General features: G+C 35.5%; 6 protein-coding genes across 7 annotated transcripts; 2 read left to right on the top strand and 4 right to left on the bottom strand.

Annotated features, from left to right (window-relative positions):
* Window positions 1-11,717: 11,717 nt before the first annotated feature.
* Window positions 11,718-12,218, bottom strand: LOC110729410. Its single transcript, XM_021909152.1, has one exon. The coding sequence runs from the start codon at window positions 12,216-12,218 to the stop codon at window positions 11,718-11,720; it is 501 nt and encodes a 166-aa protein (XP_021764844.1).
* Window positions 12,219-21,082: 8,864 nt separating this feature from the next.
* On the bottom strand, window positions 21,083-24,472 carry LOC110729336. Its single transcript, XM_021909069.1, has 5 exons — window positions 23,777-24,472; window positions 23,554-23,680; window positions 23,132-23,416; window positions 22,805-22,906; window positions 21,083-21,781 (listed from the first exon to the last, which is right to left on the bottom strand). The coding sequence occupies exons 1-5, from the start codon at window positions 24,268-24,270 to the stop codon at window positions 21,659-21,661; spliced, it is 1,131 nt and encodes a 376-aa protein (XP_021764761.1). The 5' UTR covers window positions 24,271-24,472; the 3' UTR covers window positions 21,083-21,658.
* A 1,118-nt stretch (window positions 24,473-25,590) lies between these two features.
* On the top strand, window positions 25,591-35,927 carry LOC110729335 (transcription initiation factor TFIID subunit 12-like). The gene is made up of 8 exons (XM_021909068.1): window positions 25,591-26,895; window positions 27,257-27,418; window positions 33,178-33,798; window positions 33,887-33,961; window positions 34,518-34,596; window positions 34,712-34,776; window positions 35,131-35,166; window positions 35,260-35,927. Exons 1-8 carry the CDS (start codon window positions 26,245-26,247, stop codon window positions 35,365-35,367), a joined length of 1,797 nt encoding a protein of 598 aa, XP_021764760.1. The 5' UTR covers window positions 25,591-26,244; the 3' UTR covers window positions 35,368-35,927.
* Window positions 35,928-42,416: 6,489 nt separating this feature from the next.
* LOC110729333 (uridine nucleosidase 1-like) lies at window positions 42,417-47,590 on the top strand. The gene is made up of 9 exons (XM_021909067.1): window positions 42,417-42,918; window positions 44,292-44,407; window positions 44,511-44,570; window positions 45,727-45,909; window positions 45,993-46,097; window positions 46,274-46,370; window positions 46,476-46,583; window positions 46,903-47,038; window positions 47,138-47,590. Exons 1-9 carry the CDS (start codon window positions 42,792-42,794, stop codon window positions 47,244-47,246), a joined length of 1,041 nt encoding a protein of 346 aa, XP_021764759.1. The 5' UTR covers window positions 42,417-42,791; the 3' UTR covers window positions 47,247-47,590.
* Window positions 47,591-48,665: 1,075 nt separating this feature from the next.
* On the bottom strand, window positions 48,666-53,337 carry LOC110729332. Its single transcript, XM_021909066.1, has 4 exons — window positions 53,094-53,337; window positions 51,846-51,957; window positions 49,390-49,461; window positions 48,666-49,244 (listed from the first exon to the last, which is right to left on the bottom strand). The coding sequence occupies exons 1-4, from the start codon at window positions 53,258-53,260 to the stop codon at window positions 49,164-49,166; spliced, it is 432 nt and encodes a 143-aa protein (XP_021764758.1). The 5' UTR covers window positions 53,261-53,337; the 3' UTR covers window positions 48,666-49,163.
* Window positions 53,338-56,783: 3,446 nt separating this feature from the next.
* On the bottom strand, window positions 56,784-61,609 carry LOC110729331 (solute carrier family 35 member F2-like). Of its 2 annotated transcripts, XM_021909064.1 has the most exons (11): window positions 60,980-61,608; window positions 60,683-60,777; window positions 60,455-60,512; window positions 59,523-59,714; window positions 58,789-58,865; window positions 58,453-58,535; window positions 58,291-58,342; window positions 57,855-57,923; window positions 57,621-57,707; window positions 57,405-57,469; window positions 56,786-57,253 (listed from the first exon to the last, which is right to left on the bottom strand). In XM_021909064.1, the coding sequence occupies exons 1-11, from the start codon at window positions 61,116-61,118 to the stop codon at window positions 57,142-57,144; spliced, it is 1,029 nt and encodes a 342-aa protein (XP_021764756.1). In that variant the 5' UTR covers window positions 61,119-61,608; the 3' UTR covers window positions 56,786-57,141. The 2 variants fall into 2 exon arrangements, with proteins under 2 accessions (XP_021764757.1, XP_021764756.1); XM_021909065.1 differs by lacking the exon at window positions 58,291-58,342 and having other exon boundaries at window positions 56,784-57,253; window positions 58,470-58,535; window positions 60,980-61,609.
* Window positions 61,610-71,835: the final 10,226 nt, after the last annotated feature.

Genomic DNA, 71,835 nt, shown 5'->3' with positions numbered 1-71,835 from the left:
ATTCATCTAACCGTTTGTGGTCTTATTTCAGGATGGGGTTATTCCCCGTTCCTTGCAAAAACAGATCCGACAAAGGCCGTCTGTTGAAGAACCGGCACTCAAGGTGCCAAGAACTGCTTCTACCGACCGGGATACTACCGGCGGTAAATCAATAAAGACCCCAGGCGGGTCTAACACTGAGAAGGCCTTAGAGGCCACTCCAATAAGGACCGCAACCGGTCCATCTGCTGCTGGAAGCCAAAAGGCTTCCCAAAAAGGTACAAACCCTTTCGATCTCACATTGCTCGACATACCCATGCGGGTAAAATCGTACTCCTCTTCGCAGCCGGGAGATTCTCCGATCAGCCGGCTGTCCGTTGGTGGGGCATACGCAGCATTCTCACCGTCTGTTTCTGGTGCAGATAACTCACCACGCTGGTCGGACGCTCCTCAATACGCCCGGGCCATGCTGAAAGCCGTCCCCCGGGACGAGAAGGAGGCGATTCCTGGAATCAATACCTTCAATGCCGATCGGGTTATGGTCCACCTGGCCGATGTAAGTAACTGAGTACCCACCCGGCATTTGATTTGTAATATACCCATCCGGTCTTTCAACTAATACCGGTTGTGTTGTTGTTGCAGGCACTGCTCCGCGTGGAGAGGCTTAAGAAGGCCTACATCCGCAAACAGAAAGAGGTAAGAAGAGCCAAACGTTATGCGGATGACGCACATAGCGTTGCTCACTATTCCATGATTGTGCATGACTTAAAAACTAAAGCTATAATCATGCAACAGGCGGATCAGATCAAGTCCCTCCAACGGGCCCTCTCGGAGCAAAAGCTCTAAATGGACAACCTCTAGGCGGCCCTGGATAACGCCGAAGATGAGCTGAAAAAGCATGAAGAGCCCCTCAAGCGGCTTGACCAGGCGAAGAAGAGCAGCAAACGGCTGCAATTAGAGAATGATCGCCTGGTCAAGGAGGCTGTCGATGCTCAACGCAATTTCCAGTCCACCCTAGAGGCTAATCAGAGCCGGCTCATTGAGGAGAATGAGCAGGACTGCCAAAACAGAATGAAGAGGGCGTTCTCCATCATCCACCCGGGTGCAGACTACAACGTTTGGGAGCTCGCCTACAAATACGCAGACCTGGCCATTCTGGCTGAAGAGGAGGGCCGGCCGGGGCCCGAACCGTATGAGCAATGGGTGGACGCCGAGTTCCAGCGAATGCAGGCGGAAGCGGCTGCTTTGGAGGCGACAGTCGAGGATGAGGTTGCTCCCGGCTCTGTCCCCAACACCGATCTAGCTCATCCGGAAGGGAGCCAGGCTCAGGGCGACCGGGTAACAGTGGAAGTAGAGTAGCAACGACCTCCCGGCCTGCGCGCCGTGCATTATCTTGTAATAGCGTCGGAAGGGTCGGATTACTCTGCTATTGTTTTTTATTTTGAGCACTGATATTTCACCGGTTGTGCCGGTTTATCTTGTAAACAATTTAACATTTTCACCGGCTATGCCGGTTATTTCTGCTATATTTCTACCGGTTGGTCCGGTTTTGAATGAATTTGCTTCTTTTCTTTTTTGTTGTTTTGAATGTCTTGAATGTCGCATCTTTCTTGCTTTGATAATTTTTGCGAGGATAGCCAAGAAAATCCAGCCGGCATCACCGCCATCTGTGTCTTCGCAAGCTAGGCAAAGAAATTTGCAAGGGTAGACAAGAGAACCCAGCCGGTATCACTGTCGTCTGGGTCTTCGCAAGCAATTCTATTTTTTGCCTTGTAAACTATGGTGGTAGCAACCATGAGTATTGGTCTTTTTCAAAAGTCAAACCATGAATGTTTTTCCGCATGCTTTTTGAATGAATGTGTTTCCGCATGACATGTTGGGATTAGGGTAGGTAATTGCCCCTGGATAGGAGGCTGGCATAGACGAAATTGTGCCAGGCGGCTATCCATATGCTATAGCGCAAATGCTAACAACTTTAGCTAAGTGCTAAGTGTCAACCGTTTTTACCGATTTGCCGGTTGGGTTTTTGGGAAAGACCCTTTCAAAGGATTTAGGGTGTCAATTTGCCGGTTGGGCTTTTGCAAGAACACCCTTCATAGATTTTTGGCCTAACCCAAATGTTTGCCCTGCCTTCTCTTAGTTGATTAGGCTGGACATTAGGTACCGGCTGTCTGTTTTAAGATCAGCCTTAAATGGTACTCGATCCAAAGAGGGGTCGGTTTCATGTTTGGGAATGCTAACCCACAATTCTTTGGTGCCATGGATCATTCAGGCGGGTAGGCCCGCCTGATTTTTTATCACTAGAACAATTTTCCACCCAAATGGGAGATGCTCTCTTCGATGAATTCACCCTAATGGGCGTCACCGGCTGGATCATTAAATTTCCAGGCCCGCTTGTGTTGGGCACAAGACAGGGCGCATAGGAAATAAGTAAAGGGGGCCGCTTGTGTTAGGCACAAGACATGGCGCATGTAGGCACTATATGTAGTAAATCTTTCTCATTAATTATACAGAAATATACAGAACTATACTATTTCTAGAAGTAGTACTTTTTGAGATTATCTACATTCCACGTTCTAGGCAGCTTTCTACTGTCTGGGGTTTCCAGGCGGTATGTGCCGTCTCGTACTTCTTCAAAGATCCGGTAGGGTCCCTCCCAATTTGGGGTTAATTTTCTTTGTTCATTGGCCCTACCGGTTGCTTCCATTTTACGAAGCACAAAATCTCCTACTTTCAGGGGTCGTTTGTGAACCCGCTTGTTGTAGGCTCTTGTCATTCTTAGGCGGTAAATCTCATGACGCAAGGCTGCGTTGCCCCTTCGCTCTGGGAGAGCATCCAATGCAAGCCGCATGGCTTCCCAGTTGGCCGCCTCATCATATAGCATGATGCGTAGCGTTGGCTCATAATGTTCAATGGGGAGCACCGCCTCAGTGTCGTATGTCATGAGAAATGATGTTTCACCGGTTGCCCCTTTTTCAGTGGTCCTGATGGCCCAAAGGACATGAGGTAGTTCCTCTGCCCATAGTCCACCGGCTCTTTCCACCTTCTTCTTTATACCGTCTGAGATCAGTTTATTGAAGGCCTCGACCTGTCCGTTTGCCTGAGGACGGCCAACGAGTGCAAACAATGGGAGATTCCTTGGTCTCCCAACCAGCTCTTGAGGACAGGCGTTTCGAATTGAGGTCCATTATCAAAGACCATAGACATTGGAACCCCAAACCGGGTGATGACATTTCTCAAAATGAAGGAGATCACGTCTTTTGTTTTTATGCCTTTGACCGCCTCTGCTTCAACCCATTTGGTGAAGTAATCTACTGCCACCAAAATATATCGGCGACCGCCTGTGGCAGGCGTATACGGACCCAAAATATCCATGCCCCATTTTGCGAACGGAACCGGACTATGGATGGCTGTCAAGTCAGTTGTCGGTCGATGTATCAGCCGGGCAAACTTTTGGCATTTGTCACACCGTTTCACCAAATCCATGGCATCTGCCTCAAGAGTGGGCCAAAAATAACCCTGTCGTCTGGTATTTCTTGCCAAGGACCTGCCGCCTATGTGTGAGGCACAAAAACCCGCGTGCAGATCCTCTAGAACCTCTCTTCCCCTTTCAGGGGTTACACACTTTAGAAACGGCTGTAGATAACCCTTCCGGAGAAGTTCTCCATGATGCATGACGAAACTCAGAGCACGCTTCTTGAGCGCCATTGCTTCAGAAGCGTCATCCGGTAAAGTACCGTCTGCCAAGTAATCCCGGATGGGGTCCATCCAGGTGGCACTTCGGTCCAGGATACCTATGGGGTCATGATCAATGCTTCTTTTCTCAATGACTTCCCAAAAAACCGTTCTAGGTGCATCACAGGAGGCGGATGATGCCAATTTGGAAAGGGCATCCGCCTGGTTATTCTCGGACCGGGGCACTTGACTTAGATGAAATTCGTCAAGTGACATGGCCTCTTCTCTTACCGCCTGCAGATATTTGATCATAGCCGGATGGGTGGCCTCGTAGTCACCATTGTACTGGCTAACAATCAATTGAGAGTCTGAGCAGGCGCTGATTTTTGCTGCCCCTGCTGCCTTACACATGCGTATACCGGCTAGCAGGGCTTCATACTCCGCCTCATTATTAGAGGCTTGGAACCGGAACCGTAGTGCATATTCAAACTTATCCCCTTCCGGGGAATGACATATGACGCCTGCACCACAGCCGTTCACCGTAGAGCTTCCGTCTACGAATAACTTCCAAACCTGATCAGGTTTTTCCGGTTGCACCGGCCTAGTCATCTCAACAATGAAGTCGGCAAACGCCTGACCTTTCACTGCCCGCCTGGGCTCAAAAGTTATCTCGAGGCTTTGTATTTCAACAGCCCACTTGATCATTCTACTGGATGACTCGATGGTGGTCATTGGACGCTTGAGCGGCTGGTCTGTATACACAATCACCGGGTGAGCCAAGAAATAGGGCTTCAACCGTTTGACTGCGACGAACAGGGCCAACCCAAATTTTTCGATCATGGGGTACCGGAGTTCAGCATTCTTAAGGACATGGTTGATGAAATACACCGGGAGCTGATTACCGTCTCTCTAAGCGAGGAGAACGGCACTAAGGGCATGATCAGAGACGGCTAGATACATATAGAGGACCTCCCGGGGCAGGGGGCTCACTAGCCTTGGCAACGAATGCAAATGCTGCTTTGGCTTTTGGAATGCCATTTCCGCCTCTTCACCCCACTCGAATCTGGACCTCTTCCGGATGGCCTGGAAGAAATAGAGGCACTTGTCACCTGACCGGCTGAGAAATCTTCCCAACGCCGCCAGGCAACCGGTCAATTTCTAGGCTTCTTTCACAGTGCGGGGAGACCGCATGTCAATGACCGCCTGCACTTTTTTCGGATTAGCCTCTATGCCCCTTTGATCGATCAAAAATTCGAGAAACTTCCCAGACTCAACACCAAATACACACTTCTTTGGGTTAAGCATGACCCGGTGCCGCCTGAGTATGGTGAATGTTTCTCGGAGGTCCAGTAGGTGATCCTTCTGTAGCTTGGATTTGACTATCATGTCATCAATGTACGCCTCTATATTCCTGCCAATCTGATTCATGAAGACGGTGTTTATCATGCGCTGGAATGTAGCCGGTGCATTCTTTAACCCAAACAGCATCACCTTGTAACAAAATAACCCCTAATCAGTGACGAAGGCCGTCTTCTCTTGATCTTTTTTCCATAGGGGTATTTGGTGGAAACCTGAGTAGGCATCCATGAAACTCATCAGAGCATGACCGGCTGTAGAGTCGACCGTATTATCGATCTTTGGAAGCGGGTAACTGTCCTTTGGGCATGCTCTGTTCAGATCTGTGTAGTCTACACACATCCGCCAGGTAACATTCAGCTTTTTCACGAGGACAACGTTTGCTACCCAATCCGGGTAGTAGCATTGTCGTATGAACCCAACATCTAACAATTTTTTGACCTCAGCCGCTGCCGCCTGAGATCTCTCTTCACCGTGATCCCTCTTTTTCTGCCTGACAGGCTTCTTTTTAGGATCCACGGAAAGCTTGTGGACAGCTAGATCCGGGCTGACGCCTGGCATCTCTTCCACTTCAAAGGCAAAGATGTCTTTGAATTCTCTTAGAAGTTGGAGCACGTCTGCTCCCAACCATTCATAAGCAACCGTCCCAACCTTGACAGTTCTGTCGGGACGGCTGTCGTCGAGGACGACATCAATGCAGTCACCAGCCGGCTGAGGTCGTTGATCATCTGACCTTTCCCCGGCTAGTGATTGCTATTTTTCTTGCTTAACGGGATCCGTCTGGCCCGCCTTTCTTTTCTTACCGGTTGCCCTTGGAGTCGGGACTGCTGTATCGCAGTTATCAAGGTCTATGGGGTTGCCGTCTCCGGCTGCCCCCATAGTAGGTCTGACGTCAGAGAGATAGCACTCCCTAGCCGTCCTCTGGTCCCCCTTAAGGGAACCGACTGTACCATCATCTTTTTCAAATTTGACAAGCATGAGGGAGGGCAATATGACAGCCTTGGATTCGTTGAGGGTCGGTCGGCCAAAAATCATGTTGTAGGCGGCAAGCTCTTCTACAACCAGGAATTTAATCACCATGTGTCGTCCTTCCCCCTTTTCACCCAGCCGGATGGGAAGATCTATGATCCCTACCGGATGCACTACACCTCCCCCAAAACCAACAAGCGGGTGGGGGGCCTGGTGCATGCTACTGGATTTGTACTTGAGCTTGGTCAAGCACTGATAGCTGATTAGGTCAGACGAGCTCCCAGTATCTATTAAGATTCGGCCAACTCTCTGATTGGCAACTTTGCATTCGATGACTATGGGATCATCGTGGGGCCGCCTAACCTTGCCTCGGTCCTTTTCAGAAATAAGGACCTCAGGAAAGATGTCTTTCGACGCCTGGGTCTCCTCAACCGAGTTAACCAGCTTCCTGATGTTATCTTTGGTGCCCCGGATAGTGGGACCCCCTCCGGCAAAGCCGCCTGCTATTGTGAAGATGGTCTCTTCATCCGTTTCTGAGCTTGTAAGAACAGCTTTTGCCGCCTGCCCTTTCTTGGCCTGGGTGTTACCCTTGGCTTTGGGCAAATAAGACTTCAGAGCCCCTTCATCAGCTAGACGGTCTTATAGCCGCCTGAGGCTATAGCAACCATTAGTGTCATGGCCAACATCCTCATGGTACTGGCAGTATTTGCTTTTGTCCCGGCTGCCTACGGGGCTTTTCATAACAGCCGGCTTGTCGAGAGACATCCGGTCCTTGATCTCCATGAGGATGGAGGAGTAGTCCTTTGTGAACTCGTACTTGGGAACGTACGGTTCAGATTTCCATCTGAGCTTCTGAGCCGGCTGACCAGACCGGTCAGCCGCCCAGACCTCCTTTCTCTTCTTTTCTTCCTTTTTAGCCGGCTGTTGTTGTTGTTGTCGGCTGTCTCTTCTGTCGGATTTTTTGAAATCCGACGGTTGCTTTACAGCACAAAGCTTCGTCGCCTGTATGTAGGCTTAAGCTTCCATTAACGCCTCTTGGAGGGTGGCTACCCTTTTCCGGACGAGGTCAAACTTGAAGGTTGACCCGTCCTTCAGACCCTTAAAAAAGTCTGTGTAAGCAACTTCATCAGACAGCCCTTGAATCTGAATTCTCATCAGATTGAACCGCCTGACATACGACCGGAGCCCTTCTCTGTCACCCTGCTGTATTTCCCCCAGATCGAGGCTTGTCTTTTTAGCCGGGATGTTCATTGAGAAGTTTGACGTAAACAAGTACGCCAAGGTCTTGAAGCTGTTGATGCATCCGGCTGGTAAGTTACCAAACCACCGTTGGGCAGTGCCCTTCAAGGTAGCCGGGAAACATCGGCACCAGACGGCATCATCCAACCCCTGTAGGTACATGAGGTTGGAATAAGCCATTAAATGATCTTCTAGGTTGGAGGTACCATCATAGGCCCCTACCAACACGTTTTTGATCTTGGCCGGCTGTGCCGCCTGGGTTATCTCAGGGGGGAACGCCGAGGGCTGTTCTCCCAAATTCAGCAGGCGCTGCTGCCAATCCATGAGTTGGAACGGCTGCTGCACATTTCTGCCAAACGGACCCGTTTGGGTAAAAGGGGATCCACCCAGCCCATTTGGCGAACCAAATAGACCAGGCTGGATCACTTGGGGTCCAGACCGGGCGGATGGTTCGCCCGTCTGACTCCCTAGACTCGTTCCCGTACGCCTGTTAGAGGTGTCAGGGAAACTGTCTGGAAAGGTCGACGTTGAAGCCGACGCAGACGCCAGACTTCTCTTTTCTTGGAGAAACGTCCGGGCGTCAGAGAATATCTTTTTTTAACCATCCGGCTGCAAGTGCCGGATGGGTTTTCTGGGTTCCGCTTGCAGGAAGCGGAGCCGGTTTTGATCGAACCGGAGGCCCCCCCCCCTCCTTTGGCTTTGGATGAGGGGTAGGGACCCGGTCCTTGATTGCCTTCTTGTTAGAAGGCTTCTTGGCCGGCTGACTCTTCTTGGGAGTAGCTGACCGAATAAGGTTCTGGATCTCGCCTTTGAAACTATTCATGAAGGTCATGAATTTGTTCCTTGTGACGAGAGCAGAGCCTTCTGCCTCCTGTGCAGCTCCAACCGGGTTGCTAGCTGGGTTGCTTGGAGCAGCTTGGATGTTTTCCCGTTCCTTCTTATCCCTGGAACGGGTGTGCTTGGTTCTGAAGGACCCGTTTGGGGCCACATAGGTGTCGAGTCCATACTCATCACCGCTTTCATGGTCCGTCTGGACCTCAGGCTCGGCCGATGGCCGCCTGTCCTGATCCGGTGGTACAGGGTTAGAAGCCATCTCAGAAGTACTCTCCCCACAGACGGCGCCAAATGTTTCGGGGTTTTCTGGAGTGTCCTGCGGAGAGTTACAATTCCGAGAATGCCCTTCAACCGCCTGTACCTGCAAAACCACGAAGACTCCGGTTGGGTGGAGCTCCGCCTCCGACGATCAAGTCAGTGATGTACGGGAGGAAGAAAGTGCGTAAAAGAGTGATTACTTCTCGCGTAATGGGAGAATTCCGCAATTAAGATTGCTCGGTTTTGGTGTAAATGTATTTATGCTTGTATTCAATGCCCCATTAATGAGGATTCTCCCACTATTTATAGTGGGGAGCATTGGTTCCCCATTTAGGGTTCCTAGGGCACGTGTCAGCAGGGGATTGGAGCCCTGCTGACTAATGCCAAGGTGCCACGTGTCGCTCAGCCATTGGGCCACGTGGCTGGGGTAATTTACCCCAAACAAGTGTCATCAATAATTTCATCATAATTGTAAGCCCATTGGAATATTTCTTTGTAAGTTCCCATCAATGTTGTAAACATGCCTTACTATACTTTGGACAAACATTTACACATATCACAATTATTATATAGAAACTAGTGCATGCAATATAAGATATAGAAATCATGATAAGATATTAAGCAAAATATACAATAAGTAATGCATCTAACAACTACTGACATATGCAATGAACAATTCGTTAACCTATGACTTATACATGCATATAAACATACATAGGACTCAAAATAATGCAAGACACTATACAGTGTGGACTTAAAAATCCATATTTCATTGGACTTCTGGTCCATGATAAACTTTTGATCATTATCATTATGTCGACATCAAAATGGACATATACATTTCAAATCCCTTATTCACTAGTCCATTCTATCATACATATGCATATTATTTATCTGTTCCATTGTGTACCGGTATCATAATATTCCTTTAACATACATTTCGCATATTATTTTACTATGATATCTGAATACATTTCTTATTGGTACCATCATAACTTTCTTACATCATAGGCCATCTATTATAATAATTCAGATATCTATACCACTTTTAGGGTATTTCATACACTATGGTATTTATATACTATTACACTGTTAGTTAACTGCACTATCTTGCCATATATCATATTTATTAGACATATCTTTATTTTGGAACCGATCATACAACCTACACTTCAGGTGTAGTGATTCAAGTATAATTGGCAAGATTTTATCTTAATGTATACACATAATTTAATATGACCAAAATGTATCTTTAACGCTATGCAACATAAGTCATAAATACAAATCAAATCATAAATGTGCAACATATCTTGATAATATATAGACAAAAGTTGGCATATAACTTTTCAAACTACCTTTATAGCGATCATCAATTATATTTTCCGATTTTTCCAACTTTTGCTAATTCTTCTCCCCCTAAGTTGGTAAAATATCTCATTTATAGGGGCATCTAATTCTATACCAACTTAGTATACAAATTAAAATTCTTTCCATCGGGAGGATCACAATCAAAATAATTATCTCGGAAGATTTGTATTAAACAAGTTTTATCTCTTCTAGAGAACAATTTCAATGAAGAATCATTTCTTCATTAACTTTACACTGCGTATGTATTTATTGTTACACTTTCCATAATATGTTCCCTTATGGAGATCAATGTCAATGGGGAGACATGTGTTGTGCAGTTGTACGTTTTTCTTTCTTTTCCAATTTCTTATGTGCTGACATATAATAGCCCCAATCAAAAGAATTATTATACAAGCATAAATCACTTGCTTGGAATTCTACTAGGTAGTGATCTTCGAGATCTTTAAAGATTTAAATAGAGTATTTGGTGAGATTCTGGTCACCTAATAGTTGACAATAACATATTTGTTATTCTGGTGAACTTCTGGTCACCCATTACTCTTGACATTTTCATCAATACAAATTATTATAAATCATTATTCAATAATAGCTCAATCTCAATGTTATGTCTTACCATTTAACTCATTTCATATATGCAACATTTTGAGAGCGTCAGCACATTATCAAATGAAACTTCAAGTTTCCGTAACGGGTAATTATTAAATCCGGATGGCCTAATTTAATTATCACATCCAGTCACTTCTCTAAATTTGAATTCTGGTCAGTATTCCAACACTAGTGATCACTTTGTTAAAATTATTTTATGCATGGCCATGAATATGATGTGATATTAGAACACCAAAATGTGTTTCTTTATATAATTAGCAAGACAATCAACTAATACTTGATCCAAAATTTTATACTCTGCTGGAGCTTTGACTATAATATTGATACATGCTAAGCTTGTTGGATAATTTTATTCATATCCATCTTCAGGATGGTATCATTTTAAAATATATTAATTAACACGTGGCCACTTTTATTAAATAAAACATTAATATTTAAGTTAATGTATGTACCAAACTGACCATCAATATATTTTATTATTTATGTGCAAGGATTACATAAAATAATATATATAAATACTATCTCCCCCTAATCCTTGCATGTGGGGGCATTAAATTAATCCAACTACCTTTAAATCTCTTGCACCTTTTAAGCCATAAATTCTTTTATCAATGCATGTATCAAGCAAAGTAAAATGATTCTTATAAGACTCATATTCGTTCCTCTTACTCAATTATATGAACCTTTATACTAAAAATTCTCAAATTAATATTGTAATAGAATTAAAGGAGCTAAAATAATATTCACTAAACCAAATAAATTAAATTAATAAATGATTAATAATAATGATAATGAAATATCCAAAAACATAAAAAATATCCAGAAACAAATGTCTCATAAAGCATAAAATCATAGCACTACGATAAAATTCTATAATAAATGCAAGCTAATTAATAGAGTTTATTCGCCAATGGATCATAATTTATTCAATTATTTTCTTCAGAATTAGGAAAGAAATCTGCTTCCAGGTGAGTTTTATCACCGTAATCAAAATCACCTTCGCCATCCTCGTACACCAAATTTGTTTCCACTTTCTTTCCTTTCTGTTTGATTGATTGTTGATAAAGGTCTACTAGATGTTTTGGTGTACGACACACACGATTCCAATGGCCTTTTCCTCCACAACGGTAGCATATATTTTCATATTTATCCTTCTCATTCTTATTTCCATCTTTATTGTCCCACTTCTGGTGAGAGTATGAGTTTCTAAAATGACCACCTCGACCACGATCATGTCCACGTCCGCGGCCGCGACCACGACCTCGACCACGGCCTCGACCACGACTGCTGGCGTGATCTCTAGCCCTTTGCTCTTTCCACTATGGGATGTCGTATTCGCTTCAGGGAATGGAGTAGAGCCAGTTGGGCGTGATTCATGATTTTTCATTAATATTTCATTATTTTGCTCAGCCACAAGGAGACAAGATATCAATTCAGAATATTTTTGTAAAACTCTTTTCACGGTATTGTGTCTGCAGGACAACATTGTTTGCATGAAAAGTAGAGTATGTTTTTTCTAACATTTCTGCATCCGTGATTTTCTCTCCACATAATTTCAATTGTGATGTAATTGTAAACATGGCTGAGTTGTATTCACTCACAGACTTAAAGTCTTGTAATCTTAAATGTAACCAGTCATAACGAGCCTTTGGTAATATCACAGTTTTCTGGTGGTCATACCTTTCCTTTAGATTACTCCAAAGGACTTGTGGGTCTTTAACAGTCAAGTACTCAGTCTTAAGGCCTTCATGAAGGTGATGGTGAAGGAATATCATAGCTTTAGCCTTATCTTGGCTTGTTGCAGTATTGTTTTCTTTAATAGTATCACCAAGTCCCTTTGCATCTAAGTGTATTTCAGCATCTAACACCCAAGACAGATAGTTGTTTCCAGTAATATCAAGAGCAACAAATTCGAGTTTTGCAAGGTTTGACATGATTCACTGATATATAAAACAATATTATAAATTAGGAACTAAGATGAAATAATAACATAAATATAAATATTGGCAATCCATATTATTAATAACAAAAGAGAAAGAATCAAGCAACACTAGTTGCTGCCTTGCTCGGTGCTGTTAGTCTATACACACTACTAAAGCACCTCTTCTATCTCTCTTCCCTTCTCACTTCTCTTTTCTCTCTCTTCCCCAAAAAAACAAACCCATTTCATAAAGATCAAACATTTCAAACTTAATTACTCCATTTTCCATTAAAATAAATTAGAGAGTTGACGATCATACATAGGGGTGGTTATTGGGCGGGTCATTGCGGGTCGTGATGAATATTTAGTGGGTCAGGGTCAATGCGGGTCAAGGTAAAAATGAAACAGACCATTAACTGGCCTTACCCAAATTTTATTTTATTTTATTTTTATTTTTTTTTAGAATATTTAAAATAGTAACATCAAAGTACTAGTATTGTGCAAGATCTTATAATAGACCTCATACATAGTATACATCTCCTATTGCAGGCAGCAGGATTTGAAGTATCAATGCAGCTAGAATAGCATTAAAAACAACGGTTAGATAGTTTATCACAGGAGCATTACATAAAATCAAGTGAGTAATATGTCACTAATTTGTATAGCCAGATCACTTTCACCTGCTTGGTTCTAGAGTACTTAGATTCATATGATTTACTGCATCAATGGAATAACAATATGCCTAAACTTACAAAATCATGTTTCAGTGGAACAAGAAGTCTTAGACTAAGAACTTGCTAGGCTTCAAAACTATAACCAAGTCCTAATCTCATTTATCGGAATAGGAAATCGATCTTTTGCACATGAATTAACCAACAAGCACAAAAAAATTTGAGTTTAAAGAAGCTTAGAAAACATAAGATCTAAATCAAAACAAGAATTTACTTGACAAAATCTAATATGTAAACTAATAATTATGCCAATCGAAATACCACAAAAGCCAATCGAAATCCGATAAAATCAATTAAAAAAAATTAATTCGATTGGAACTATATGCCGACAATAAATTAAATATCAAGGTATATACAAAAATCATATTGCAACAATAATCGCAGCAAACATAAAAATAATTACAAAAATTTCACCCAACTAACCCAGAAAATTCAATCAAAAATCCTTCTTGTTTTCCAGATCCGTTGAAAAATAAAACTAATAAATACCTTGAAAAATTTGAAGGTAGCGTGTGGCACCAGATTTGAGGCTATGATGAAGTGTCGATTAAACCGAAAAACAATTATGTATATGTATAGGAATCAAAAGATTTATTAATTATTTAGAGTTTGGTGCTGATAACGTGTTGTAAAATAAATAGAATGAGAGAGAATTTTAGGGAGAATCGATTGCTATATTATTCCATAGAGTGGGGATATATATACGTACAATATAACTAGGGTTTGCTTAGATAACAATAAACCCTATATCTAGAACATTCTAAAATGATAAAGGAGGATAATGGATATCCATACAATATAATATTTCATAACACTAAAAACGCTGACTTGTTTTTAGTGTAATTTTTTTTATTATAAAAAAATTACGAAATTTTAAAAAAAAAAAAAAAGTCAACATGTAGCGTTTTACACATTGAATTCTTTTTTTTAAAAAAAAAATCAGGGTATAAAACACTGTCAGAGGCAGCGTTTTACCCTAGAAATTTAGTTTGGTAAATAGTTTGGCCACGAGTCTACTTTACAAAATAGTTTTCTAATAAAGCTTACTTTGGTTAAAAATCCATTATTATATATATTTTATATGCTTATAACGCACTCCAAAATCTCGATGTTATTTTTCTGCTTTTCGATACTAATAATTTATAATCTCATGTTTAATTGGAAAAAGGACCATATATTCTCTGCACTCCAAAATCTCAATGTTATTTTTCTGCTTTTTCGATACTTATAATTTATAATCTAATGATCAATTGGAAAAGTCTGTAGTATATTTTAAAAGTTCTGAGCCCCCACTCCTCTAACTATACGAAGTCTATCTTAGTGAAAAAATGAGTAGTAGCACGTGCTCCAATATTTTGAGTCGTCGAGAACTTTTGAACCCGCTTCAGCAATGTAACAGTCTCCTTCTCTAATTCCCCAAGTGAAGAAAATGAGAAGGGAAGGAAACCACATTATTATTATTATAATATTAATAAATATTAATTGATACATATATTTATTATTAATAATATATTAATATAATTATTATAAAATTAGTTATGATAAAAAATAAATTATAAATTATTTTAATAATTATTATAATTTTTTTAATTATTGTCATTATTATATTTATAATATTATTCTTATTTTACTTATTATAGTATTATAATATAATAATTTAAATTATAAATATATTAATAAAAAATATTAATTAATAATAATAGTATGTTATTATTAATATTTACTATTAATAAATAATATTAAATATAATTGTTATTAATAATTATTAATAAATATTACTACTAATAATAATATTATTTTTATGTATTATAAAATTATATTTAATTATTGTTTTCACTTACTATTATTATATTGTTCAGGTCGTTTCAGTTTAGTTTAGTTCAGCAAATTCCAATCAATTCAGTTTAGAAGTTTAAGTTTAATTAGTTCATTTCAGTTTAGCAAATTTCAATTCAGTTCTTCATATTTCAGTTCAATTCAACGCAGCACAGTTCAATTAAGCAAATTTCAGTCCAAAAGAACAGGGTCTTAGTCAATTATTTTTGTCGTGAGATTTTTAGGTAATATGAGTAAAATTTTGAATTAGCTTAGTATATATGGTATATTTTTAAAGATGGGACCTTGTAGTGAGATCTAAGTCTTAGCACCAATATATATTAGAATTTTATCCACGTGATGCATGCTTGATTTTAGTAGCATGTAATCACCATTGAGAAATTCATATTTAATCTTATAGAACAAATACCGGAGCTAGTCGGATACGTAACTCTTATATTATAAGCTTTTATCACAAATTGTAGGGAATTTTTCAAACTCGTCTTTAAGCCCTACTGTGGTTGATGCTTATAGGCATGGCGGCGTTTCAAGGAAAAGAAGCTAGAGATAAAAGAGTCGGCAACAAGTTTTAGGAACTTGTAAACCGTTCACTGGTGTGAAGGTTACACCCCATTCACGATCGCGGAGATTGCTAACTCCATAGTGGTTCGGAACCATGACTTGATGTTCGGGGATGATGGTACGAGTCCAACCTAAAAGAGATTGAACCAGCGCTAAATAGGCCTCTACTTAATTCTTATGATATTTATGCGCGCTTTTCGATCAACATACATACATCAAATTAATCCTAAACCTGTTTAATCTACGTTGGTTAATTATTAATGCACAATCAAATCTATTATTGGTGAGCACTTGAATTAAAATCATATTAGCCTAAACCAAATTATTAATTATCTTATTAGGCGTGATTTCAAGTACAAATTCCCTTTAAACTTGCAAAAAGAAGCGTGATCAAGCAATAGAAATAAACCATGTATAATCAAGCAACATATGATTAGCACAACAATCGTCATCATAAAAACATCATCAAAATATCGTTAATAGTAAGATCCTAGGCATGATACTAAATAAATTAATAACAAATCCTAGCATGTCACTACTAACAAAATTAAAGCGTCATCCTAAACATGATACTAGAAATCATAATAAGCATCCTAAATATGATACTAGGAATTAAAATAACATCCTAACATGATACTAGGAATTAACATAATATTGTAAACATGATTTCAACTCCAAAATCAAAGAATAATAATAAGGATAATTGAATTACTCACTTTGATGCCTCAACCTTCTTGCTATTAAAACAATACGCGTGTTAGTAAACTTCAAGATAGTTAAGTCAATAATGTAAATAAATCAAATATGAATTGAAATATAGATTTGGGACCAAACCCTCAGAACTATCAACCTTTCACGTCGAGGTCAAAGGCAACGTCGAGGAAGTCTTAGAGTACTCGAATCTCGTGAATGAGGTATTGTGATTGATTTGGAAGAGTATCAAGGATGTGTTTAGGCTAAGGCTAAGAACATTGGAATTGAGAATTCCAGGTATTATGAACTCTGGGTTAAGATGAGAATTATGATGGTTGTTGACGGCTATTGTCCATGATCTGAAACGGGGAGAAACGACCTCTATTTATAAGGAAAAGAGAGAGTCGAAGCGATCAGAAAAGATCAGAATTTGAATCGGAACAAAATAGGTTTCATCGTGTGGCGATAGAAGTATCGCAGCGCGATGGTGCTGTCGCGGTGCTATAGTCCTGCAGTTTTGCGATTTTTGTTTTTATCATAACTTTTGATCCAAAAATCGGAATAAGATAAATAATATATCGTTGGAAAGCTCTGGAAGTCTACATTCCAACCCATTTGGAATAAAATTGATATATTTTGTAGAATTTGATATATTATCAAAATAGTGGAATTATGTCTGTTTAGGATTAATAAAAGAGAAGGTTTACTCAACCTCAAGCTCGTTGATCTTTATCTTTTCGAAAAGGATGGATTAGAACCTCTAACTCTTTTATCTTTATCTTTTCGAAAAGGATAGTTTAGAAACTTCTAAAAGAGTCCTAATTGATTTAGGATTAAGAGTAAGACATTTGGACCCTCATATAATCATTGGGTCATAGGTAAGGTGGACCTAGGCTCAGTTTGCATGGGCTCGGTTTAGTATTTTGGCCATAACTTGTTCGTTTTAAGTCGAATTTGGGCTTATAATATATCGTTGGAAAGCTCTTTTCAAACCCTATCCAACTAAACAATAATTGGACCAGTATTATGGACCAAAATAATCTGGTTAGGATGTTTTTATGATTTGGACATGAAATGAATGATTTTGAGGACACGAAATGAATAATTTTGAGTTTAAGGACACGAAATGAATGATTTTAAATTAAAATGACGGAAAGAACGCACACAAGACTCTAGACATGGTTGATATGTTCATTTTACATAGTGTTTTACCTCCGTCCCTTGGTCATATTTGGGAGTATTCTTGGCTCTTTAGAGCCACTTCTATTACTAATATGCGTTTTCTAGTGTTTTCGTAGTTTTGGTATTGTTTTATAGGAAATTGCGGATTTGGAGCATTTTCCCGGACTTATTTGAGTCACTACGAGCATTGGAGTAGGATCGTATTCATTTGACCACATTCCGAAAACAAGGCCGCGTTAGAGCAATCAAACCGGTGATTAAGGGCTCGGTGAAAAAAGAAGAGTTCGAATTCGACCGAGCTTCAAGGCCCCAAAGAGGAAATTCGAATTGGGCCAAGAGAGTGGCCCAATAGAAGAAACTCCCTTGCCCAAGAGCTCGCCCAACCAGGGAGTGCCCTCGCTCTGAGGCGCGCCCGGCCGAGCGAGGCAGAAGTAAGAGAAGTGTCCTCGCCCTGAGGTGCACCCGACCGGGCGCGAGTGAAGATCTTCTCACCAAAAAGGCGGGCACCCGGCGCGTGTTTTTTAGGGGTGTTTTGCGACTTTTAATTTTCGTTTAAGTTTAGGATTTCTAGCTTAAGTATAAATACGCTTTTCTAAGCGAGTGACGATTAACTCTCTTCTCATTAGTTAATTTCTCAGATTTTAGTTTTAAGCTTTTGGTTAATACTGTTGTTTTCTCTCTCTACACTTTTAGTTTATGCAATTCTTCATTTCCGTTTATTTTGGTAACGATTTCTTCCTCTTTTATTTTCAATAATTAATTGCTTGATTAATTATGTCTTGTTTATTTGTTTTGCTTAGTTTAGATTTAAATATGTGTGAGTAGTTTTATTTCTAGGGTTGCGCGGATCCATAAATAATATGAAGGGGTAATTTATTATTGTTGATTGTCAATGCTTGATTGATTTCCTATAGATTGATTTAATGTTATGCAAGTAGATTTGGCCAGGTTTAATTGTATGAGTTATACAATATTGATTCGAGACTCGAGAGATGAGAATTGATGTTTAGGCTTAGTTTCAATAGACAGGTTAATTTATAAATGGTTAAGTCAAGATTCGAGAGATGCGATTTAATACCGGTAGATTAATTTTGTGATTGTAATATGTAGCGAAAGCCCTTTATAATCTGATTAATTGATGTATTGATGATTAATTATCGTGTTTTACCCTGGAATTTTATTTATTGGTGAACCTATAACCTAGACTTTGATTTATTGATTTCTCCCTTATTTAATTTGCTTTACTTTAATTATTCTCCTTAGTTTGATTCCCATAAAAATAAATTGGTTACTTGCTAAACTAGATTATATTAATTATTTAGGAATAGAAAGACTTGTTTCCCTGTGGATTCGACCCAACTTCCCTATCTACTTTAGTTAGAGGAATTAGGTAATTCTTTTGATTATTAGGTGATACAACTTTAGCCTGTCAAAATTTGGCCCCGTTTCCGGGGTTTATTCCTGATTATTTATGCAGTCCAGATTATTTTCTTTCGTCTCAGAGAACGCAAGTTCTTTGGGATAGTTTCTCATATTCGTTTGTTTAATTCTGTGTTAATGCCTAGGAGTTCTAGATCAGGTTACATTCCATTCGATCCTGAAATTGAACGTTCTTTTCATAGATAGATGAATCTTTTCATACAAGTACGAGCTACTTCCAAGGGCAATACACCTTTGGAACCCCCGTCTGATTCTAGTGACACGGAAGTTTCTTCAGAACCAGGATCAGAGATGATGGCTCAACCACCTCGCAAGCTGAGCGATTATTCGCAGCTGTCCCTGATGGATTTTCCACATCTTGCTCCTACACCTTATCTCGAGGGAGTACAATTCGAGATTAAACCCCAGTTTATTACTATAATCGAAAGGAAGCAATTTAACGGAGCTAAGGGTGAAGATCCAAATCTTCATATTTTGGATTTTTGCCAATATTGCAACACTATTAGGCAAGCTAAGGTCACGTAGGACCAAATCAGGGAGATTCTTTTTCCCTTTTCTTTATGTGGTAAAGCTAAATTATTATACAATGGGTTGAATAGAACTGCACTTGGTATTACTGACTGGGATACTCTTGCTTTGAATTTCTATAATAAATATTACCCTGCAGAGAAGACAGCTTTATTAAGAAGTTCAATCCAAAATTTTGCCCAAGAATTTGATGAAAGTCTATATGATGCTTGGGAAAGATTTAAGGATTTGCAGAGAGAATGCCTCCATCATGGATTAACGTAGTGGCAGATAATCCAGCCTTCTACAACGGGCTTGGAACATCTAGATCAATTCTTGACTCAGCAGACAATGGAAGATTTATGAATCTTCAAGTAGATCTCGCAGGAACAGTTATTGAAGAGATGACAATTCATAATTCCCAATATGGGAATCCTAGAGATTTTGCAAACAAGGGGAAACATAATGTCGATTCCGTATCCTTTGTGCAAGCCCAATTAACCTCTATTTGTCATAAACTAAATAATATTAGTATTGCTATTCCTACTTCTGTAACTAATGTTTCTACTATCAATAATACTAACGATGCTTTTTGTGAAAATTGTGGAATTGTAGGTCATCAGGAACAAGATTGTAGGAGTTCCATGGAGCAAGTTAATGCCTTCCAAACCTATAGGCAAAATAACCCATACTCTAACACTTATAATCCTCGTCTACGAAACCATCCATATCTTTCTTACCGGAGTACCAATGTGCAAAACCCTCCACCTCCACAACAACCACAACAACAAGCTCCACAACAAACACAACAAAAATATTACCAACCTCCTAACCAAAGGGCCTAACCACAAAATCCATCTCCATCAACCGACCCTGCCTTGTCAGAAATTAGAACGATGTTAGCTAGTATGCAAAAGCACATGCAGAGTAGGGATGCACAAATTGATTCGATCTTAGCTCATAATAAAATCATGGATAATCAAAATTGCGCAACTTTCATCTACTCTACAAACTCGCAAGCAGGGAGCCCTACCATCGCAGCCAGTACAACCTACAAATCATGCAAATGCAATTACTCTGAGGAGTGGTTCACACTATGATGGACCTCCTATGCCTAAGGATGATGAACCTATTTTAATAAAAATTGCTAATCCTGATTCTGTTATACCAAATGATCTTGTTACTGGCCTTGCAGGGCTCCAGGGTAAAACTAACATATCTGATGATACATTGCAGGGTACAACTCCAAAGAAAGTTATAACTCAAGACAAGAGTGGAGATGTACAGAAACCAGTTATCAAACTACCATTCCACTACGAAAATCAAGTCATTTAGCTACAGGTCGAATCCGTTGCTAATTTCCACTTATCCGTCGCTAGATTAAGCTAGCAACAGATTTATCAACGATATCATTCTGTTGTTAAAAGCCTTGTTGCTAAATGAGCTTAGCAACAGAAAACATGTATAACCGTAGCTGATTTAGAGACAGAATATTTTTCGTTTCAAATTCTGTTGCAATGACTTAGAAACGGAAATTAAAATTCCGTCGCTAACTTTAGCCACGGAAATATATAATCCGTTTCTAAACTAGCAACGGAAATATATAATCCGTTTCTAAAATTAGCAACGGAAATATATAATCCATTTCTAAAATTAGCAACGGAAATATATATAATCCGTTTCTAAAATTAGCAACGAAAATATACAATCCGTTTCTAAAATTAGCAACGGAAATATATAATCCGTTTCTAAAATTAGCAACGGAGACATATAATCTGTCGCTTATAGTAGCGCTTTAAAATTTTATAATCAAGCTTCTGTTCTTATTTGGTTTTTTTTTTTTTAATTATAAATTTTCTATCATCACTTAGTTCAATGGTCACATGACATTTAAATGCACTGTAACTTTGAATGTTAAAACAAAAAAAAAAAAAAAAGAAATTTATACCAAAACAATGATCTGAACAAATATTTAAAGGCCAAGTTCATAATTACATATGTAGCTTCAAGGGAAGAGCTTGTGAGAATTGTAACTTAAATATAAAAGAAGCCCTCAAAATATGCTACCCAACTTGAACCTATTTAGTGCCATATGTAATTACAAAATATGCTACCTAGCTTGAACCTATTTTAGAAGCATGTCAAATTAATAACTTACTGACTTTACATGCATGTACAAAAAGTCATGTTAATCAACTATAGTGTTGATCATCCATCAGTCGGGGAAGATGTAGATGTAAGAGTGACTGAGATTTTGTTGGATTGTAGAAGCATTTGCACTTGTTGTTCAAGGGCCTTCAAAATGTTTTTGAGTATCCGCAAGTCTTTTTTGAGTTTCGACTAGGCTCTGTTTTGGTGCATCAAGCTCTTTCTTTTGTTCTTCATTCTCCGTAACGAGGTCGATAAACTTGTTCTCCAACTCCATTGCATGCTGCATTCTTGATTTCTTTACCCTCTTTACTTCAGTTCCTGGTCTTTCATAGTATGAGTTAGCAGCTGCTCCCTAACCAAATAATTTTCCCTTCTTATTCCACCCACATGCAGCCTCAAGGAACAACTCGTCTTCTGTTTTTTTATTCTCACTTTCATATTCAAGGTTGGCAGCTTTTTTACTTGAAAATTCATTCTGGAAAAATAAAGAAAAAAAATAATTTGGGCAGCACTTCCCCTAATAATGTTGAACTTCACATATACAACTGACATAGTGAATAAGAGGTTAAAGTAACCTCATTAAGTAATGACCAAAAATTTGGGCAGCACTTCCCCTAATAATGAAGCTAATTTTCTATTACCTGTCTCAATGTTAACCTGTTTTAAATCATTCCAAGCAAAAAAATATTCATTAAGCTAATTTTCCATAATATGTTATGTACATTACATACAAAGTAGTCAAGTGCAAGACCAAGATCAAGACCAAGACGGATAAGATGTGATGGAGGCAACTACAAAGACCGGCATTAGTCATAAGTTGGCTAACAACACATATCCACGATCCATGTCAATCAACAACCTAACTCTCATATAATGACCAAACAGATCATTCGAACAAACAATATCCATAGTATGTTCAAAATTTAAAAGACATCTTCAAAATAGAACCCACAACCAATAACACAAATACGTCGAACACATAACAAAGTAAAGCCATCACTGAGCCCGGGACAATGATCCTTTATTCCATCAGATTGACAATCCTTATTTCAGTATATTATTGCAACATTTAATGTTATATCACCAGCAGGAGAATACCAAAAGTATCATTAACAGAGTACAATAACGCAGTTTTATAATTTTTTTTTTGGACATAATTTATCCTAATAATTAACCAGAGGTTACTCATGCTGACCACTTAATAAGGTCAGACAAGAAATCAAGCTCATATTATGATCTTCATTGCTCGATTAGATCCTCAAAAAATCCAGTTTTCATAATCAACCCCAGTGCATTTAATACATCAGAATTTAACCCACAAAAACAAAATTTTAGTGTACCTTGACAAGAACAAATGACTATAAATTGATCAAATGAACGGTAAAAGATATCCAGGAATACCAAGAGAACTGAAGCTTGAAAGAACTTTTCGACATGATGATCAGATTTACAAACTCAAGCTAAAATTTATTAGTTAAGAGTAGAGAACAATACTCACCCACACCATTTCTGCCTTGGTATTAACAAATTGACCTTCGCTATCAGCATGACATTCGTAATAAAGCTCAGCAGCAGTTGGCTTACGTTTCAGTTTCTTTTCCTATTCATATATTAACACTAACATTAGCATTAGCATTGCATATATAACTAAGGAGATATAAAATCAGTTATATACACCAACAAATTACAAGGTATCATTTTAACTGACCACTATGCTCAAGTGAACGTATCAAGCACTATATACTAGTTTAGGATCTTATCACATCTTAACATAATGTTTTAACAATCCATATTATAATTTCAGGCATGGAAAAAAAATCATTACCAATTTCATCCTCACTTCTTCAGTAGATATAGATCCTTGTCGATGGTGTATTTTTGGGTTTTCGTTTCCCATTCGATTTTTTGAACATTGCTTTGAATTTTCTTGGAAATCTTCTTTTGACCTAATTTGAATCATTTGCTCCCTTATCGTAGGAGGGCACCATTCTGCAATATAGTCAGGTTTTGTGCAAATCTTTGACACCATATCAGTAATACGCCTACTGCATTTTGATTTCCAGCCCTTCTTAACTTGCATAGCTATTGATGGATCCCATGAGAACTCTTGCTATAGTTTAAAAAGCAAGGTCAACCAAAGGTAAATTGAATTAAAGTTATTAATTGGGATATAAAACAAATATTGCAGCTTCTAAATGACAAAGTAAGCAAATAGAAACCAGGACAAAAACCTTATAAAAGACAAACCTTGAAAGCATTCCACCATCTTCGTTTTACATCTAGTGGAGTCATACCCCAATTGCAATATGGTCCCTTAAAGTATGCCTTATATGATGTCCCAGATACTTTATCAACCACATCACGATGGGTAAACCTATTAAAGGCAGAATATTAAAATAATCTCATTGAAAAAAAATAAAAATAAAGTAAGTGTATAGAACTTTGTTCGTTATAAGTATATGCAACTGACCATAATCCATTAAGATGCAACACTGAATCAACCTTTTCCGGATTACCTGTCTCATCAGATACACTTATATTACAATTATTATGCATTGAATCAACTTGGTCTATCTGGGGCTCCTGGTGAGCTGTTGACTGAGTCATAGAATTAGGCACCTCAGCCTGGTTAAGTACGCCATTTGGTACATTGTTCACAGGTGCTTGTGTGGCAGCTCCAACTATAGGCATTTGATTTTGTGTGCTGGTAGTTGTGTGGAGCTGGGTATTTGGAATCAGAGTGGGTATACTATTACCGGGTATCTCATGACTCAAATCTTCAGCCATAGTGTGAGGATTTGCTACCCCTATATTACGATAGCCTGGAGGGCGAATGATTGCACCTCTTCCATTCAAGCCACCTCTACGTCTATAAGCCATCTGCACATTTAATAAATACAGAAACAAACATACATAATAACAACTCATTAAAATTATATGTAATATGCAAGAAAAAAAAAACATATATGATAATAAATCTAACTACATACCAATGGACTCAAGATTAAGTTTAAATTAATAAGCATATTAGGCAACAAACCAAATAAAATCAGAGAGTTTAAATTTCTAGATGATAATAAATCTAACTACGTGTCTTCTTCTTCTTCTTCTTCTTCTTCTTCTTTCTTCTTCTTCTTCTTCTTCTTCTTCTTCTTCTTCTTCTTCTTCTTCTTCTTCTTCTTCTTCTTCTTCTTCTTCTTCTTCTTCTTCTTCTTCTTCTTCTTCTTCTTCTTCTTCTTCTTCTTCTTCTTCTTCTTCTTCTTCTTCTTCTTCTTCTTCTTTCTTCTTCTTCTTCTTCTTCTTCTTCTTCTTCTTCTTCTTCTTTCTTCTTCTTCTTCTTCTTCTTCTTCTTCTTCTTCTTCTTCTTCTTCTTCTTCTTTCTTCTTCTTCTTCTTCTTCTTCTTCTTCTTCTTTCTTCTTCTTCTTCTTCTTCTTCTTCTTCTTCTTCTTCTTCTTCTTCTTCTTCTTCTTCTTCTTCTTCTTCTTCTTCTTCTTCTTCTTCTTCTTCTTCTACGCTTAGTGTGGAATAGATTAAAGCAAATAAGAAATTAATCGACCAGATATACAATTATTCCAATCGAATTCCTAGTTACTGAAATTGAATTCTATAATCTAGACAGTAAATCATGAAAAAAACACAACAAAAATTGCAATAAATCTTGACAAAAATAAAAACATAATCGTGAAGTATTAAAATCAAAAATAGCGAAAACCCTAATTTTAAACCCAAATTTTTAAGATCCGTCTTTTCTCAAGACTAAGGTCTAATCTATCAAAATTACGAATACATTTAAAAAAAAAAAAAAAAAAAAAAAAAAAATCTAAAAGGGGTTGATTTGCTGGTGGATATTTTGCCACAAAGAGGCTACATAATCTGCAACTCAATTAACTTTTCTACATATGTGTCTGTCTTTAGGTGTGGAAGGAGTGAAACAGTTGAAGATCTCGACTTCAACTATTAGTAGCTGAATTTCCCAAGGATGTGTTGTTTGACCCTTCTACCTAGAAGCATCTTCATTATCCAAAAATAGAGGTGTCAATTCGGGTGTCTCGTCAGGTTCGGTGAGGCCGGGTCGGTTCAATTTTCAAATTTGAGTTATGCTAAATTATTCTGTCCATACATCAAATTTGAATCTGACATTTTTCGGATTGGTTTCGGGTCAGGTCAGTTTTTGACACCTCTATCCATAATTCGTAAATTACATGTTTGGTTAACGAAACACATAAGATAAAGTTTGGTTAAAAAAACTACGAGTATATTGTTGTTTTTATTGGGGCTGCCCCAGTTTTTCTTATTGATTAACAAAATTGTTTCTCAAAATGGCATAATGGTAAATAAAACCAATTGTTTTAGCATTTTAATATTTTTTTGCTGTACTTTTCCTGTCTTCTTCTTGCTCCATCATCTTAATCCTTCGTCTTCGCAAATCACCATTGTAGCTACTTCCCTCCTCCATTGAAACTACACAGGAACCACTATCTCCATTCTCCACCATCATATTTCCGGCGGCTTCACCGTCGAATTAAACGAAAACCCCAAGAAATATAGAGAAATTAGAGTATGGTTAACTCCAAAAGGAGAAGGTTATCGTCCTCCTCCATTGAAACTATTCGCGAGCTTCGATTACTCGAGTCTCAATTAAAGCTACTTCCTCCATTGATGTTGTTGAATAGTTGATATCTCCATTAAATGTCTACTTCAAAATTACGATATTAACCTTAACTTATTGATTGAACTTACGAATATACCCTTTTGATATTGCATAAAGGACTAAGAGCACATCCTCCCCCACAAAAGCCACAACTCTAGTACTAGAATTCCTAAATTGTCACTTTCTACTTCAATTCATATAAATACTCACTCCCTTCTCACCTCATCCAATACCCCCCCAATTCAATTCGTTTGAAAAAAAACCACATTTTTTTCACTCCAATTCAATGGAACCACCAACATCAACACCACCTTCATCACAACCCACTCCTTCACACCCAACGGACCCTTCTCCCTCTCCTTCTCAACCATCAACGCCGTTGCAACAACCGCCGCCTTCTCAACCTCCGCCGTCACAACCACCGTCTACTCCCTCTCTTCCACCCCCACAACCGCCGCAACAGGCACAATCACAACCGCAGCAACAACCACCATCACAACCGCCGCAACAACAACCACCACAGCCGCCGCAACAACAACCACAACAACAACAACAACAATCCATTCCAAACCCTAATCTGAACCCCACAAATTCACACCCTTCTTACCCCCAACAACACCACCAGCAACAGCAACAACAGCAACAGCAACACCAACAACAACCAATTGCGTTTAGTAGACCAGCATGGTCACAACCCACTTCCCAATATTCACATTTCTCTTCCCAATTTCAGTCCTCAACTTCTTCTTCTGCTGCCCCTCCGCCGCCGCAGAGGGGTGGCATTGCTATTGGGGTTCCTGCTCATGCTTCATCTGGTCCGACTCAACCCGCCGCCTCGTTTTCTTCCGCTTTTGGTGTTCAGTATGGTGCTGCACTTCCTCGCAATCCTGTCAGTCTTCCCGATCCTTCTGTTGTCTCCTCTTCCTCCCCCTCTCCGGTAATTTTTTCATGTTTGTGTTTTTCATTGATTTATGTTTTGTGATTTCATGAATTGGGTTGATTTGTTTTTGATTGATTGATGTCGAATACTGGAATTCGGGTTTCTGTTGTTGATGGGTTGATGCTGGATTTGTGTGGGAGTCTAAGTGGAAGGTTGCTTTAGGTTTTTGGTTGAAATTTGATATTTTACTGAGGAATGCCTAGATATATGATGTTTACAGATTGCTGTAGTTTGAGCTAGAATTGGTTTGTATGTTAGAAATCGAAATTATTGAAGTAATATTTGATCATGCTTAATTGTGTTCATTTCATGTTTTGTGATCACCATATGCTCAGTTGTTTGTGGCAATGTTTTGCAGGCAAGGCCTATAATGCATGGAATGCCGAGCATGGGGATAATAGGCTCTCAGATACGGCCTGGTGGGGTTCCTCCTTCGGCTCTTCACCAGCAAAGACCAATGCAGGCAGCTTCTGGAATTAGGCCACTGACTACTTCCAATAATATGCCTTCTGTGACCCAGGTTATGTTTAGCTTCTTTGAATCTTCTTCATTGGTTTTATAATATTGGATCAGTACCAAGTTCAGGTTTAGTGTTTCAGTTAGTGAATTGTAGTGAGTTTTTCATTTGTTTGGTACCTTTTGTGTAAATATAAGATTGAGAACGGATAGCTTTAGAGCTGCAGTAGAGGAAGAGGAACAACTCTTATTAGTTATTAGTAAATACGTATTATATTCACATCTTTGCTTTCTCTCGTTATAAAGAAGAATTGCAATAACAACAGCAATGACCTTGAATTAAGCGGTAGAATCTAGGAGATCATATTTTCCATCAAACCTAGTATGCTATGGGAATATCTTGTGAATCTAGATATAATCTACATTTATTTCTAGATAGTAATTATATTTAATGTCTGGAATAGTATAAACAAGTGGACGACCAGCATAAAGGAAGTATTTTTTTTTAAAACCCAACAATTGGGATTATATTGATAAATCTGACTGAGCTACAACATCAATACTTCTATGAATATTGTCTACCCATAATCGTTTGCCAATCTCCATGGGTTGGAAATGCGCCAAACTATTAGCAACCTTATTACCACTACACTTAACAAATGAAAAGATAACAATTTAAAGCTAGATAACAAGACATAAATATCTTCTAAAATAAGAAAAACAGATTGCTGCTACCCCTCTTCTTGTCACTCAAAGCTTGAATTATCAGAAAACAATCACTTTCCACAAAACCATTCTTCACATTCAGTTCTAGAGCTATGCAATTACTCAGCTCCCTAGTCTCGACAAACTGAATTGATGCCCCTGCCAATTACTCTGTCCTCATTCCTAAGCACAATTCCTAATCTTGTACCAACCTCACCTAGAATACCTGTGTCCACATTCATCTTTACTTGACCTGCACTTGGAGGCGTCCAAGAAGATGAGAATGAGTGTGCCACCCACCCTTTGAAGTAGTCGCTGCATTAGCTGTTTTGCACAACCAGAATGTAGCTCACTATTAATCTTCCTTGCATACTCAAAAGTCTTCAACGGCTCCATTATCTCCCCCTCAATCACATATAAATTCATAGTTCCACAAATTGCCCTACAAGAAGTTATTAATTCCCCCAACATATCATTTCCAAATGCTCAAAACAGGGAGCCCACTATTCAGAAAAGAAGAGGGTTGCAAATAAATTAAACGCTCATAAGGACTGATTTGCTGTAAGTGTGGTGCTTTTCTTTGTGAAGCCAGTAGTTTTTAATTAAGGCTGTGTGTTGGTTGATGCACCTAGTTTTACTGTGGACGATTCTAATTGAAGTACGCGTGTTTGCATTGTTTGAAAATTAATAATTTAGAATTGATAAGTGAAATAATTTATATGCTTTCGGTGCTTGTGTCTTGTTGGATGCCAAGAGAGGGGTTTATCTCTTATATGTAATTTAATCAGTTGAAGAAACGTTATCTTGTGTAATGATGGCATATACTACCTCCGTTTTTTTTTAGTTGACACGTTTTGACTTTAGCACTATTCACACACTTTCCTTTGACCGTGTTTTGTGCTTTATACGTAATGAAAAATATAGTCATGTGGGATCTTGTTAGATTCGTCACGATATATATTTTCAAAATATCAACTTTTCATAATTTTTGCTTATCGGTAATTAAAGATATAAATGTTTGAAGTTGTGCATTGGCAAACGTGACTAAAGAAACGTGTCGATTAAAAAGAAACGGAGGAAGTATATGTTTCAATACCTGGTGCTTGTGTCTAGTGGGATGCCAAGAGGGGGGTTGTCTCTTATATGTAATTTTAATTAGTTGAAGAAACGTTAACTTGAGTAATGATAGCATACATCATGTCCCTTGGGAATAGTCCTTGGTGTCGGGGGAGATTCAAATTTGGCCAGATTCAATATAGTAAGATACATGGTGGAAAGCTCACTATAGTTATTTGTGCTTTATGCTTTTGTTACATCGTAACCTCTTTCATCTTCCTTTAGAGGATGCACAATCGATAACTAAAACAAATAGTCCATGGATCCCTACCTTGCTCTTGCTTTTGTTACATCGTAACCTCTTTCATCTTCCTTTAGAGGATGCACAATCGATAACTAAAACAAATAGTCCATGGATCCCTACCTTGCTCTTTCTCACCCCTTCACGTCGTTCATGTAATAACATTTTTTTTTCTTTCTTCAAAAGTCACCCCACTCAAGAACTACTAAAAGGTAGTTCATATACGTTATGCTATTAGTGCTACACACCACCATATTCTCTCTCTTATGCTTGGTGAAATTGGTGATTAATCATCGAAGTACATAATAAAATTGATAATAATTAGATTTTAATCGTGATAACAGCACTATTAGTAAAAAAAAAAGTAAATAAGCAATTACCTTGATAAATTAGCAAAGAAGAAATTAAGAATATTATAAGTAATTTATGGAGAGGAAAGAAGTCCAAATGGGAAAAGTGAAAATGAATCACAATGGGTGTCTATTTATAAAATTTCTTCTATATGACGTTGGAAAAATTCTGTTGAAGAGAATTCATACTAGGCCCTATGTTTGTTCAACTTGTTTTCACTTATTTTAGGGAAATTGAGTTCACATAAGAGTTAATAAATTTCGGAAAAATAAGTTTTGACGAATTAAGTTTCATGTTCAATTTACAACCAAAATATGTTCAAATATATTGTGATATGTTTGTTATATTCAAATTAGTTGAGATAAGCTTAAGTCAAAATTGGGGGAATTGAACCTGAAATGAGACTGATTGGGCACGCTTCAGCTCACTACTTAGGGGTACAAATGGATGTTGCTCACCAGAATGATAAGTTTTAGTGCGTGGTCTTCTAAGGGCACTCATTGTTTTGTTGAGCTATCAGCCATTTTTTTCAAAAAAAAAAACTTAGTTGGTTCATGTAGGGCCACTTCCATATGAACTTGAGTTGTGTCATGATTTTAATTTTTAATCATGTCATAGTTCATGAACTTGTAAAGACTTGTCGACATGAATGTGGTCCAATAATTATTTTTTATTTGTATAATTTTCATTTCATGAACTTAAAATAGTACACGAGTAATGATCTTGGAGCATTGTCTTACAATTTGTGAATTGTGAAATGTGGAGTAAAATTTATCCATAAAAATTGGTTAATAGACCATATTCATGACATAATATTGTCTGAAGGCTATACTGAAGTATATAGAATCGAACTTATATAATGAAAAGTTTATGAATTAACCATGGAATGAACCAAATCATGTCTTGATTCATGTATGAGTGGGTCTTGTACCATCTCATGGAATTAAGTTTTTTGGTGTGACTTGTGAAGTCTGTGCTGTTTTGGAGTGCATTAGCCAAAATAATTTCAAAATATTTTTAAGTTTGTCCACAAGGCTAATGTGGCATGCATACCAATCTGGGCTTCATACATGTATGTTGCTTAGATTTTTCCAATTATATCCACTACAAAAAAATTTCTAACGACATTTTTTCTAAAAGATAGGGGGAAAAAAAATCCACCGTTGTATTTGGAATCTATAAATAGGCACCCATATTGATTGATTTTTATTAAGTGGTACTTGTCATTATTATTTTTATTAAGGGTGTATTTTTAATAATCACTACATAATGTGGTATTGTGTCTGGTGTAAGACAGAGAAAAATGTAGAGGGTTATAACGAATAACAATAGAGGGATGGCATACTTTTTTTCAGTAGGCTGATCTTTCAAGAAAAATACATGTCATGACAAGAATGATGTGGGGGAGCAAGAAAGAGACAAAGAGTGTCATGAACTATTTTTTTTGCATTTTCATATGAGCTGCTTCACATTGCCTTTCCATGAAGTGGGTTTTATTATTTATTGATTTGGAATAAGTTCTATAAGATTTTCTTTTTGCCCCTAAAGCTATATATTGTGAAATTTTTTCAGTAAAGGAGGAGCATAGTTGCATATTTTTGTTCAAGCCTTGTTGTATGTGGCTACAAAAAATCTTCCACTTGAAGGGTGAATGTTGACCTTATTGAAGGGTGATGCCAATTCTTCACATTAATTATATGTCTGTGTTGGCCATTCTACTGAGGTTGGATTGCATTTTACCTGGAGGGTGAAGGTTGAATGTTGACCTTATTGAAAAGCTATGCCAAGTCTTCATATCAATTTTACATCTTTGCATGCCATTTTGGCAAGTGCAGCTATTGCTGGAGAATATCCAAATAATTTTTTTTAGGATCAAGATTTTCTACTTTTCCATGAATCCCATCTAAATTTAGTTGAATTTTGTCGGCATGAAATTCATTTATATATTAAAGGAAGATATCAAGATAAAGGAAGATATCTAAAAGTACATGATATGAAGTGGTTTGTGGAAATGAGAACGCAAAGAATTGGGACATTATTTCTGAAATGCTAAAATGCTTGATGATATGGAGGTGCGTGTAGTGTTAAGCTTAATTTTTGAGGTTACATTTGAATCCACAGACCAAAATTCTGCGATTGATTAAATTCAAAATCAGCTTGTTGGAAGTTTGGTAACTTGACAGGGTATTAATACTAATTTCTCAGAGCTACCGATTTAGACCTTTCTAGAGGCCTCTCTTTCTCTTATTCATTCTTAATTTCTCTGAAATGCACTCTTTCAAACAATATATATTATTAATCATATATTATTAATGTTTAATTTTGTACACAACTGGTATTCAATTAGAAGACATTTTGTGTCTTGATGATTTCAAATTGAAGGATTGCTGATTACTCAACTAATAATAAATTACACGAATCAGCTTTGAGTACTCAGTTTGTCTGGTATCTGATGATGTATTTGTTTAAAGGACTAGGGTATTGAAGTGTTTGTACAGGTCCTGGATGAATGGATAAACTGAGAGTTTGTACTTTCATCAGGATATAGATCTGTTGCATAAATTTACTATCTGAGGGAATGCGATAATGTATTTCTGCATTGTTCATGTACTCTTGGCCTCTATCATCATGTAAAGTTACTTTCTCGCTCATTGTAGCTGTCTGCACAATCTCTTTATTTCATTATTTCTATTCTATATAAAGTCCGCTGATGTATGTGACTTGTTTTGATATCTACAATTCTACAGGATATTATTATATTTACTAATCATATATTAGCACAAAATTATACCTAAGTGGGGCTTTGATCACAAAAGTCCCTCAACTACATGTGTCACATAGAACCACTCTTAAGCTCTATTTGTTTTCCAGTCACCATCTTTTGATGGCTTTTGTTGATCAATATGACCGTTATAAATAGAGACAAGGGGGTGGGGTTGGGGGGGGGGGGGTGGGGGGTGGATGCTGAAAATTAAATGTGGATATGAATCTTCATACTAGATGTAAGGTTTGACTTTTTTTTAGGGAAAATTGAAGGTTTGGCTGATAAATGCTACTTAAGGGTTGACTTATAAATTTTGCACTTAAAGTTAGATTTTTAGTTGAAGGCCCCACCGAAGGGGAGTTTCCTCTGAGAACCAGCTTATTTATGTATCCCTTTCTCCTTTTGGCCCTTGTTGTAGCATGTCCCTTGTTCCCATTGTTACTTGTAAAATATTTATTGGTTGTATCTGTCACATGTACACTTGGCTGTTGGTTGTGGACTTGTGGTGATCAAAAGGTTTTTTCACATTTTCTGCAGAATTTTTTATTCACTCGTCTTTCACTGTATATAAGCTCTTTGTAATCTACTTTCTGTGCCTAGACTATGTAATGATGTGGTATACACCATCTGTTTTCTAAATTTGCAGAATTTCCAAGGACATGGCATGTTGAGGGCCTCTTCTGTAACTTCACCAAATACATCAACACCGAGTACATCACAAACCCAGCAGTCTCCACATCAGCCATGGTTGTCTGCTCAACAAGGGCGCCCCCCTTTGCCCTCTCAATCTTTTAGACCCCAGGTGAATCCCCAGTCACTACAGCAGAGATCTCATATCCCTCAGCAGCCACCTCAGCCTGTTCAAGCAAATTCCCAACCACAGCAATTATTGCCATCACAACAGCAACAGCAACAGCAACAGCAGCAGCAATTACATCCCTCGCAACAGCAACAGCAATTACATCCCTCGCAACAGCAACATCAATTCTTGCCTTCTCCACAGCAACAGCAACATTTTCCAGCATCAAATCAGTCTCAAGAGAATTATGGACAGCAGCTCCCAGCATCAAGAGTTTTGCAACCTTTACCTAATCAGCAACAAATTGTCAGGGTACAGGGATCAGCAAATCAGAAGCCTCCCTCCCCTGCCACGGGGCAAGTAGGCATTGTCCATTCTGGCCCTGTTGAGAATGTAAATGCTGCAGAAATTTCTGAACCTTGTAGCACAATCCTCAGCAAGAGAAGCATTCAAGAGCTTGTGAACCAGGTGAATGATCTTTACCATCTATTTTGCTCTTGCATAGTTGCATTGGTCAAGATTTCTGAATATTAAAGTTCACGCACTTGATCAACAGATTGATCCATCTGAGAAATTAGATCCTGATGTTGAAGATGTTCTGGTTGATATTGCTGAAGATTTTATTGACTCGGTGAGTTTGAACCTTCACCTCCTTTATTCTGATAACCTTTGAGTTTTAACCTTCACTTCCTTTATTGATCGATATTGCTGAAGATTTTATTGACTTGTCAATTTTTTTAACTAAGCTTTCAAAATTTTCTTGGTACATATGAGAATTAGACAGTGCAGAGAATGCTGTACAGACCCCTTTCCCCCTCTTATCTTAAAGGGTGTTAAATATTATGGGATGTAGCTAGTTTGAGTATTTCTTTAACCATTGAATTGCTTATGCTCATATTCTGCTGGTTGTAAAGCTCTTATCAATGCCATACTGTGTTTCAGTTTGTGCTACTGATTAATGCAATTCCTTAACTGATTTAGTAATATGTTGTACTCCTTTTGTTCATAATTTCTTTTTTCAAATTTCTTCTTGTTTGAAGCATGTTTTCACCTTTGACATCCTGGAAGCTGCATCCTCACTGGACCCTTCTTGTCAATCAATCATGAAACATCTTTAGTATATCTTACTCATATCTCTCATGCATCAAATTAATATGATAATGCTGTTGTGCCTCATTTTTGAGCAGGTTACAACATTTGGCTGCTCATTGGCCAAACATAGGAAGTCAAATACATTGGAAGCAAAGGACATATTGCTGCATCTAGGTCAGTGACATGTGGATAATACATATACTTAACATGTACTATCATATCATACTTTTAAAGCTATCAATATCTAGTTTGTCTATTTCCTAATTTGTGAATGTGTTTGTCATTGCAGAAAGAACTTGGAATATGACTCTTCCAGGGTTTACTGGAGATGAAATTAAGACCTATAAGAAACCAGTAAGCTACTATCAGATAATGTGCTAAAGAACAATGAGACATGAAATATACTTTATAGAAAATTTGACATGATTAATCTTGATCAATCCCACCTTTCTGTTAATCAAGAATAATTCCAGCTTTATGAAAATAATCGGAAGTGTTATTCTTATATACAATAGCTGACCCAACAAAGACAAGGATAATAACAGTAGAGATAAATTTAACCAGGATTTTATTATACTCGGGATTATTCCCTGAATAATGAAAAGGTGGGATTTTTTTTGAATGTGGTTGAAATTTACGGTTATTTATGTAAAATTTTTCTTTTATTAATTTATTTATCATATTGATGATCTATTTTGGTTTCCATAGGTTGTTAATGATGTCCACAAAGAGCGCCTAGCACTGGTACTTGATGATTTTCTTTGTGGATTCAACTTTATTGTGCTCTAATGTGTCCTTGCCTTGACTCTGTTTCTCATTTTCATCTTCCTGGGGCAGATAAAAAAATCTATCACTGGAGCTGACAATAAAACCTCTGCTGGACCAGCTACTGGAAATGTTAAAGGGCATTTGGCTAAAGCAACTCCCAACGTCGTGGGATCTTGAGTCTCATTTGACTCGTCTTTGATTCAGATGATATATTGGTGACATTCTACTCTTGAGGCTCAAATTATTTGGCCTCAAGTATTTTTGTAACTCAGGTTATGTGACCTAACTCTGAGCTCCTGAAGGCCTTTTTTGGGGGGTACAGATGCTGTGTAAGCTTTTGGTTCGGAACTGTTAGATTTCAACTATTAGTGAATAGCATATGTGCTTTGAGGGGGAAAATTGTAAAGGGAAGGAAGGCCGATTAGGGAAGGCAAGGAAGAGTTTTGTCACATACCAACCACTAATTTTATGAGTGGTATAGAGGGAGATGATTTTGGATGATCGGAATATGAGGTAATGATTATCTTAATTTACAGCATTTAAAACATTTGCATATATATACTCCTATTAAGGAAGCAAACGGTGGGAGAGATTGGAAAGATGTGAAGCTTTGTGTCTCCTATTCCTATTACTCGTACGTAATTAACATTGAGCATCCATTGTCATGCTGTTTGTATTTTAGTTAAACTCCTCTTTTGGTATGCAATTGGAAAGTTATACAAGTATTCTCTGCATTACTACTGATTGTATATGGGAGAATTGGTCAGGTATGTTGTATAAGAGTAAACTTAATAGGAATATATACTACGTCAAGAAATTTTAGAACTTCGGCAGCATCTGCTGTAGTGATCGAGTACTGTACTAGCGATGTTTTTAAATACTGTTGAAGATTTGAAGGCGATTCACCCAGGAAGTTGCCATAAATTATGAATAATACACTATGTAAACATAAACTCATTAAATGGAGTAAAAACATAAATTAAATAGAATGATAAACTAAGGGGCTGTTTGGTTCGCATGGGATAATCAGAATGGAATGAATAAAGGGAAAGAAAAGTAAAGGAATGAAAATACCTTAAATTTTCTATGCCCTTTGTTTTAAAAACAAAGAGAGACAATCCCTCTAGTCCCACCACCACACAACCACTTGAAATCTTCACTTTCCACCTTTTCCAGCCGTCGCACTTCCCCCACTATTTGCCTCCCTTCGCTGGGCCTCCCCTACCTTCTCCGCCCCTCGCACAGCTCTCCCCTCCCTCGAAAAACCTCCCTCAGCCCCGAAAAACCCTGGCGGCTAAGGTTTCGAGGGTGGGGGAAGGGCAACCGACGGGTTTTACGGTGAGTGAGAATGGTTTTTAGGGTTTTTTTGGGTTGAGGGAGGTGTTTCGGGGGAGGGGAGAGCTGTGCGGGGGGTGGGGAGGGCCGGCGAGGGGCGGGGAGTGCCGGCAAAGGGTGCGGGAAGCAGCGACGGTACGGTGGCTGTGTTTTCCGGCGGTTTGGGTAGGTAAGAGGGTGGTGGTATGGTGGTGGCTAAGATATGGGAATGGAAATACCCTTGGGGGGGCGGGGAATCAATTTGGAAAGATTTGGGGGAATGGAGAGGGTAGAGGGAATGGGAAAAAAAGGTCTAAAAAACAACATCAAAGGGAATGAGGGCAGTTGATTCCCATTCCCTTTGATGAATTCCCCAGCCAAACGACCCCTAAAAGTAGTTGATCATTAACCGCTTTACAATTTTTTCAATTTATCTAATTTATTTCATAGATTATTTAAGTAAGATACACTTAGAAACCATAACTTATGATTATGTCAGCTATCCAGAATATTTGAATTAGTCTTTTCTACACATAGTGAACTTTGTATACCCACAATACCTTTATATCGATAAAATTGCGTGATAAGTACATGCATTATATAATTAGAATCGGTTAATTTAGAAACCAAAATTTATCATAATATATATGTTATTACATACTTTCTCCTCTCTAGTAATACCGCAACAACTAGACTTTTACACTATTCATCACGCTTATTTAACCACATATTATGATTTATACGTAAAGTAAAATATAGTCATGTGGGGTCTTGTTTGATTCGTCTCGTAAAATACTTTCACAATATCAACTTTTTATAATTTTACTCTTATATAATTATACATATTTAACATATAAAATGTGATTTGGAATGCGTAATTTCATCCTTGTTGCAATATTTGTGGAACAACGGAAGTATACCATTCCAATTCTTTATTTTTGCGAACTGCACTATCAGTATAACTTGACAGCCCGGATGTTCATTCAAATAATCTTGCATTTGATACACATACATATCCCATAAAGTGCAACTCAAAACATTTTTCCTGAAATATTTTAAAAAATTATGTAACAATAAGATTTTTTTAAATATATTTATACAATAGCAATGTTACAAGAAGGTTAAAAAAATAATATAGTAATTACTGTAAGTCCTCTAACTGAAAAGTGAGCCGCTTGGCTGGTTTTCCATCTCTTGTTGAATTGGCAATTCCTAATATATTAGAAAGATATCCGATAACATATGTTTCAAAACAGGAAAAAAATAATCATAATAAATATTGATGCTTTGCATTCATTAAAAAAAATAGTGCTAATATCGTTAACTGAACCATGATTTGTTGCCATGATAAAAAGACGTTTGTTGCTCCAAACGCATTTATTCAAACTTAACAAAAAAAAGTTTGGGTTATTTAAGTTTAGTTGTTTGAAAATTTATTAGTAGAATATACTTATGAAAATTACATCAGAAAATTGTGATATTGTGATACATGCATCTAATAGTAAGTTAATTTGATACATTGCTAAAGAATAGTGCTATAGAAGATAGCCTATTATTGTGTTATTATGATATTTGCATCAAATAAATAATCATTTGATTCACTAACAATGAATAGTGCTATACAAGATTTCCAATTATTGTGTTACTGTGATATGTGCATCTAATAGTAAGTTAATTTGATTCACTGTTAAAGAATAGTGCTATACACGATTTTCTATTATTGTGATATTGAAATAAAGAATCAAATATAGAATCAATTTATTATAATAAAGAATCAATTATATTCATTGTTATAGAATATTTCCTATTGTGATATTTACATATATAAAATATTTAAATCAAAATTTATTCAAATTATAAACTTGATATATGAAATAATTTATATAAGGAGTGAGGTAGTAGTTAGTTTTTTTTTTTTTTTTTTTTTTTTTTTTTTTTTTTAAGAAAAAAAAAGAGGGATCTTGAAAGGAAAATTGATTGCACTAGGAAGTCACACGTGTTATTCATGGTATCTGTTTTAGTAGTATGTTATGATTTATTGATATTATTATATTTTAGGAAACATATCCATTTTCCTTTGATGTAAAATTTTCTAGATATGAAAGACTCTTCCAGTTTTATTTAGACTTCTACCTTATGTATGGATAGGTAAATGTTTAGATTTTTGTGATTAGAGCTTGATGAATATATACCAGAAGCTTACTACGCAAAATCCCATTATTTTGTAATAGTAGAACGAGTTAAGAATGAGGGCTATTCAGCTATCTATAACAAAATAGGGAGAAAAGGAATAATTAAATACTAAACTAAGCATTAGTTATAAGAAATAAAGATTCAATGATGACTTTGAAAAAGAAGTTAAAAGGTAGCTTACGTACTTGCATTCTATGCCGTGAGCCCAAGTCTTGAATTTTGTTTGAATTTTGATATTGTCCAATTGAATATTTGAATGGATGGACATTTTTTGGAAAATCAAATTCAAAGGTATATATATACATTAAATTAATACTCCATTTAACGGTTTGGTAGAAGATGTTTTTATGACTAAAAGCTCAAAACAGCAAGTAATCCTCAAAAAGCAAGATGCAGTGGATTAAGCAACTTGTATGAAACTTTAGTCCTCATTCTTATTTAATAAAGGGGAGACCCTTTTATGTTACTTGTAGTGTTTCCAACTCTACCTTGTCAACTTGGATATATTCACGTTTTCTATGGCAACAATTTTAATCTATGATCAATCTAACCTATTTGTTAATAAGGAAATTTTGTGAAGAACTAACAACTATCCGTTTTTATTTTATTTGTGAACAACTATCCTTAAAATAGTAAACATCTGTCTAGCACTACTCATTATCGGATTCCGTCCAATTGAGCCGTTTGTGAGGCCCATTCCTACGTTTTCTCACCTAATTAACTCCCTCCTCAACTACCTCTCTCCTCTTGTAGTATTAATATTATTATTACAAATTTGGATTGAATTGGACAGAATTTGTAGAATTGGGCCCCACAAACGGCTCAATTGGACGGAATTCGTTAATATGACTAGCCAACGTTTGCAATCTTAGGGTTAGTTTTTCACAAATAAAAAAAACATACGGATAATTGTCTACAAAATAGCCTATCTTTAAAATTTACATATCTATATGTCTAATTTATACTTCGTATATCTCAAGCTCAACAAAGAAAAGTCATCTTAAAGCTAAAATTATCATATTTCCTTTAATTGTTTATTATTCTCCATAGGCAGATTGAGAGACTAGATAACGTTGAATGAAAAGTTTTTATAATTTGTTAATTAATGTTGTATCAATAAGATGAAAATATTAATTAGTTGGGAATTTGTGACAGATTGTAAGAAGTTTGTGTGACAGTCACTTACAAATGAATGTATTCACTCATATTAAAGGTGGTTGTGCCTCATGAGGAGTTAATATTTCTGAGCCTTAACCATTAGTTTAAGCTTTCAATTGTGTTGATCTGTTGACACTTTTAATTAAAATGCATTAAAAAATATTGTTACGGAAGTACTATTAATTTAGCAAAGTTATGCATTGGCACATGTGTTAATCAAAATTTTGTAATTTTAAGGAAAAATAGTGGAAATGGTCTTTTTTTTCTTTTTTTTTTTGTTTTTTATTTTTTGTAAACATAAAGTGAACAGCATATAGTCTTAATCAATAGTCAGTACTATCCCACATCATCTTTATAATAATTAAATCTTTGTAAACGATAATGAGAGAAATCCTAACCAAATATTACCTAAAGGCGTCTGCAATTTCTACCCTATTCCTGGAGTACCGTGAGCATGATATTTTATGGTCAAATGACGTTGTTTATTTGCTTGGACATTAGGTACATAGTCAGCCTCCCTCTATTATCCTTTCCTCTTCCCTGTTTCCCCCTTTTTCTTCCTGCTATACTTAGTTTTCTCTATTTTCTTTCAATTTCTGTGAATTCAAGCAATTTTTTCTTCTAATTTTAATTTCTGTAACTTAATTAAAAACAACACTAGTTTAATTAAAACAGAATAACATAAGATATGGTTTATTTGAATATCACATGTTTAAAACAAAATAACAATAGTCTTTAAATAGAATAACATCAATTTGAGTATGAAGTAACACAAAGTTTAACCTAAAATAACACATCACTTGATAGCTGAATAACTTACACTTCTATTGAAAATAACATAAGACGATATTAAACCAAATAACAATAACTTAACTCAAAGGTTAAGTAGAATAACAAAAGGATACATTAAATTAACAAAACAACACAAAGTTAGGATTTCATTAAAATATCACGTGATAAAAATAAAGTAACATTAGGTTAAAACAAAATATCATCATTTATGAAACAAAATAACCAATGGTGTTTTAGAAAAATATGAAATAATTCTGCCAAAACAAATCTACTTCCAAAGACTAAAACAACACATGATCAACCCAAAATAACATTAGATTTTAACTAGAATAATATTAGATATTAAGCAAAATAACATGATTTAAAGAAAAATTAGAACAAAACACATTTTAGAAATTTAGATCTGACTTCACAATAAAATAACATAATATTCAATGCTAAATACCACAAGCCTGGAAACAAAATTGATCAAAATAACAAGTTTGGAACTAAAATTCAGCTAAATTCATCCATTCTTGGAATATACTCTATAGTAAAACAAAATAAATTTGTCAATTCCACTTATATCTAGTTCGAAAAAAATATTTTCGCAAAGTAACATAGGTTGATTTAGAAAAGCTTATCTATAATATTTGTTTTTAAATATGCAATTCTCTCATCTAGTTCTTCATTATCATTTAATTGGTTTACCATATTTGCATCTTTTAATTGCAAAATTCATATTATAAATGTACAATTGCAAAATAATTATAAAATTAAACAAATACTTACTTCTCTTGATGCACATTTCGGTAACTTTTGTTAGTTTTGGACTTGATCTTGAAGTCAAATTTGGTCTTTAATGACACCATTGAAGAATTTTGCAGAACTAGTTCAAATGGAAACAGAGAAAGTGAAAGTAGTGGAGTAAAAATGAAATGATTTGAATATTTTTCATCCACCTTTCTTTTATATACGAAGTTAGTTTCATGTTACTCCCTCTGTCCCATAATACATGACACAGTCAAACATTGCACACATGCCAATGCATTAGTTTGACTTTATTTTTATATAATTAAATATTAATGAAAATTATTTTAAAAATTATATTATGAAACATTATATTAAAACCTAACAAAATATTTTATGATAAAATATATTTTTATTATGTATGTAAAATTATGGTCAAACACTCAAACCTGATGCATGAATAGTGATAAAAAGTCCAGCGTCTCATATATTATAGGACGGAGGGAGTATTTAATTGTTTTTCCTAAGTTGTTATTCTGTCAAATTTAGTCTTGCATGCTTTAATTTCGTTAGTTGGGTTTTAATCTCATTTATTAGATTGGGCCTAGGCCACGGAGTATAATATTAGGTACTCCAGGAATACCTAATACTAATTGAAAGGCGTTGTTGCTATCTACACTCAATCTACAATTGATGTTCTCAAGGTCGATTCTTCCAATTAATGTCAATGTCAAATAAATTAACTATAAGTACTTGGAGAAGAGCCATGTGATTTGCAAATTTGTAGATCTTCAAAGACATCAATAATATAAACACATGATAATTGAGGAATCATTAGAGAAGGTGGGGGTTTAGGTAATTACCAAGACTAGAATAATACAAAGGCAAACGTAACCCTTAATTATTTTTTTTGACATATGATTACCTGTCAATGACTCATTTGCCACAGTTGTATAAATCCCATTGGTTGACCCTCCAAACAACATGTATTTTTTTTTTGTTTTCATATAAATATACAAAATCCCTCAAAAAGCAAGCACACTTTTTTTGTTTTCATATAAATGTACAAAATCCCTCAAAAAACAAGAACACAAAGATAGAAGAACCATAATTTTCAAGAAATTTACAAAAACCTCAATAAAAACTCAAGATAAAAGAACAAAAATTTCTGTATAATTTTTTTTTTTTTTTTTTGTTATCATATAAAAATACAAAATCCTCAATCATACAGAAAAGTAAAAGATTGTGGTGTCACTTTGTTTTGATTTGATTTTTTTAGGGGATAAAGAAGATCCAATTTTTCTACTTTGGAATTTCCTTTTTTTTATCCTCTTTTCAATCTCCCAACTTTTTACTGTCACTTTTTCGTTCTTAAATTAAAATTCCTTAAAAAATTAATTTGAACTTTTGATTTGATGGGGACGATTGAGGAGTCTGTTGATTCTCTATTTGGAGGAAGCATTTCGAATGGGATAAATTTTTATGATGATTCTTCTTCTCCTAAGTGTGAAAAGCTCATCATTGATACTGATCCTGGAATTGGTGATTTTCTCTCTCCTAATTTTTGTTTAATTTTGACTTTGAAATTCAAGAAATTTATATAGAATTATGGGTTATGTTTAGAATCCCAATGATGGGTATTTTTTATTACTATTATTCATTGGTTTTTGATTTTTTATGTAAGTGATACTTTTGGATTGTGGATAAGTAGTGTATATATTATTGCCTTCTGTTAATTAATTGTTGAGATGATGAACTCAAAGCTTATTGGTAATTTGTCTAATCAGGTAGTTTTGAACCTTTAAAATTACAATTTATCTTTAACGTGAGTTAGAATTGATCAAGTGAACTACAAATTACACATGTCGTGATAGTTGGTCTTCTATGCAACGGGTGTATTCGTGTCGTCTCAAATTACATAATTGTTCTCTCTTTGTGAAAGTTGGTTTTTTATACCATATGTGATTTAAGGTGACTAAGCCTGTTGCGTGCAATACTCTCGTTTGGTATACAAGATTTCGTTGAATATTGGATAGTGTTGTAATTTGACAGTAAAGTAACAGAGGATGGTTGTTTACTTGTTATCATAAATTTTACGTGCCCATTATTATGCAAAGCTGAAACTTGCTCAAGAGTGACTTGTTTCATGAATCTATAGTAGTTTATCAGCTAATGTCTGCAGATTATTATGTTCATATTACTTGTATACTAGTTTTGTGGCGGTTGTATATATTTATTTAATCGACTTCTAATTCATAAGAATTATGTATTTGAATACTCGCCATTGGGAAGATGTGACTACAATAGTGTTTTAAGCAGGGTTCTATGTCACAGGACTATTAATTATATTATTGTGGTTCTGACCTTGCTAATTAATTGTAAATGTTAATGTCTAGGTGGTTATCCGTGCTACTTGTATTTCTTAGACATGCTTCGTGTGTGAGGTTTATTTGTCACCTGAATTCCCAAGTTACTTAATAAGCTTTATGAATTATCAACAATGGTCTCACAATTCTCATGGAAAAACAAGCATTAGATTCTGGAAATCACAGATTTTTCTTGCTTCTTGTGGTGGATCAGTGCACTAAATTTTTTCTTATATGGCTATGTGTAGTGTTTGATGCTGTTTTTATAATGTTAGTGTATGACCAAAATCATTTGAACTGAAACTTTTTCTTGCATGTTTTGTTGCGGGTTTATATACCTTTTCTTTCTTAGAAACTCGAACTAGCTTAAATAGGTCTTTCTGCTTAATATGGTGCTAATTTGGGACTTGTTACCTCATAAAGGATGTCACTTGTGAATCTTTAGCCTTTCCTTCCTCTTCTGAACTATATGTTAGGATGTGTACTTGTGCATTTGTATTCATTCTCTCATATGCACTACATATTAACATGGAATTGTTTTGCTAATAGATGATAGCATGGCCATCTTGATGGCCTTTCAAACTCAAGAGGTGGATGTCATTGGGTTGACTACAATATTTGGAAATGTCATGACAGAGGATGCAACTCGGAATGCTTTACTCTTGGTATGTGGCTGCTTTCACCTAGTCCTATTTAAATTACTTTTTCCTAGCAAAGATATCTTCTACATTCAGTAGCACTTACTGTTTTTAATGTGAAAAAGGATAGTGTGAGATCGCAGGTCGTCCTGATGTTCCCGTTGCAGAGGGCAGTCCAGGGCCTCTGAAGGTATTTTTTCTGAACTAGTTGTTTGACTACTGAAGCTTCATTTATCATTGTTTAGAAGTTTCCCCCTTCCTCCTCTCTCCTGGTAGGATGAATTTTCTATAACCTGACCAGATTTTTGCAATGCTGTTTATCCCTGCTTATATCCTTGTAGCTTATGTTATGTAAATTGATAATCAGTTATTGTGTCAATTTTTTTTCTTTTAAGCAGAATGTATGCATATAATGCTATTTATTCATAAGCCTATGGCAAATCTTATTTCTACTCTTCATCCTGTACTCAGATGTCTTAAATACTTGTCTACTGATACTTCTACAGGAAGGAAACTTTTTCTTTAAATGGGAAGGGGGGCAGGGGTATCTGAGAGTCTGAGACAACTGAGACAGTTGTTCAGATAGACCACAAATACCTAAATTTCTTCTTGTTCTAAGACAGATTAGTTTAAAATGACCTCTGGCTCCAAATTATAAAAATTTCCAAGTTCAACTTCTTAAAAATCGTAATCATAATATAAAACAACTGCGTTTGAGCACAAACTTAATGGCATTTTAATAACTTGAGGTGACATTTGACTATTGCACTCATGCATGAACTACACTACTAAGTGACCAGTGTGATCTGACTAATGGTATTTTGGACGAGCAATCTAATTGAGGTTCTGGTCCTTAGCATATAGATTATCCGTTGAAGTGCTATCTTAATATAGTTCTGGTTTTACCCTGCCCTTGATATGATCTATACAAATGTGCTTGTTGTGATTGTGATTGTTTGGTCCTTTTGCTTTACTTATTTTTATCTAGTCTCACTTGAATGCTACCTGCTTCTGTGCCCTCTCTTTGTTCTGAATTGCAGTATAAATAACTCGTAAATTAATATAATGAATTGCTAAAATGACTCATGTTGCAGCATTCCTTCAGCACATCTTTACAGGAATTCATGGAGTTTTCTTTCCATGAAATAGTTCTTGGATTTGGTTGCGCCACACTGCCACATTTATTGATCTAGTATAGGGATTTAGTTAGGAATTTAAGATTCTATATGAGATCAATGCTCCCTTGCCTTCCTGTCAATAGATTATATCTCTGGGCTCTTGGGGTTATGGCGCTCATGTATGTCAATTGTATCTTTACCTATCTTAAATGGTTGTCTTTCGAATAGGGTGGCATGCCGCGTGTTGCTGATTTCGTTCATGGTGCTGATGGATTGGGCAATATAGATTTATTACCTCCCAAGGCAAAAAAGATTGAAAAAAGTGCTGCACGGTTTTTGGTGGATAAGGTTTCTGAACACCCGGGTGAAGTATATGTACTTGCTCTAGGGCCATTAACAAACTTAGCTCTGGTGAGTCTGCTTTTTCTCGGTTGTTTTAAGGTACACTAAGACACTAAGTACAGCCATTTTCATGACACTTCTATTGATTGCAGGCAATCAAAAGTGATTCCTCCTTTGCTAGCAAAGTGAAAAGAATTGTGATTCTTGGTGGCGCTTTTTTTGCTCTTGGAAATGTTAATCCTGCTGCTGAAGCAAATGTAATTCCTGATTCCTCTTTCCCTTTTACAGCTTGTTGAATATTATGTGATACTGCAAGATACTTTCATTTTCTCAATATCTAGTTGTTGCTCCAATTTTGTCATTTGCGAATCGTTACCAAACCTCTATGATCCAATGTAAACCTATGTTGGTTTTTGCCTGTGCTTGAATTCAGATTTATGGGGACCCTGAGGCAGCTGATGTAGTTTTTACTTCAGGGGCAAATATAACAGTTGTTGGCATTAACATCACAACTCAAGTCAAATTAACAGGTGAAGTTCCCACCTATTTGCATGTCACCTTATAATAATTATCTACCTCTAGGATCTATCTGTTATTGATATGTTTATTCTTATTGAACTCTGTTATGCTATCAGACATTGATCTTCATGGGCTAAGGGAATCAAAAGGAAGACATACTCGACTAGTCACTGACATGTGCAAATTTTACAGAGATTGGCATGTGAAGTCAGACGGTGTACATGGTATTTCCTTGCTCTTTTTTCATATTTATTTGACAGAAGTGTTTGGAAACATTTATACTGTCCTTCAATATGAGTTGTCAGACTTGTCACATTGTTTCAATATCTCATAATTAAGCATGCCTCAATTTTATATATACTTATTATCATAGTTGTTCACTTCTATTCGTCGCTTATTTGTAAGGAAGGGCGTAATATTAATCTCAATCATGACCCGTAATATTTCTAGGAAATGCAGCTATTTTTTGTGGACATTTTGAAAATAATACTGTTCAGATATCAATCTTTTGACACGGACCATATCACTAACATATGCCTGCAGGTATATTCCTTCATGATCCTGTAAGCTTTGTAGCTGTCGTGAGACCTGATCTTTTTACATACAAAAAAGGGGTTGTAAGGGTTGAGACACAGGGCATCTGCACGGGGCATACGCTAATGGATCAAGGGCTTAAAAAGTTAGTCCGAATGCTGTCTTATACCTCCAACCTCTCCCTGAATCTTTTTTTGGTTTTCTTAGCTGATGAATATGTGTGACTTCTGATTTTGTGATGCAGGTGGAATACAGAAAATCCATGGACAGGATACTCACCTATTTCAGTGGCATGGACAGTTAACGTCGAAGAGGTCTTAATGTATATAAAGAACCAATTGATGCAATCTTGATGAACATGGGATGTTTAGAACTGCTATTTTAAACTACAACCCAGAGTTTGTCTTGTTAATATTGTAACTCTCTTTGTTAACCCATATTCAGGTTTCTGAGGGAAGATTGATTTCTGCCCACAATTGCCTATTCAAACATGTTTATCTTCTGTAGTAATCAGTTTCTTGCCTCTTGAAATATTTTCTTCTTTCCCCCAATATTGTTATTAAAGGCTACATGGTTAAGGGACATTCAATATATTTATGATGTTAAAGGACTTTGAACTAGTATTAGCTTAGTCAACTTATTAATGTATCACTAATTGCACTGTAAATGTAAAATATAATTTTTACTCTTGTTTCAATGATGTAATTTCATAAATACCAACATTCAAAAAACTTTCCAAATTGTCAAGTCCCATTGACATACAAAGGGTTCCATGCCAGAGCTCCTGTCACCACTTCCTTGCTTAAGCCGAGTCAAGCATTTTCCAATGATGGCACATCAGATCTCATCCACAATGATCGTAGCTATGCCAAAGTGGAGGTTTATGTTTTCAATTTAATACTTGTATGTTTTTGTTAATTAGATTTTTTTTTTTTTTTTAAAAAAGGATTTTTATGACTTTTGAGTAATAATAAATAAATAATAGTTTTAAAAAAAAACAATTGTAGGATCAGATGGTGCTATTAAATATTTTAAAAGACGTTTAGTTGTTAATGAGAATCTACAAGTGCTTTAAAAAAAAAAAAAAATGTTACAAGTTGAAGGAGTTGATTTCAATTAAACTTTTGACCCAATAGCTAAGATGCTTTACATTTTAGCAATTGCGGTGGCTAAAAAATGGTAACATCAAATGGGTATCCACAATGCATTTTCTTCACACAGTGACCTTGATGAAGAGATTTACATGAAATTGCCTCCTAGACTTACTGTTGTTGATAACTTGTTATCCATTTTTGTGATTTTCTTTTCATTCTTGATTTAATCCATTGTTATCCATTTTTGTAATTTTCTCATCATTCTTGATTCAATCCAAAAATCGTTTACTAAGCCCTCGATTTTAATCTATATTTTTTACTCAATGACTTTTGATTCAATCAATCAATCAAAGCTTAATCCCATAAGTGGGGTTGAACTCAATGACTTTTGATTAATAAATTAATTTTCAATGTGCAAAAAAACAATAATACGAATACATGAGTTAAATTTAATCCCTATACTGAATCCACATCCTTGAAAATTGAACCTGCAATTACCTCCTCATTAGAACAGTGCTGACAACTGAAGTATCTCACTTGGAAAGAACACATGGCATCTGCTGAAAACATTCAAACCTCTCAAGCAAAATCATGTATCATTGCGGGCAATACAGAGGACCATTGAGTGCATTTAGCAAGCCCTTATATAGAACAAATTCGATAGAGTGGACGACACAATAAAATGGAAACAGGTCATTCCACACTGCTCAACAGGTGAGCAAATCTCAGTGCAAAACAAAATTGAGACCAGTACCATCTACGTATAATTCCATGGATTACAAATACAAATTTTGGGGGGATCACCAGTCATATAGTACAATGGGAGAGCTCGCAGAAATTTACATTGCGCTACAAAAAACCTGCTCCCAAGTGTTCATCTTTGAGTAAATACAAGGAATAACACTAATGATCTGGCCAATTTTCGCCTGAGAGGAAGAAAAGCTTACATAACAACTGATATCCACCTCCATGACAGCAAACTAGCAGTTAGCTTTCACATAATTCAATTTTTTCTTCTCTCAAAATCATTGTTAGTAAAGTTACTAACAGGAAACCACTGTTTCACTCAAAAAAATCTGAGAGCTACTCCAGCACGTGCATATTCAATGGTGAAAATTCATATGATCTTAGTGTTCAGATAGTTTTTTCAGAACTAAGCTCTTGTATGCACTTAATCTACTGCGACCTGCACTTCAACTTCACAGTTTCAAGCTCCTGCTTCAACGACACTAACCTCTCACGCAAGTCTGTGTTCTCCTGATCACAAAAATGGAAAATTATGACACTGTAAACTCTATATGAAAAGCAAGGGTAAACAAATTATAACACTCCATTGCACCAACATTTTAGAAAGAGAGCTAGAACTTCACAGGTAAAACTAATATCGAATCACACAAGTTACCTTTTGTAGCCTTTCAACTCTTTCATCAACACTAGGCATGTCCTTTGCTATCGTACTACGGGACTCCTTCAACTGCAGAAAAATATTATGCATAATCATTAACAACCTACACAGTTCATATTGAACATAAAAATTATGGTGTTTTTTTAAAATTAAAAAAAAAATAAATGTGTTGCAAGGATCCTACATGAGTATATACAAAACTGGCAAGGCTAATTTCCAAATAATGATACAACACAAACTCAAATATATATATTTATTAAAAAAAAAAAATAATAAAAAAAAAATAAAAGGAAATTTATCTTCTAGGTTGTCTACTCTTCTTCATAGAACAATTGGAATAAAAGGTATTAACAAATAAGGTTGATCCTAAATTGCCCCACCTATGAGTTTTCTGGTTGGGAAGAACCAAAGGTTGTCTTCTATTATTTCAAAGCTTCATTGCACCATTCCAATAGTCCTTCAGCAAAAACGGTTTGAACTTTGAAATAGCATATAGTGGTTCAAGTAGTCAGCCTTACTTTCACTCCTAATTTCCCACCACAAGCATATGGATCGGGAATCAAAGACAACAATCACAAACTACAAGACTTCCTCACATTCAAACTCCCGACACTAAAAGAGTGTGATCAGTTCTTTCCACCAACAAATGAAAACCATTAATTGCACTCTGTTAGGGTACAGAGCCACTGTTACTCCATAACACCTGTCCACTGGTGAAAAACAGAAATTAACTAGAACAGGATTATTCAATATATCACATAAGAAAGTTGATTCCAGCAGCAGAATTTGCAAGGATTTGTAATATGTTTGGGTACAACCCAAATGAGAATAATAATATTAAAGCTAAAAAGAAAACTTCGTCAAAAACTTCCTTTTTTAACAGCTACTTTACAAAGGGCTGCCTTTTCTGATGCAGAGAGCCCTCTAAAGGTCACACAAAAATTTCACAATTAGAGACAATCATGGCAAGATACAACAAAATTGTTGATTAAAATTATCATGGGATACATTAATTCTTCCATCTATCTTTCCAAACACCACACAGGATCACAGCTATATTATGGGCCTGCAAACTAGGCTAGATTCAAATAGTTTAAACAAATATGCATTTGAAGAGAACTTGCTTCAATGTGCACACCCTTTTGAACAGTTCTAATATTTGATCTAAACATATGTACTCAGGCATGATATGACCACAAATATTAAACCATTATATCGTACATAGCTAAGTAATATGGATATTATGGGAATTTGATGGGTTTGGGACTTTATTTAATATTTTATTATTATTAAAAAAAGTGTGAACCAAATTATAAGGGACTTACAATTTTATTTCAAGTCGTTAGGAAAGTATGTATAGTTTTTTAGGCTAGTTTATGTACTATAAGATATTTCACATGACAAAGAAGATTGTCTATTAATGCAATTAGGATTTTTGATTAATGTAGGACTGATAAGCCAATACAAAGAGCCTGAGGCTGTAACGTTTATTTTAAGGTTGAATACATTGAGTTTTTCAGATTTCATACAAAATTGTGTGAACATATGAGATGCATGCTCATGAGTAAGAGAGATTCTTATTCACCCTAAGTTGGTAGAGTAATAAATTTGATTCCCCAGTTTAGTTGATCAAAGATAAGAGAGACTACGTCATACTCTCTCTATTCCATATTAGTTTTTACGTTATCTTCTTTCATCACTCCCAAAGTAATTTTCACAAAACTACTTTGGAAAAGGTCCCACTATAATTTAATACATCTCTATTTTCATTGCTAACACAAACAGATGGTAAAAAATCGCTACTCTACACCATTGATCTAAGTTTAAAGTAAAGAACATATCCATCGATCTCCTCTTTCCAAGCTTAGAACTCAAAAAGTAAATATGCTATATGTTCCCAAACTTTAATAGTATGTGATCCAGTATCATTGGTTCATTACTATGATACTAACCTAAAGTTCCTAGAATGGATATCAGTTCAAAGTTCCTACAATGGATATAGGTTAGGAGACGTATGTTTGATTATGTATTGTTTTTATTCATATAGAATCTTCTCATTCAGTAACTCGTGACCATCAAAGTATTTTCTGTAGTGTGGCGGCAGCCGTTCATTGATGGCAAGTTTTTCATTAAAGGTTTTGTGGTTATGAGGCTTCTAGGGTGTTGTTGTTTTTGTATTGGTTAGTGAAATTAAAATTACCAAAAACAAATATTAATAATATAATCATACATAGAAATAAATACCAGAACCAAACACTGACAAATCACAGATTCCTGATATGTTGATGGGATTTAGTTGAACACCAATTTAATAGTGCATAACTATTCAATCCAACATAAAAAGTAACAACTTAGAAAAATCATAAGATAAGAAGAAATAGAAATCAATAATATTCAAAAGTTCAGCTTCATAGCTGGCGACTAAAATACAAAGCTTAAGAGAAACAGCATACCTCGTTAAGCTCCTTCATACATTCAGCGACTCTCTCCATTTCCTCATCAAACCTTGACCTCCACTCCGCTGACTCATCCACTGCTTCTCTATGCGCAAGATCAAATTGTCTCCTGCCCATTTGTACTAACAATTAAATTAGTGGAACTTCCCGTACAAAATTCAATGATTTGGTAGTGGAGCATATTACCAAATACCAATACACTTGAAACTTGACTACACCAATTTCCAGCAATATATTACCAAGTCAAAAGCAGATTACCAACATTAATTCTGTAAACCAGAAAAATTCAAGCTTTTTCTAGAGAAATAAATCAATAATTATCCACAATGGACCTCAAACATGCGGCAGGAGACAGAAAGAGCAAGTGAGAGCCTTTCATGGTCCTCTTCAGATCATGTAAATGTTGCACTCAAAACACTACAACGACCATTCAAAAATCATGATTTGGCTCCTACAATACTCTCTTACGAAATATACATATAAGTTTGCAACCTCATTATTTAACCAAAAAAAACAAAGCTGATGAGAAATTCAAGCCTATCCATGTTCAAATAAATTATCTAACCACAAATGCTCTTAAGGTTGGAAGTAATAAGTAAAGAGGAACAACATGAATATTGATCATTTGAGGCATGTAGTTTTACACTCCACTGTCTCATCATCGACTGTCGTTAGGTATTTGAAACATGAAACTCTTTTTTTTTTTTTTTTTTTTATTAATATCAAATGCCACTTTACTGCCTTGGTTAGCTTCCCCCGTCCAAATTACATTACTTGTTCAAATTACACTATCTCTGCAACTGTTAATCACGGACACTCCTAAAGTCCTAATTCAATGCAATAAAATGCTCCCCTCATCCAATTTTTTGTCACATTACTAGTTCCAATTACACTATCAATACGACTATTAATTCCGGACACTCCTGATTCACATCAATCACACGCATCCATTCAATTTAATAATAGTCGCATTACATATTCAAATTCCCGGTGCTTCAAATTCACATCAATCACATGCCACATTTCATTTTCACTAAATTATTTCTCATCCTAAATTTGACTATTACTTGATCATACAACCAATTAAAAAAGCTAAAATCCCATCAAATTACAGCTTGTAAGCATAAAATTGAACAAGGGTTCAAAAACTCAACAACATAATCTCATAATCCAATCAGAAATAGCAGTATATGAACCAGTAAATTGAAATTAATAATAAAATTGAAGAGGTTTGAAAGTGAATACCTTAGCAATTCAGTATCATCAGCAGAAATGCGGTAATCAATAATCCATAACCTGAAGTAAACAAGAAAACCCAAACCCATAACAATGGCTAATCCAAGAAGCAGGGGTCTTCTTGAAATGCCCATTTTCTCTCTCCTCCTTTTGCTGTGTCCAGTAGTAAGGTTCATGATCACTGAGTTTTATCGGAGTTTTTGAGGATGCAAATTACGGGCTCGATTACAGTTTGAATGGGGGTTATGTTTGTTTAGACTGATGTTCGACTATGGATTTGCTTTATTCATGGGCCATACTGAGAGAATTATCATTCGGGTATTAACATATTTGGGTCAGATTTGGATCGGCTCATCTCGGTTTTCGATCACGTTGAAATCAACCCAATTTGAACAAATTATATTAATATAAACTAGTTTGTGGCCCGGGCGATAGCCCCGGGTTGCTAGTTTATACTTGTTTAGTTTGCTAATCAAATTTGACTGTTTTTTCTTAATGTTTTGACAATCGTCGTGAAATTTCGTGAGTTGAAAAAAGATTTGTTTTAGGAGAATCATATTCAAAATTTGATATGATATGATTTGAAGATAATCAACAACAGAAAAATAAAATTATTTTTTTTCTTCAAATCATTAAATCGAAAAACAATACAGTGGCGAAGCCAAAATTATCATCACGGGGGGACGGATTAATATAGTCGTTATATAATTTGGCAAAAACCCTTAAACAATTTGATTTATATGAGATATATTAATAAGATCAAATACCTTTGCTCATATCCCTGTTATAACCAATAATATGTGTTACAACTATTGTTAACACATTAACCACTAGATCAACTCCTCTCCTTCATCACATAATTGCACACAAATTGTTTATAAACTTTTTTTTCCCCCCCTTGTCCCCACCTGGCTCCGCCAATGACAATACAAAGTTATTCAAACTTTAAAATTAAAGCTGTTAAATGTCTTATGATCATTAGATAATGAAAATAAATACTCTGTAATACAATTAAACACTTATTATCTTATCCAAGTTAATTATAATTTTGTTTGATAGAAAAGCACAATAAATGAATAGCTAAGATGGTAAGACTTGCAACTTACAGCTTGTTTGTTTAGAGGGATAGGATAAAAGAGGGGGGATTTAACAAGTCTTTTGTTTATTTAGAGGGATGGGGATTAGGAAGGGGGGGGGGGGGGTAGGAGGGGGATAAAAAAGGGAGTTATCCCTCCAAATTAATAACTAAAGGGGTGGTATAAGGGATGGAAATTAAATTAACGGGTAAAAGACATTTTTACATGTAATTAATGAAAGAGAAAGAAGAAGAGAGTGAAGAAAGGATAGTAAAGGTAATTTTGTATTTTTATTAGTTATTCCAATCTAATCCCAACCCAACCAAATAATGGAATACACTATTTTTATCCTTATCCCTTTTATTAATTTCACCTTCTTATCCCACTTAATCCCATCCCTCCTATCAAACGCCCCGTTAGTACTTGTTGGTCTTAAGTTCTAATCTTGCTATAAACATTTTTAGTTGTCGAAACATATATGTTGAGGGGGTGACGTGTCATCTTAGTGTTTAAAGGTGTGGCACGTGGCACATATTGTTGACATGTCATGTTTATTGTGCTTAAAAAAGGTGACACGTGGCACATATTCTATTTTAGGAATGCTTTTTAATATAGAAATATTGATATTAAATAGGCAAAAAAAATACCCTAGGGTACACCTTATACTTAGGTGTGTATAAAATTTTTTAAGTGTGTTTAGAGATGAACTTATTACGAAGGACTAGTTTTGAGAATTGGACGACCTCTCATGTTATTTCGTATAATGTTTGTATTGCGTGAAAGACACATAGAATCTATAACTATTACTCCGTACTAAAACCTCAAATAAGGTATTATATTCGCCTAGGGCTGAGCAAAACTATCTGAAAATCCGATTCACATCCGATCCGGAAATTATGGATATCCGATCCGAAATCAAATTCGGATCGGATATCCGATTCGAAAAAATCGGATATCGAATATCCAAATTTAGGATTTCGGATATCTGATATCCAAAAAAATATCCGAAAAAATCACTTTTTCATTTTTATTTCTCACATTACATACGGAGTAAAAGAGGCAAAACCCAAACCCTAATTTCACTCCCTCAAAACCCATACCCCCACCGCCTCTCTCTCTCTCTCTCTCTCTATCTTTTTTCTCTCCTCTCTGGTCGCAAATCTCATGCTCTAGCAGCGACGTCTTTGTCCTCTTCACGACTGCTTCATTCTCGCACTCTCTCATGGCTGCTCCACCAGCGGCGCAACTTCACTCTCTTGCTCTCATTGTTGCTTCACCAGCGGCGCAACTTCACTCTCTCGCTTTTACGGTTGCTCGTGGCTTCACTCTCTCGCTCTCACAGTTGCTCCACCAGTGGCGATAGCTCACCGGTCATTCATTCTCACTTCACCTCACTAGACACTCACATGATAATTTTCCTTGTAATAACTCTACCTTAATTCTCATTCTTTCTTTGGATGCATTAGGATCAATTCCCCCTTCGCAAGGAGGGTTTCCTAATATTTTTCTTGTTTCTTATCTTCAAAAAAACTACTCCGTACTAAAAAAAAAAAGAAAAGGGGGTTGTTGACATCATAGTTTCCATGTCAACTTTTCATCAATTCAACTTTTCCTATTTAAATAAATTAATATTCTATTTTAATATTCCAAAACTAGTTCTTAGCACGAACATTGCCTCGAGTCAACGAACGTATCTTCATTTATTAAATTTTTGTTTTTAAAGATAATATCCAAATTTTCGTGATTTAATGGTTAAGGTTTTAATAATTCTAGTCTTGAGATCAAATTATGAGATGAAAATTGATACGTAACACCTAAACTTGTTTAGGATCGATTTTATTAATATACTAGACTACTCTCGTGCGATGCACGATTTGATCAAATAAAATTTTGTAAATTTATTTATTTTTTCATACCAAAATTAAAAACAAAAATATTCTCAAAACAAATAAAACATCAAATATTAAATTTAAAAAAAAAAATAGAGCTCATAGAAAAATCGAATGATGAAAAAGGTACCTGAGGACGAAAAATTAAATTATTCTTGTTAAAGATAATAGAACGTTTTTCAGAATTTGATACTAATAATATTGTAGCTGATTAGAATTTTAATAAAATAAAATAAAAATCACAAAATGATGACACTAATTATAGTTTTGGATGGAAAATTTTTAATGACAACATGACATATGTCTAATTTTAAAATAGAATGATGTCAGCAGTTGCTACTTTAGTACTTCCTCTGTTCCACAAATATTGGGACAAGATGAAATTACGCATCCCAAAGCACATTTTATATGTTAAATATCTATAATTATATAAGAGTAAAAGTTATAAAAAGTTGATATTGTGAAAGTATTTTACGAGACGAATCTAACAAGACCCCACATAACTATATTTTACCTTACGTATAAATCATAATTTGTGATCAAACAAGCATGATAAATAGTGCAAAAGTCTAGTTATTGCAATATTACTAGAACGAAGGAAGTATTAGTTATAAATAGATTAGTATAGATATAGTTAGGATTCTATATTTTTTCATGCGCTTATTGCAATAATTTTCCAAACACTTTCATTTTATTTTGCTTACTTTTTTTTTTTTTTTTTTTTTGGATAATACTTAATATATGTACAAAGTATATATATTTTTTCTATTAACCTTCAAGCTAAGTCTTTAGCTATATCAAAATTTAAATCGCTCATGTTTAAAATCGTGCAACGCATAAGTACTAACTCCAATCACATAACATAATGAATAGATGTTTAATATTCAAATTTGACAAGTCACTAGGTTACAAAGTAAAGATTTATTTTTTCTTCTTATTTTTAAGAAAGAAAATAAGTTTATAGTCACAACATATGTAATGAACATGGACAAGAAGTTATGTGCAATTTCCCAACTTCTTCATCCTCTTTTCAGTAGGGTTTACTATATGACTACAACATGGTTAAGGTCCTTTAAATTCATTTTCCACCTCTCATGGTCTAAATGAACCGTCTCTTGACTCTAAGCTTTCTTCACCAAGAACTTCATATTGTATACTCGAATGCCCATCCACATCAATTTTGATTGGTTCGGATTTGTTCTCACTACGAAAAATAGCAAAAAGTTAGCATCCATAGTCAACAGAATAATGAAGACAATTTTTTAGATCATAGATGGGAAATAAACATGGACTGCCATTGCATTACAAAATTTAGATAACGGAAAAGAAGATGCAAGAGAGAGATCAGTGTGTACGTTTTGCAATAGATGACTAGTCCCATAACCACGATTGCGAAAGAAACATAATATAACCAATTAACCTGTACATACAGAAATATGTTCTCTTAATTATCACATCAGCAGTTCAATTCAGGAATTACAGGTCTAAATTCCATCATAAAGTTGTAAAATTTAGGAATCAATCATGCATGAACTTGTATATATAGAGGATAATAAGGGTTAAATTAGTACCTCCTCGTGATAAAATAGTATGCGGATGATAACTGCCCACATATCAGATGTAAGTATAGATAGATTGAACAATGTAGCACCACTTAGCTACACACAAAGGTACGCAAACGCATCAAAAACAGAAAGAACAATTCTCCTCACCAAAAAGCAGTAATTAACTTGATCTAAGAAAGAATCAGAGTTGAACAGAATCAATACGCATATAATTATATAGGAAGGTTAAACGCACCCTACCTTTAAAATTAAAGGAAGAAGGCTGTAGAACAAACAAGTTCCTACTGCAAATCCAGCAAATACTAGTATCTGAAAGAAATTTAAAATCAGTCATTCTACCATTTCAGAGGAGCCATTTCAGAGAATGCCAGAACTGACTGAGTATCTTATGCTAAAATCAACTTTTTCACTATCAAACTATCTGGATTTTCTTGATTAATGATAAGTTTATCATCTCATCTAAAAGTTAGAAAGGTCATACATTGAACTTTTCTTGAATTTTCTTGATTAATGATAAGTTTATCATCTCATCTAAAAGTTAGAAAGGTCATACATTGAACTTGTTGTAGCCTTTGGTCATTAAATCAGAAAAGCACAGGCAGAGTGAAACATTTACATCAAGAAAATCATGTGTATTCCATAACCCTACAGAAATTATGCAACAAGTTATACTTACAATATCTGTAGACCACTCAATTGCTTCCAAATTGTGCCTTTCAAATAGCGTACTGATAAAAAGTTATGGATTGAAATAATTTCTAGAAAGTTACCATTATGCAACATGATGCTTGAATCTTGAAAACTAATAAACAGGTATATAGCAGCTATACAAGGATACATCTGACAAATGCTCACCAGCATTCCAAAGACACCAAGCATTGAAATTACTTCAACGATGTCTTTCTGTTTGACACAGAACTCCTGTATACAGGTTTGTAAGTACGTTAGAGAAAAGAAGACGAGCAAACATTGTGCTAATAGTTGCAGGAATATGACTGAGACCAAATTGTCTTTAGGCCAGACTGAAACATTTTAAGTAATTTAGTTTCATTGTTTTATAGTTCGAGATACTTGATGTTAGCCTATGATGAATATGCAGATGTAATAGCAAGATAGTGCAGGACAAAAGGAATGCAATTGAACCAGGACAGAAAGATAATCGTAAACAACTTACCTCACCAACATTACTCAATGCATAAAACAGAGTTGCAACTGTTACTAGAAAATCACCAAAAAGAGGTCTAGATCCACCTGAAAAAATCAATGAAGAATGTAAAGCTAAATCGGCCGTGTCCATTACTTCATTAACAGCTTTAATGGCGACTACAACATGAGAAAAGATTAGATCAGCTGAAGCCAAGCCAATAAAGGGTACGTAACTTTCATCTATGATGTATTTATGTGTCCTAAACTGCATCAACTTAGGCCTACTTGATATTATTATCTGCAATGTTTCATATTAGAACAATATCATCTTATGCATTGTTTTAGGCTTTGGCATATTATCAAAGAATACATGCAGTGGACAGGCTTGTAGATACTACTTACAAGTATACCATTATTTTGCCTTTGTAGCAATGAAAATAAAAAAACGGAATGCTAGTTGCCATGAGTACTTACTGTGATGTGCTGAACAGTTGTAACATTGTATATGCTTATATTAGCTTAATGAAAGGATATCTGGTGTGCATAACAGATATTAAAGAACTACAATATGCAAAAGGAATATGAGAGAACAAGTTAAATTGCAAACTGAGAGGCTCCTGAATCAGATAGACAGATACTGCAGTTTTTCTACAATGAACAAAAGGAAGTGTTGATGACTCTTAAGGGTTGTCATAGGCATTAGGCAAAACCGCAAAAATAAAAACCAATAAAAAACAATTCATGAGATAAAGAAACACTAACCTCCACCACCAATCCTAGCATCAGAGAGAAGGGCGAAGCAAAGGCCAACTACACATGTTGCAGCTCCAATGTACTGCCATACATTGTATCTTGTGCCTAGGAAGACCCATGTCAAAATCATCACCCAAACTATAGTCCAGCAGTCAAATAGTGTCACACTTGTGATGGAAGTATACTGGAATGCCTTAATACCTGCATAGAAGGATCTATATAATCAGAAAAATTATCAGCAATACAAATAACAACATAGCAGTAAGAACAACAGATAAAAATACTAAAAAGTTTAAAGAAGAGAATCTATACTAAAAAAGACTGATACTATTAACGATGTACACATACGTAGTATATAAGCACAATATATGCATTATACATGTGCAGAACATTGAGAAACAAACTATACAGTATAATCAGTTCATAATCAGATTTTCCTCATTCTATTTTCATAGAAACTTGTGGAAATCAAGGTAATACAATAAGCCAAGACTTAACATGCCCATAAAAACCAAAGAGATTGCTGAAAATCGCAAAATGAGATAGCAACATATTCGAGCAATCGAACCAGCCAGGTGCCAAGTTATGCAACACAAACAAATCTTTGCTGATATGTCAACAGTAAAACTTGAGACATTCATCTTAGAAAAATGTCAAAGAATTGGAAAGTGTACAAGTGTAATCATAAAGTTTGGCATTCAACTGTAACCATTTCATCACTTGTCTTATCCTAGACAACAGTACATGCTATGAACTTTGGATCTTATATTCGACACAACAAGAACCCAAAACTCGAAATTGATTACAAGCCACAATAGAAAAATGAGGAAGGAGCTAAGTTTTTTTGCAATACCAATAAGAAGCAGTGAAGAACATATCTGCCTATGTTAAGGATAACTAAAGCATGATTGTAGCACTATAAATAAATGTACTTAACTTACAAAGGAAATTCCCTTGAACATCAACAAATGCTAAGAGGGCATAATAATACCAAGGAACCTGCATGTCCAAATTCCAACATAAGAAATCATTATCTATGCATAATTGGTTCAAGCAGATATTTTACCTTTTCGGGCACATATAGACTTTATGCATAAAGGATCTAACAGTGATGTAGACGGGGTTCGATATAACTTAAGTCAGTACCAAAGTTTGAAAGGTGAGCATACCAGTAATTTCTTACGCCTAAAGAGCATGATACTTCCATAAATTGAAGTCAAACCTAAGTAAGTAAAGAATGACTGTGTCACTGGGGCATCAACACCTGTCATAAATTAACACAAAAATTATTAAAATAAATAAAAAATTAAAGTTTCCGAAAAAAAATAAAAAAATAAATAAAGAACCAGATTGAATAGATCTCAATGTTTCATATGATTTCTGTTAGTATAACCGAAATTGATTTACATTAATAAAATGTCCGCTCTAACTTTTCCCCAAACCAAAAATAAAGAAGGTAAACTTACCACGAGTCGCTAAATAAGAAGCAGCAAAGCTGGTAGTTGCCAAAGTGAAGGAAATAATTTGACCCAAAAAAAGGGTGAAAAGTACACTACATAATGATTCATGATTTTTCAACCAATTACAGCAACCTCTGCATTCCATTTAAAGATGGACGCTTTCAACTTCAAAATTCTAAGAATTGCTAGTATTTTGGGTACTGAATCTAATTTTAATAGCAACAATATCATTACTTTAATAGATAATGCAAAACATTAGGTGTAAGCTTCTGTTCTTTAATTAAGTACGGAATATAGTTTGTGGACATTACATTATTGATGCCATGTAATTGAATTAACTTATTGCTTCAACCAAGTCAAATTAATTTAATAACCTAACTCCTTCCACAAAAACAAAAAAAAAAATTATATATATATATATACGGGGAGGTTCCGCTAAAAACAGAGCTTATGGTGAAAACTAAAAACAAGCAATCTTAGCCATTGAATATTCACTAGATAATCCAATGGTGTGAAACAACCCAGATGTCACTATATACAAAAATAAGGTAATTATGTCAAGTTATATTATTTTTGATGACATTTACACCAAGGTCACTATATATAAAAATAAGGTAACTATATCAATTTTTAAAATATTTACTTAGAGGTCACTATATCCCAAAATAAGGTAATTATATCAATTTTGACCATATTTACATAATGGTCACTATATACAAAAATAAGGTAACTATATCAATTTTGACCACATTTATACAGAGGCCACTATATATAAAAATAAGTTAATTATATCAATTTCGACAACATTGACCACATTTATATAGAAGTCACTATTTACAAATATAAGGTAACTATCATCAGATAACTTTTCCTTCTTCTCCTTGTCATCAAATAACTTCTCCTGCTCCTGCTTGTTATCAGATAATTTTGTAATAGCCAAATTGTGATTCTTCCAAGAACCATAAGCTATCCGATTCCAACGACCTTCCTTTGAGGATCCATTATTTCAGCCCTCCGGCGATGAATAAATAAGCCTGACAATATAAACCATAAATGAAGAGCGAATGAAATAAGAGTAGCTATTATTGTGTAAATTAAACTTACAATGTACTCACTACTAAATCCAAATAAAGCATATATTTCAAAAGGAATATTTTATTCAAAATAATTTCCCTTTGTTTTTCAGTCATTCATGATTTAATAACCAATTACTTGCATAAAATAGTAAATCCTACGCCCTTGAGGATCTTCATCATTAAAAGCTTGAACACTTATCTGTTAGATGCAACAGACTGAATGAGTTTAAAAATATCAATTCTGGAAAATGAGTAGGCTTTTTCTCCGGTATATGCTCTAATAATACACATTCAAGAACATACAGGAAAAGAAAATTGAAATCGTACTTTCCAAAATGCAAGTGCACAATATATTAATTTAACATTTACACATAGGTTAGGTTAATATATTAATTTTGACTACATTTTAAAAAGATCACACCATATAAGCCTACGTAGGATTCGAACCCACATCATGTGCACAATGCAAGTGCACAATGCTCGACCAATTGAGCTAATAGACTTTCAGCACACAAAAACAATAAAGCTAATAACTCATATTATTGCACAAAATTAAGAGTCACTATAACAAAATTATAAATGCTAAGCTTTGCTTTGTGTCAAAAAAAAAAACCCCCAAGTATTACGAGGATATACATCCAACATAGTAAATCACTAACATACTTAATTATCATATGATAACATCATTATATCCATGAATAATCCATGTGCCAATGCTATTATATTGCCGAAAAATCAAGGTTCCCCGCTATGTAAGGGAGGGAAAGAAGATCAACAAGCCAGCAATGCAGCAAAAACCACATACAACCTCGCAAACTCAATATGCTATCAATCATCATATGATAATATGTCTAATCCTAAGATTAATCCATTTTTCATCATTACACCAGCAGCTTCCTCGGATTCAAAAGCAAGATGAGATCAACAAATTAACAATACATTACAGAACAACAACCAATCAGACCAGTAGAACACATCCTGCACTTCAACACACTCAAATGCTAAAAATCATCAGATGATAACACACTACGCCCATGATTAATCCATTTCCTAGACCGTAAACCAAACTTCCTTGGCCTCAAAAGCGAAATGAGATCGACAAACCAGCAATGCCGTGCATTAACACAACAAACACAATGCCACAAATATCACAAATCAATCAATTTGATTACAAACTGAGAAACAATCAAAGATCTAAAAAAAACGCATATTCAATCATATAATAAATACATTACCACTATTGCCGATTAAAAGGAGTTTGATGAGATAATCATAATTAGCGCGAGCTCTCGCAGAAGGAGCATCCATTAATTAAACACTGCTCTGTACGTCACTGTTCTCCTTCACCCCTCCTCCACAACCACCGTCATCCTTCGAATCAGCCACCGATTCAACCAATTCGGCCGAGTCCACTCGCTCCCTCCTCTCCTGTTCACTCCTCTCAGCTAATTCGAAATTCAGACACGAAACTGAGCAAAAAAAAAAAGAAAAACTTAAGCAGCGAATTACTCTTATCGAACGATTCGAGATCGAAAACTGAGCTCTATTCATGAAATCAAAACGAAAATCCTAGAAAATGAATTAAAATCTAGGGTTTGAAGATAGAACAAAAACTTACAAATTCAGCAATCTGAAACAAGGAGAACACAATTTAAGCGATCCGGTGAAGGAGTCGACGGAGGAGAGAGAAAGAAGAGCGTCGTGAACGGCGGAGCGATGGAGAGATCTAGGGTTTTTTTGGGGGAATTGGAGGAGAGAGAAAATGATAAATGGGAGAAATTGAAGCTGGGGGATTCGAGAAGGTAGGAAAGAGAAGAGAGAGGAGAGAGAAAATAATTAGCATGTATCTAATCTCAGCCATTGAATTTTATGTACGGTGGAGATTGTATGTTTTTAGTTTTCATCTTTACACTTGTTTTCACATGATCCACACTATATATATATATATATATATATATATATATATATATATATATATATATATATATATATATATAGGAATAGGATCAGGTAAAAACAAGTGTTAAAATAAAAACTGAAAACTTTTAATCTCAGCCGTTCATCAAATTGTATGGCTGAGATTTCTTTCCTCTTTTCAGACATGAATTTCTCTCTTCTCCTTAATTTTCACGTTATTTTCTCTCTCCTTTCTATTCTCTCCTCTTTCGTACTTTCTCTCTCTTCAACCAGCTTCTCTGTTACTCTCTCTACTGTGTTGCATCAAATTATGGCGAAAAATCTCTAGATTTCACAATCAGGTATGATTATATTCGACAATTTGTTTGTTTTTTTCACGAATTTTCAGCGATTTTTGTGATTTGATATTTGTGTTCTTTCTGTTCAATTTTCATGAATTTTGCATGAGTTCGATTTTTTCTGATTTTATTTTAAGAGTTTCGCATGGAGTTTGATTTATTTTTGTAGTTCGATTTTTGCAAATACAGGCTTCGATTTTGGCTTATTTTTGCGGATCTATAGTTCTATTTTAGATTTCGAATTTCAGAGATTTAGTGTTCAAATTAGTGTTTGATTTTAGCTGATTTTTGCGGAGTTTGATTTTTTTGAGTTCCATTTTTGCAAATGTAGGCTTCGATTTTTGCTTATTTTTTCGGATCTATAGTTCGATTTTAAATTTCGAATTTCAGAGATTTAGTGTTCAAATTAGTGTTTGATTTTAGCTGATTTTACATAAAGTATGAAGAATGCTTCCTGGTTTAAGATACTGACTTTGATTCTATATGTCCGACTTTTGGTGTTGAGCAGACTGCTTAAGCGACTAACCCTGGAGCTACAGACATCTGAGGTGGATTTGTCACTGGCTAACATCTCAGTTCATCTTGATGTTGGGAAGGGAGGAAATAGTGGCTCAAATGCTATTGCCCCCACTATAGAGGTTGGTTCTGAGTTTCTTTTTCTTCTATTTGTTTCTTTTTTCTGAAACTTGGAGCTAACTGCTTGATAGATTGCTTCTGATCATGCTAAATCGACATCTACATGACTTTCTTGACTGTTGAAAAGTGTACTTCTAGTCTGACATATGTGCATGGTTAATTTGACTCTGTACTGGATTTTGCTTCAAAATTTCTGAATTAGGCCTGTTTTGAACTTGAATCAAGGTAGCCAGAATTCGAGGATTTGGATACCTTAGCTCAACATCATGAATAATTATGGGCAGAATTCAAATAGAACATTGTATTACTTAAATATGAGCATAATTCAAATATAATATACAGATCAAATCTAGACAGTTTCCAATTGCCTTGTACTATAAGAGAATACAAGCTGAGCTCAATCTAATATGTGTTTTCTATCTGAATTTTGGAGTCATAGATGAATGAAGAACTACATTTTGAGGTTCCACCACATGTTTAGCAACTAATAAAGTGCTACCTTTTTTTTTTCCCCGACTATATTGTCAGGAATTTCAAGTGTAGCATACCAGTACAATTCTGCTATTCATGGGTTTACATAGCTTAATACCTTGGCCTAACTTTTACCAAGGTATACTTTTACCAATGAAATAAGAGAATTGATACTTTGATTAATGACTAATTCTATTATAATAGAAATATGTAAAGTAATTCATTTAAACAAATTATGTGGCTTTGTATGATACATTCTTGATCAATAAACAATTCTTAGAGCTAATTAGAGCTGTTACATGATTGGCTCAACTTGATTGTGTGGGTGTCAGTATACATTGATTGTCCACTGTAAAATGGATTAAATCAAATTGCTTAGAAGCATATATATATATATATATAAAAACGTCCAACAATACAGACAAAATATCTACTAGTGATCTATTATCACAAAAACTGCATATGCTTTGCTGATGCCACATGTGAGTTTGAATTGTTGCTGATGATTCGTTTATTACATTCACTTGCAGCTGGGAATATGCGCCACTTAATTGCTGAAGCTTGCATGGTTTGGATTGTACTTGATATCAACATACCTTTGGCCTCCTTTCAACCAAAAAAAAGAAGTTACTAGTGGTAATGACAAGTTGGATGAGGCTCCGGAGATTTTTCCTGAAAGTGACTGTATGAATCCTGAAGTGTCTGCTTTTAGACCCACAACTTTGGAAGGGTATGTGATCTGCTTGAAAACTCTGGTAAAGGTACTTGACTTTAGTGAATATGTTTATGAATCTAAAATATGTGTTGGTTTTAAGCCTCTACGTTTTTGGCATGTTGAAAGCCTATTAGCTCAATTGGTCGAGCACCGTGTAATCACGGGATGTAGGTTCGAATCCTACATAGACTTTTTTAATACTTATTTTTATATTTATTGACCTCTGGGTAAATGGTGTCAAATTGATATATATAATTACCCGAAATTTATCTATAGTTACCTTATTTTCGATATAATGACCTTAGATTTATGGAAATGTTGTAAATTTTGGTTCAATCACCTTATTTTTATATATAGTGACCTTTATTTTTGTATATAGTGACCTTTATGTAAATGGTGTCAAAAACTCAGATATAGTTACTTTATTTTTGTATATAGTGACCTTAATGTAAATGTTGTAAAAATTGTTATAGTTACCCTATTTTTGTATATAGTGACTTCTATGTAAATATGGTCAAAATTGATATAGTTACCCTTTTTTTGTATATAGTGACTTCTATTAATAGGATCAAAATTGATATAGTTACCCTATTTTTGTATATAGTGACAAATGTTGTAAAAATTGATATAGTTACCCTATTTTTGTATATAGTTACGTTATTTTTATGTATAGTGACTCTATGTTATTTTATTTTTTTTAAACCGTTAGATCTTGTTAGTAATAATGGATGGTTGAGATTTTCTGTTTTTAGTTTTCACCATAAGCCCTGTTTTTAGCGGAACCTCCCCGTATATATATATATATATATATATATATATATATATATATATATATATCAGCCCCGATCATGGGGGCGAGAGGTACGGCGATCTAAAGCCCAGGGCTGATAGTGGCCCATAAACCTCAGCTTATATATTCCTAATTTCCTATATGTAATAAAACACAGAGTAAGATGTAATAAAATACAAAATATTTTTTCCGCCCTATAATAATTGAAATATTGGACTTTTTTTCACTATTTATATACTCCTTTCGTTTTTTTATTTTTAAAGCTATACTAGCCACTTTCGTTGTTTTTTTTTTTTTTTAAAAAAAAAATTTACTCTTCTTCTTTTGGAAACATTTACCATTTAATAATATATCTTTACCCACTATTGATCCCCACTCTCTCTTACTTTATCATTTCTCACTCCTCCAATGGTCCCTACTCTTTCTCACACCACTTTCATTTTCTATAAAATAATAACCTTACTATCTTTTCTTTCAATTTTTTATTACCTTATTTATCCCACTAACATATTATTTTACTAAACCTCCTTAAACTCAACACAATCCTAACTCCAGCTTTAAAAAAAAAAAAAAAAAAAAATCGGAGGGAGTATTAGTTTAACAATAAGTTTATTAAAAAAAAATAAATAAATAAAAAATGAATCGGGCCTAACTTAATCACCTCTACTTTCCCCACTCCCATGTCATTCTTTATTTATTTATTTTGGTGATATTTTCTTTTACTTTTCTGTAACTAATGTTGGCTTCTTTTTTTTTTTTAAAATTATATTTCTTATATTAAGAAGAATTCTCTTTTTTCATTTTTATTTTTGTTTGCATTCTTCCACCAAAAAAAAAAAAAAACAGTTTCATACTCTTTCACCAAAAAGATTAATAATTATTTTTTGAAAAAAAAAAACCAAAAATGGTATATAAGTATGTTATGCATATGAACTTAACAACTTAAATAAGCTTGGTCTAGTAGTAAGGACTGCAGTTTTCAAACTTGATATTAAAGGTTCAATCTCTAGCTACCAATTTAGCATGGGAAACCCTTACCCTTTCTCGTCACTCTCAAATTAAAGTATCTACACCACTAGCTCGGACAAATTGACTCGTGCGGATGTAGGCTAAAGTTGTGTGTTGTGTATTACTTGATCAAAGATAACCTAAAGTCTAAAACTACGTAGTTAAAATAGATAGGAATGTAGGGACAAATCTAGGGGAAGAAGGCTATTTTGTGATTGCTAATTAAAAGGATTTAGATTAATTATATAAATGGACCTTAATTTAAGAGTTGAGTAACTATGAACAATTAAAGCGGATAACATGAATAAAATTAGATGATAAAAGTCTAGGACATAGGTTCACTATGAACGAATATCAGGATTAAACAAGTACGTATCACATAAAACATGAATTGAAATTGGTTGTATCATCTAGGTCAATAAGTTCTCTCGACTCAATTATATCCCATACAACATCATCCCTCTATCAGGATCTTGCACTTTACTCTAGATTCACTCCACCTAATATTACGGGAAAATTCAAGTTGATTTCCGAGATAAATCATAAATATATCTCCTCTCACAATATAATGTTTTTCTTTTATTTTTTAAATACTAAAAGTGAAATAATAAAGTAGCACAAAAATCAATGCATAAAGTTGTGAGAGGAGATAAAGTGAAATGTTTATCTCAGAGATTAACATGGGCTCCCTCTATTATTACAGGTCTAAGTGTTTAACACTGTGTTTTTAATTACCTCTCGATGCGTGTTTACATGAATAATTAATAAAACGTGGCTTTTGCTCAATTAATAAATTAATAATAGCAAATAATAGGTCATCTAATAATAATCCCAATTATATAGATTATTATGATCTGATCTAATCTAATCTAATCTAATCTAAGCTATATAGAGTATTTTCCCAAAATGATCTCATGACCTAAACAAACCTACTTAGTAGGTCATTAAGCCACATATCACTTGGTGATTTTATTTTTTTTATTTTTTTTATTTAATTACTTTTTTTTGGCTTCAAGAAAGTAAATCACACATGATATGTATACTTCATAACCTTCTTTATTAATTTGTTGCTTTAGCTTCCGGTAATCCTATCAAAGAGAGGCGAACCAAACCTTTTTGCTTTGTATCAAGATAAAAGCTAATCCCCGTGTTTTATTTCGTTTTTCTTGTTTGATATCTTGTCACTATCCGCATTTTAAGCAAAAATACACTTTATTAATCCTAACTTTGTCAAATTTATTTTGAATAATCCCAACGATTAATTCTATAATAATCCCAACTTTCACCTCCATTTTCTTCTAACAATTCCAAATCGGTCAATAAAAGTCAACAACCTTTTATTTTATTGTAGGTTGTTAGATACGTGTCGATTGTAAGTGATCCAATTTTTTTTAATTTTAACAAAAAAAATTACAAAAAAAAAAAAGGAAAAACAAAGCCACCCCTCCAGCCTCAACCGCCACACTAAATCTACCGCCCAATTGCCTAGCAGCAACCCCCCAAACCACCCTCTTCCCCAACCACCCATCCGAAAACAATCCTCCGTCGCTGCTTAAAATTTCCGCCTGAATACAGCCTGAAAATTAGCTTGAGAACACCCCAACACCGCACCAGAAATACACCCCAAAACCGCCTGAGAAGTCGCCTGAAAAACGCCAGAAACTTGAGCCGCATCGCTGGGAATCCTTCGCCGGGAAAGCTGCCGGAAGTTGTACCCTAAGCGTTGCACCTTAATTCAAACAACAGTTTCAAGGGCAAGGGTTTGGGATTTTGGTCGGTTTCGGGCGTGGGGTTAGGGAGTGGAGGTTGTTTCCAGTTAAGTGGTCGGGGATAGGGGTGGTTTGGGGGGATGCGGTTGTGTGGCAGGGGATATGGGCATATGGGGTGGTGATTGGGGCTGGAGTAGGTGGTTGTTGGGTCGGTTTTGGAGGCGGTAGATGAAGGATACTTTTCCGGTGGCTGGAGTTGGGAAGGGGTGGCTCTGCTTTTTTTTTTTTTTACTTGTTTTTTTGATTTTTTTATTTATATTTTTTTTGAACCACTCAAGGTGTAACACGTGGCATCTTAATTATTTTTTTAAAAAAACCTTTTCAGCCGGTAATCGGTTTTTGGGATTGCTAGGAGAAAATGAAGGTGAAAGTTGGGATTATTGCAAAATAATTGATAATTAGGATTGTTCAAAATAAATTGAAAAAAGTTGTGATTAATCATAACTTTCCACTATGTTTTATATACTATATACCTATGTTTTATATTATGTGTAACATTTACCAAAATGTTATAATCGGAACTTTCCTATTTAATTAAAACTTATTGTTCAATTCTTCTACATTCTTCCACATTAAAAATTAAAATTTTAAATTAATTAACAATATAATCTTGCAGAACAATAGAGGAAATGCATATCTTACAGCACAAAGATAGAGTACGGAACCTCTAAAAGAAAAAAAAATGTAATGGAGGACACTAAACATTATGTCAGCTCACTCAATTAAAAGTAGAATTAGTGTTGTTTCGGGGTTTTTAGGAAGCCCTCGGGATACAGGTCGTGAATATTCTCGGATGGCCATAGACACTTGCAAAACAACAAATATTCCGGTATCGGAATATTCGCCTTCGACGGTCAAGTTAGTAACCAGAACGAAGGAGTTTAAAGTAAGAAAGTAGAGAGAAAGTAAAGAGAAGTTAGAGCAATTTAATATGCCTTGAATGATATGTCTCAATCCACCCCTCCTGTCATTAATGATTTGGGTATTTATAGGGGTGGAAAAGTGTGCATTCTAGGGTTTGGTGCCCTAAAATGGGGAGCACTGATTGGCAGCACAATTAGGTGAGGACATGTGTCCTTGAGGGGGCCATTTTTGCGCTTTTCTCGAGAATTAGCCTCCTGATGTAAGGAGGCCTTCTCTCATATCCAGGTGCTCCTATGCTGCCATGTGTCTTCTTCCTATTGGGACATGTGTTGCCTTTTTATGGGGCCACGTGTCACCATGGGATTGGGCCACATGGTGGAAGTATTTTTACCCTAAACATTTGCCCCTCAGAGGGGGTGGCTCGTACAACATGTGCCGCCTCTTCTGAAATATCATCTGTACACTAATGTTCGAGCTCCTAATAGGCCATTTTCATCAGTTTGGATGCGCGGACTCTATCGTCCGTCCGAATTAGGGGAAGCACCTTTATTAATTTATTTGTGGGCTGGTCGCCTTTGACTGTTCGCTCTATGTTAAATAGAACATCAGCTTGGAATAAGCCGGACAAGGAATGTCGCCTGATATTAGGTGAGACACTTGTCTCCCCTATTTTTCGGGCCAACAGTTTATATTCGCTGACCTGGCTGTTTCTTTTAACAGACATTATAGTAACCATACGTCTTCTCCGCCTATTCTAACGGAACAGTTTCATTAATCGTTTGGGATTCTAGGTTAACTTGTTTTGAAAAAGAGACGTTTGGTGCGGGAAAAGTGGTTTTTCCATTTTGCCCCCATAAAATTGGCCTATAAATATGGCTTGGTTGACTTAATAAAAACACATTAGATTTATGTGTTTTCTAGAGTTAAGTTAGAGCTTTTAGAGACAGAAAGTTGTGTTCTTCCCTTGTCTTCAAGAGCTGCGTCGTGTGGTTGAAGATTTCGTCCGTGGGTTTGAGTTTTCCGGTCAAATTCTTGGTGTTGACGATTTAACCACTCAAGATCTCCATACTTCAAAATTTTTAAAGTTTTTTCTACTCGTACAATGGTAACTGTAGGCGTCATTTGAAGCGCGCCTAGTTAAGCATGTTGTGAATATGTTTGGCAATCATATGAAGTGGGATTTGACATTATACGATTAGGGACAAGGAAAGTAGGAAGCTGCCAACAAGTTTTTAAGGAACTTGCAAACTGTTCACGGATCATTATAAGGCAACTACG

This window comes from Chenopodium quinoa, unplaced genomic scaffold (genome assembly GCF_001683475.1).
Source record: "Chenopodium quinoa cultivar QQ74 unplaced genomic scaffold, ASM168347v1, whole genome shotgun sequence".
NCBI classification, from domain to species: domain Eukaryota; kingdom Viridiplantae; phylum Streptophyta; class Magnoliopsida; order Caryophyllales; family Amaranthaceae; genus Chenopodium; species Chenopodium quinoa.
The sequence above is the reverse complement of the archived record's forward strand: the minus strand, read 5'-3'. Positions and strand labels throughout refer to the sequence as shown.

What these genes read in the sequence shown, in the direction of transcription:
- LOC110729336 (XM_021909069.1), bottom strand. Translation starts at nt 24,270, where the DNA reads ATGTTTTTTTTTTCTTGCATATTACATATAATTTTAATGAGTTGTTAT. An exon ending in TTGCATCTTAATGGATTATG is followed by an intron (nt 23,681 to 23,776) that starts GTCAGTTGCATA and finishes TGCCTTTAATAG; the next exon opens with GTTTACCCATCGTGATGTGG. An exon ending in CCAAGGCAGAAATGGTGTGG is followed by an intron (nt 21,782 to 22,804) that starts GTGAGTATTGTT and finishes TTATTTTTCCAG; the next exon opens with AATGAATTTTCAAGTAAAAA.
- LOC110729332 (XM_021909066.1), bottom strand. Translation starts at nt 53,260, where the DNA reads ATGAACCTTACTACTGGACACAGCAAAAGGAGGAGAGAGAAAATGGGC. An exon ending in GATGATACTGAATTGCTAAG is followed by an intron (nt 51,958 to 53,093) that starts GTATTCACTTTC and finishes ACAAATGGGCAG; the next exon opens with GAGACAATTTGATCTTGCGC. An exon ending in GAGTTGAAAGGCTACAAAAG is followed by an intron (nt 49,245 to 49,389) that starts GTAACTTGTGTG and finishes TTTTGTGATCAG; the next exon opens with GAGAACACAGACTTGCGTGA.
- LOC110729333 (XM_021909067.1), top strand. Translation starts at nt 42,792, where the DNA reads ATGGGGACGATTGAGGAGTCTGTTGATTCTCTATTTGGAGGAAGCATT. An exon ending in CATTAACAAACTTAGCTCTG is followed by an intron (nt 45,910 to 45,992) that starts GTGAGTCTGCTT and finishes TATTGATTGCAG; the next exon opens with GCAATCAAAAGTGATTCCTC. An exon ending in AACTCAAGTCAAATTAACAG is followed by an intron (nt 46,371 to 46,475) that starts GTGAAGTTCCCA and finishes TTATGCTATCAG; the next exon opens with ACATTGATCTTCATGGGCTA.
- LOC110729335 (XM_021909068.1), top strand. Translation starts at nt 26,245, where the DNA reads ATGGAACCACCAACATCAACACCACCTTCATCACAACCCACTCCTTCA. An exon ending in TTCAAGAGCTTGTGAACCAG is followed by an intron (nt 33,799 to 33,886) that starts GTGAATGATCTT and finishes CTTGATCAACAG; the next exon opens with ATTGATCCATCTGAGAAATT. An exon ending in CTGAAGATTTTATTGACTCG is followed by an intron (nt 33,962 to 34,517) that starts GTGAGTTTGAAC and finishes ATTTTTGAGCAG; the next exon opens with GTTACAACATTTGGCTGCTC.
- LOC110729410 (XM_021909152.1), bottom strand. Translation starts at nt 12,218, where the DNA reads ATGTCAAACCTTGCAAAACTCGAATTTGTTGCTCTTGATATTACTGGA.
- LOC110729331 (XM_021909064.1), bottom strand. Translation starts at nt 61,118, where the DNA reads ATGGAATGCAGAGGTTGCTGTAATTGGTTGAAAAATCATGAATCATTA. An exon ending in TGCTAGGATTGGTGGTGGAG is followed by an intron (nt 58,866 to 59,522) that starts GTTAGTGTTTCT and finishes TGATTTTTTCAG; the next exon opens with GTGGATCTAGACCTCTTTTT. An exon ending in TTGAGTGGTCTACAGATATT is followed by an intron (nt 57,924 to 58,290) that starts GTAAGTATAACT and finishes AATTTCTTTCAG; the next exon opens with ATACTAGTATTTGCTGGATT.